At 45.3% G+C, this 72,089-nt stretch overlaps 2 long non-coding RNA genes across 2 annotated transcripts; one reads left to right on the top strand and one right to left on the bottom strand.

Moving 5' to 3' along the window:
• Positions 1 to 512: 512 nt before the first annotated feature.
• Positions 513 to 57,650, top strand: LOC135966761 (uncharacterized). Its single transcript, XR_010580329.1, has 2 exons — positions 513 to 676; positions 56,264 to 57,650. It is a non-coding gene; the product is annotated as an uncharacterized lncRNA (long non-coding RNA).
• LOC141408315 (uncharacterized) lies at positions 44,707 to 52,202 on the bottom strand. The gene is made up of 2 exons (XR_012422010.1): positions 51,925 to 52,202; positions 44,707 to 46,717 (listed from the first exon to the last, which is right to left on the bottom strand). It is a non-coding gene; the product is annotated as an uncharacterized lncRNA (long non-coding RNA).
• Positions 57,651 to 72,089: the final 14,439 nt, after the last annotated feature.

Here is a 72,089-nt window from a genome sequence, read left to right on the forward strand (position 1 = left end):
TAACACTTACGATTTATTCTTTAACAAGAAGGGGGAACTTTGAAGAAGAAACTTTTTACTTTCTACAATCCCTCCTCTTTTACTTTATAGTTTTCCTCTTGAAACTTGCTTAACATGTCTTGGCTTAGTTGCTTTGATTAACTGTGGGATGTATGGTACAACGTAATACTTGATTTGTTTTACGCGACCACCGGAGCAGGCGCCAGAGATGAGGCAAGTAGGCAAGGTAAAAAAAACTTTATTAGCTAGCCGATGTGAAGGACGAAAGGGCGAAGTTCACCGGTCTCCGGCGGTGGAGGCCGAGGAAGTCGCCCCGGCGTTCTCCAGCGAGGTTTCTAGGTCCGCATATGAGCCGAGGAAGTTCGCGCCGGACGGCTGCCCGGAGCGGTTTTTTATGTCTAGGGCCTGGGAGTGGGAGGGCAGTAGGCAGGACATAGGCGTGTCTGGGGGCGTTCCATAGGCGGGGCTAGGTAGGTTTCGGTCTCCTCGTTCGTACGTCACGTTGCGCCTGCGCAGTTGGTCTGCATTTTTCCCGGGCGCGGGCTGCATTTTCCCGCGCGCGGGTAAGTTGGTGATGAAAAACCCGGAAATGCGCCATCTTAGTCGTCTTTGTCCTCTCCCCCCGTCCAGACAATACTGAAGAAGAAGGAGTATACGTATTATAGTTGTTAAAGAGGTAAGAATTGAAGCTATGTTTTTTTGTTTGTTTTTCTCTTTTTGGTTGATGAATGCCACAGTAAAAGGGATAGCCAATTGAACTAGAGCGTAAGTACTGCTCTAATTATTTGGCAGTGTCCAGTAAAGGTCCTCCATAATCCCACAATACATCCGCTCAGAGATGAATAAGGGCAGACTGATGCGTCAGCTCTTGGAAGTACCTGACTTCACTGCATCCTGTTAAGTCTCCAAGGAATGCCACATTTTTCCCCTTGTCTTTGGAGACATGAGGTAAAATTGGTTTTCGAAGATGGAGACTGGGTGGCCCTCAGGGGCTGACCCACAGGGTGTTGAACTTCAGGAAATAGCAGAGAAAGAACTTGGCACAATTCATTATTCCAGGCAGTGGAATCTTGAAAAAGAGCTACCATGCACTCCACATCTGCTTGATTTGCCGACCATCCCAGTGGAAAGGAAACAACCTGGGCCTCTGGCCTACCGTGTGCACAAGTGTAACAGTCGCTTTTGTTTAAAGTGTGAGCAGAATACTTAATCCACTTTAACCAGGCGTTTATATCTTTATATCCTGTTTCAATGGCTATGGTTTGCCTTAGGTCTCCTATTTTTACTACTGAGACCTTGCTTCTGTCATTTGGCATGAGGCGAGGCATAGTTTGATTGCATAGGTTTGGGAAAGGGGCAGTTGTAGGAGGTGGAGGAGGGAGAACAAAGTACATCTTAAAGAAGCCTATAGGATCCTTTCCAGCGACCTCTGCTCCTAAACCATAGAAATGCTTTAAAGTGGGGTTAGAGTTGCTCCTGGTAGGAATAGTAATAGATATAGGCACTGGGTTAGGAAAGGAAAGGAAAAGATAGACTAAGCTTTTCTTAGCTTTAATTTGGTAGGGCTTGATCCAGGAACAATGGCCCATAATTCTGATGATAATGGTGCTTGCTTGACTCGGGTGTGATGTGTCCATCCCTTTCCACTGTAGGAACAGCAGTCTCCGTGGTTAGCAGCACAAGGTAGGGTCCTTCCCAGGCTGTCTTGAGTTTCCCTCCTTTCCACCCTTTGATGTGAATGTGATCCCCAGGCTGGTGCCTATGTACTGGAGACTCCACGGGTGGAGGCTGTGCTAAAAGACCTTTTGTTTTAAGGGAAGAGAAGGTGGAGGACAAACCAAGTATATAATTTCTAAGAAACTGATCTTTTGTTTTAAATGTGGGGACATCAGCAGTGGACTTTATAGTCCTTAGTGCCTTCTTGCTGAGACATTTCGTTTGGCACCTATTTTTATTAGTTTTTAGACCAAAGAAAGCCAGACACCATTTTATATTTGACAGTGCTTCCTGTATGATTTTATACCAGATAAGCTAAATTTTACCTTTATATTAGTGTGCTGTTAATGTTAAACTCAATTTTAATAAAACCTTGTAGACATATTTATCCATTTTTAATGTCTGACCATAAGGTAAGAATTTTATAGACTCTTTTTAACCTTTTATAATTTTTGTTAAAGAGCAGGTTAGTGCTTTAAGAAAAACCCGTTGTGCTTTTACTTTAATGTCCAGCTCACAGAAAAACTGGATGATACCCCTTTAACTTTAGCCAATGTTTACACACAGAATTTCCTTTACAACTAACATTTCAAAACTTGCTTAAACCTTCAAAACAAAAACTGTTTTTTCTCTCTCAAAGATAACCATTCTTTTCTAAAGTGAAATTCCTTCATGTTTGTGGACTAGACTGCCTAAGGCCACAGGATTGTAAATTAGGATTATATATGTTACACCGTTAACTTTTAACAAACCTTCCTTTTTGTTGAAAACCTTGTAAGTTTGGGGTTTCAATTGTTCCTTGCTATTAATAAGACTTCGTTTAGTCCATATTTAACTTAGAATTGGTAAAGATGGCTCCTTCCTGATTCTGTAAGTATTTTAAGGCTTGTCTGAGCGCAAACAACTCACCATTGGGCAATTTTCCTAACTCTACTTCTACAAGAGTTTCCCCATTACTTACTGAATATCCACTGTTGCTTTTCCCCCAATCTTCCAGAGGAACCATCTATTGTCCTGACCTAAAGGGAGTTCCTTCTAGGTCTGGTTGGACCTTTGTGTGGTAATTAATTAAGATGTAGATCCTCAGTTAGAAAACCTGCTGGGTTAAGGGAATTATTCGTGGTTTACGTTAAATCATCTTTTTCTAACAGAATAGCTTCATGTTTTAAAATTTTTGAGTTAGTAAGGTTTCTTTTTCTTTTTTTTTTTTTTTTTGACTTAGGATAGTTCCGACCTGGTGAGGTGTGCTCACTGAGGTTACCTCTAAAAGTTATTTTTCTACTTTATTCTGTTAGCAAAGCAGTTGCCACTACAGATTGAATGCATTTGGGCCATCCACCAGTTACTGGGTTAAGGATTTTTGATTAAGAAGGCTACGGGTTGTCAGTGGCCTCCAAGGTTTCGGGCTACGCCCTTGTTTACACTGACAACAAAGTGGCTGCTTAAGGAGGGTAAAGCTGGGACAGCAGCAGCTTTTTGTTTTTGGTCCTTTCGTTATCCTTCTAATATTTTAACATAACGCCCTAAAGTACTATCAGAAGGAATCTGATCACCTTCACCTCTCCCTGAGTCCCTGAGTTAGCTTTTCTCCCTGTCCTTGTTTTACTAGAAACATTTCCCATGTTGGGTAGTTGGTCAGGTTCAATCTCCTGAAATTAGTGGAAGGCTCAACCCCTCAAACCAGGGGGTGCTTTGCCTTGCCTGTCCTGAAAGGTCGGAAGGTTGACCTGTCTCTTTTTTTATGTGTGTGTGTATATGTGTATATGTGTGTGTGTGTGTGTGTGTATTTATCTTTAGGTATCTCTCTTTATATCTACCTGTTTATCCATTCATCCCTCCCTCCATCCATCCATATATAAACTCTTTTGTTGCATTGATCTGTATGTTTATCCACAGGCACATTTCACAGTCTTGATTACTGTTTTTGCTTTCCTGGGTCTTTCCCATTTCTATATAATTTTAGAGTTAGCTTGTCAATTTCTACCAAAACAACTCAAAAAACAAACAAACAAAAAATTTTAAAAAGCCCTGCTGGGATGTTGATTGGGATCATGTTGAATATATATAGATCGATTTCACAATTGGGGAAAATCAATCTGGGGAGACTTATATCTTAATAATATTGAGTCTTTCCATCTACAAATTACTATATTTTTCTTTTCATGTAGGTGTTCTTTAGTTTCCCACATCAGTATTTTATAGTTTTTTGTGTAAAGGTTTTGCATATTTTTAATTAAATTCATCTCTAAGTATTTAAGATTTTCTGATGCTCTTTTAAATGGTACTTCAAAATTTTTTCTTCTTCCAATTGTTGTTGGTCTATGGAGATAAAATTAATTTTATGCATTCATCATATAACCTCTCAGCAAACCATGAATACAAGGGACCTTTCTTAGCCCAATAAGAGGCATCTATGAAAAACCTACAGCGGTCATCATACTTAATGGTGAGAGACTAAATGTTCTCCTACAGAGATTAAGAACAACATAAGGATATTTTATCTCAGCATTCATATTCAACTTTTTACTGGAAGTTCTAGCCAGTGTAGTAAGGCAAGACAAAAAAGACACAGATTAGAAAGGAAGAAATTTTAAAAGTCTCTATTTGGATATGACATAATTATTTATCTAGAAAATTCCTAAGAATCTAGAAAAAATGCTTCCATAACTAGAAACTATACACTATATAAACCTTATAGCTATAACTAGTTGGGCAAGGTTGCAGGATGCAATGTTGATATATGAGAGTGAAGCATATTTTCTATATACCAACAATGAACAATTGGAACTTGAAATTTTAAAAATATTTACAAAAGCATCAAAAGAAATAAAAGACATAGGTATAAGGAAGAGAGCCCTCACTAGCAACCAAATTTTGCTAGCACCTTGATTTTGGACTTCCCAGAGTTCAGAACTATAAGAAATAAATTTCTGCTGTATTAAGCCAAAAGTAAAAAAAAGTGTAGGTATAAATCTAATAAATTATGTGCAGGATCAGTATGCTTAACTACAAAACACTAAAGAGAGAAATTAAAGGAGAAATATATCATGTTCATAGTTGGGAAGACTCAATACTGTTAAGATGTCAATTCCATCCAATTTGATGTGGAGATTCAACATAATCAAAATCCCAGTAAGCTTTTGAATCAATAATAATCAATAAGGTGATTCTAAAATGTATATGGAAAGGCACAGGAACTGTTTGGAAAGGTCAAACAATATAGTTAATTGATTTTTGACAAAGATGTTAAGATAATTCAATGGAGAATTATTAATAGTAATTTCAACAAAGGATTAAAGAAAGAGAACCTTAATGTACACCTCAGAACTTTTTCAATATTAGCTCATGGATTATGACCTAAATATTAAACATGAAACTAAAAAAAGTGCAAAAGAAAATGTAGGGGAAAATCTACATAACCTAGGGTTTAGCAAAGAGTTTTTAGCTATGACTTCAAAAGATAAATTTAATTTGATCAGTTTGGGCACAGTGGCTCATGCCTGTAATCCCAGCACTTTGGGAGGTCGAGATGGATGGATCGCTTGAAGTCAGGAGTTCGAGACCAGCCTGGCCAATGTGGCAAAACCCTATCTCAAGTAAAAACTAATACAAAAAAGTACCTGGTCGTGTTGGCGGGTGCATATTAATCCCAGCTACCCGGGAGGCTGAGGCAGGAGAATCGCTTGAACCTGGGGGCTGGGGCAGTGGTTGTAGTGAGCCGAGATCGCACCACTGCACTTCAAGCTGGGTGAAAGAACAAAACTCTATATCAAAATAAATAAATAAATAAATACAAAAAATAAAAATAATTTGATCAAATTTAAAAGCTTTGCTCTGTGAAAGATACACAGAAATACAAAGTGAATAAAAAGATACCCAGAGAATGAAGACAAACCAAAAACTAGCAGGATATGTTTGCAAGTCACAAATCTAATAGAGAACTTGTATATGGAATATACAAGGAACACTCAAAACTCAATAAGGAAACAAACCACCCATTTCTTAAAAAATGGGCAAAAGATCTGAATGCACACCTAACAAAAGAAGATACAAGGAGAGCAAGTCCCAAGCATATGAAAAGATAGCAAATCCTAAGCGTATCAGCAGATACCCAACAATACTAGTCATTAGGGAAATGCAAATTAGAACTACAAACTTTACATACAAAACGCAAACTTGGAAATAAAATTACTATGAATTTCAAGATGGCAACAGCAGAGCATCAAGCGAAGTGGGGAGCCCCTCTGAGCACAGGGCCCCATGTGACTGTGTAGGCCACCTGCCTGCAAAACCAGCCAACACAATTTGTGCCAAAAAAGAAAAATGGCAAAGTAGAAGCTTACTGTCTTTAGCAGGTAAGCCCAAAATTACTGACAATCTTGATATTCATAATGATCAGAACTAAAGCAAAATCAATTCTGGTTAGATGCGAAGGTGGCTGATAACTTGTTAAATTATTTACCAGTTTGTTTCATGATATAACATTTTCTCAAAACATTTTCTAAAAGGAGACGAAATCAACAACAAAAATGTAAATACATTCCATTCTACTATTCTCTTTTTGCCTAATTTTACTACACGATCAGTGCCTTAAGTAGCAAGATGATACAGGTAACCATAAAAACAGAGTGGGCTTAAATCCTTGCTTTTTCTCTGGTCTGAATTTTAAAATCTTACTTGGGCATAGATTTCTAGAAATTGTTGAAAATAATGTCTTCTTCTAAAGAAAAGCATAAACACACTTAGCATAGTACAAATGACTCTTTTCCCTCCCCTCCCCTCCCCTCCCCTCCCCTCCCCTCCCCTCCCCTCCCCTCCCCTCCCCTCCCCTCCCCTCCCCTCCCCTCCCCTCCCCTCCCCTCCCCTCCCCTCCCCTCCCTTTCCTTTCCTTTCCTTTCTTTTCCTTTCCTTTCTTTTCCTTTCCTTTCCGAGTCTGGCTCTGTCACCCAGGCTGGAGTGCGGTGGTGTGATCTCGGCTCACTGCAACCTCCACTTCCCAGGTTCAAGAAATTGTCCTGCCTCAGCCTCCTCAGTAACTGGGATTACAGGGGCCCACCACCACACCTGGCTACTTTTTGTATTTTTAGTAGAGACAGGGTTTCACCATCTTGCCCAGGCTGGTCTGGAATTCCTGACCTCATGATCTGCCCGCCTCAGCCTCCCAAAGTGCTGGGATTACAGGCGTGAGCCACCGCGACCAGCCACAAATGACTTTTTAAAAAGTTGCAGATCTTAGAGCGTCATCTTGGCTCCAGGAAGAATAAGAACTTTTTATAAGGCAAAATCATTTCTGTTAACAGGGGCAAATTTTTATCTAATGACATTTAGTGGGAAATGGGAAAATTCTCATTGTCCCCTGCCAAATGCTATTGATGGAACAATAACAGAAAGAGAAAAGCATGTCTGTGAAGATTATGTGAGAATTTCCAATAGCTGGTATTTGAGAATTGCTCTGGTCAATTGCAGAAACTGCTTTAAAAAGAAAGAAAAACACCTTTCAGGGATGAAGCTATCATACCAAAATTTAGAACGTCCTATTCCTCAGTTAGATGAACTAAGGGCTTCTTTTTCACCCCCACCAGGACAGGCAGTTCATTCCAGAGATCACTCAGTAAAATTCATGATGGGAGTTGAAGTTTCTGCACGTCTAAAATACAACTGTTTTGTTAGTTTCTTGCCGGAAGTTGTCTTGTAAAACATAGCTAATCGAGTGTTTGTGTACCTGTGATTCACAGCTGAAATATGACAGGAATGTAGTTTTTAATTTTATTTTATTATTACTATTATTTGAGATGGAGTCTCACTCTGTCACCCAGGCTGGATCTCAGTTTACTGCAACCTCTGCCTCTTGAGTTCAAGCAATTCTCATGTTTCAGTCTCACAAGTAGCTGGGACTATAGGCACTCGCCACCATGCCTGGCTAATTGTTTTTTATTTTTAGCAGAGGCAGGGTTTCCCCATATTGGCCAGGCTGGTCTCAAACTCCTGACCTCAGGTGATCCCCCTGCCTCGGCTTCCCAAAGTTCTGGAATTACAGGCATGAGCCACCGTGCCTGGCCAGAAGGTGGTTTTTAATGCTCTAGATCATTGCAGATCTTGCTAAAGGCCTGGAAGAAAGAGGAAGGCAGGAGAACTTTTAAAAAAAATTGTCAGTGAAGCTCTGCATTGTGGTTCAATAAGTTGGCTCAGGTAGACTTAAGGTGGACAACATCTTGAGCCAAAGTTGGCTCAAGCAGGTATAACTGCTGCTGTTGGTAAGTCCTTCCTCTAGCACTGATTAGAGTCCAGTAGAAGCTGCTGTTCTCATTCTGGGCTGGGTACAAAGGGAAGAGATCCATCTATGCTTGTCCCTGGGTGAATATATTTAGTCAAAATGAATACAGATCTCTCCTGTCATATTAGATTTTATTTTCCTGGGCACTGAAGATTTCCAGACAAATAGCTGGTATGTACTTTTTAGAACAATCACATTTGGATTTTAGAGGGATATTCACAGAAACACAAATGTTTTTACGTCTCAACTTCACTAACATTTATAGGGTTTTCCTATATATGAGCATATAGAGGAAATAGAATAGAAAGGGGAATAGTAAACTAAACTAGGTTTGTCTGCCTTTATCTATGACCGTACTACAGTACAGGAGATAACATATGTGGGTAAATAAATACGACAAAGAAAGTGGTAAGGGTTATAAAGCAGGCAACACAAGACACTGTCATTGTTCAGAATAGCACAAGATTGCTTCTGACCAGGGCGATCCAAAAGGAAAGCTCAGCATGGAGAAGCCAGTGTTGTAGCTGGGTGTCAAGGATGGAGCCATATGGCCACTTTGTGTGGGGACCATAAAAGCAAGGCAAATCTCTTGGAATTTCAAGACTCATAATGGAAATGGCAAGTTCATCTTGTGAAGCTACACAGTCAGGTCTTAGCAAAAGAACTTGCAGAGGTTGAATTTACATTGTAGAAAATTTAAATAACTGGCTAAGGCGGGAGTCACTGAAGCTTTTGAGCCTGGAAGTGACTTGATCTTGCAATCATCAGGAAAATAATTCTCCAGGAGAGTGCAAGGTAGATAAAACTTGAGAGAGAAGGGAACAGGGGAGACCATCTGGTGGTTACAAAAAATATCTAGGTAAGAGACAGCAAAACTCTGAACTAGTAGGGAGGGATGAAGACGGAGAAGAGTGGGCAGTTGTCGGGTTTGGGGAATAAGAGACCCAGTGATGTTGGCACTGAAGATAATGGTGCCTTACATCACTTTGTCATTTTGCAGGTGAGAGAAGGGTCCAGTCCGTTCAGAGAGAAGGGTTGAGTCCTGCACAAGGGGAAGTGGCTTCCTGATAGAAATTTCCAACCACGTGTGTTTGTTTCTCTAAACTCCACTGTTGTTTTTCAGCTGTGTGACATTTTTGGGACTTACTAGCAATCACTTTATTTTCTCATTTTCCTAAATTTGTGGACAGGGCAACTGACATGATCTAACTGAACTGAAAACTTTGGAGAGGTATGAAACGCTAGTTGCTAGAGTTCCTCATCTGGGAACATGTTCGGTATATATAACTTTCGACTTTGAAGTAGTAGAAGGGAGAAGTTCTGCAGACCAAAACTTCCTTGCAGCCTATAGTTTTCCATTTAAGAAGACTATACGGAGGTTTCCTGGTCCAACTATGCCAACTATGGGGTGGACAATGGTGACTCTACTGCAGGATCTCGGTTACTGGGATTGACCTAACATTACTGCTTCCCAAGGTATGTTATAAAGATGGGGAAAAACGTTTTCTAAATCAAATACATTTGAGAAATGCTAGATTGAATAACATAAACAGATGACTTTGCTATGGGACTGTTCCATCTTCAGCACATGAGTGTGCACTATACATATTGAAGGGAGCACTGTGTGCTGTTCTTCCCAAATGTAGTTGATTAAAATCCTTATTTCATGCATTATCTCAGTCCAGCATTCTTAGTAAGCACCTACTCACTACTCACAGTGACTTCACAATGCCTGGTGGGATGACCCCACAGATGTACTTGAATCTGGACCTACAAAGCCAGAACTGATAAATCAAGCCACTTCCCGAGTTCAAGGCTGAGGGACTGAGACAAAGACCCCCTTTGTACCATTGCAGTGTCTGTCCCTCAGTGCTTGACATTAAGTACTGTTCGGTCTCGACTTGGCATCCTCATTGCATATGGGGCCACAGGAAGGGGCACGAGGGCTGGATTTGGAGTCTGGAGGCCTGAATTAGCAGCCTTGAGATGGCTTTTACCAGCCTCCTCATCTTAGGCAAATTGCCTAATGTTTTTGAGTCTCCTCTGGAAAAATGAAGCTAAAACGTCACTTTATCCTGTAGTAATTATCAACCACTTTCTCAATGCTAGGCATTGCCCTAGATGAGGGGATAGAACGGTTGCTCAGCCCAGGGCCTTAAACCTTCCTTGGTGGAAAAAATCCCTCTGCCTGCAGCAGTGGGTCGCTTGGGCTCAGATTAAGTTCCATCTGTCCCCAAATAACTCACAACTGAGTGAGCAGGAGCCCCCTTGCTTCTGAGTCTATGAGTTATTTGGCCCCACACCAGGAGCCTCTGGTCCCCTCCCCTCCCTTCCCTCACTATTGGAGAAGGGGGTGCAGCATTTGAACCCCACATAAGTATTACCCATCAGGCTCACTGCAGGGTTCATGGATTCCCTGGTCCTAGGTTTGTTTATAATAACTCACGAGTTCTTCACAATTTGCTCACAAGGAAATGGTAACCGCCGAAGTTGGAAAACCAACCATTTGGGGCCAAACAAAAGCCTGAGGTGAGGGTGCAGTTTGGCTGCAGCGCCATGGGAATTTCTAAAGGCAGAACTTGGCTGTTTTATCTCGTCCCATCTCCCCACGGAATTAAAAACTGATGAATCAAAGCTCTTCTCCAGAAATGTGCTACAGGAATGACAACATTTCCCCTGACAAGTCTTTTATGTATTAAAGTGGCTCCACATTAAGGCTGAGGCGCAGTGGGAGGACTGAAATGTGGAATTGAAAACGTCTTTTTCACAGAGCTGGATCAAGGCATGGAAGGGAGGCAGGATTCTGGGGAGCAGCCAGCGCTGGTGGGAGCGTGGTTCCTGCAGAGACATGGGAGGACACCCTGGCACTCAGCCCTGCATGCGCAGTCCAGCCCACAGCTCCTTCTCAGGAAGTGACACTCTAGGCTTACAAAATTAACATGACCAGGTCCGATGTTTCCCTCACTGAATCCACACAACAGCACTTCAACCCCTCCGCACTCCCCGATGGGGAAACCAAGGCTCCCAGCGGCAATGCCAGTCACCCGAGAATGTGTGACTTCCTAACGGCACATTAGGAAGCTTGATCTATTAAATGATACTTATTTATACCGACTGTACCACCTGTATCAGGAAACAGATGGCACACTCAAAATAGATAAGTCAAGGAGATTTCTTTGTGCACTACTGACAAGGTGTGGGTGAGTATGGTGCTGGCTTGGTGGCAGCCAAGCTGTTAGCCCCTAGGAAGGAAAGGCAAGAAAGTGGGTCTCAAGCCCAGGAGGGGACTGTGCAAAGCAGCCTCTGTAGACCCAGGACACAGCCCTCTCCAGGCGGCCCTGTGGAATGGAGTCACTGAGACCGCTGCCCTGCCCTTGTCCTCTCCCCTCACTCCCTCTCACTCTTGCCAGATCTATCCCAAGCAGAAGCCCGGGGCATGGGAACCCTTGATGTGGTTCCTGCAGGTCAGCCTCGGGGCAGAGAGCAGGGAGGAGAAGGCATGTGGAGCCGATGAACTTGGACTAAGAAAGTAACACTGTGCCTGGCCACTCACGAGTCTGGGATAACAGAAATAGACAAAACCAGCTGGAACATTGCTAATGTTCGTCCCAAGGACACGCTGAAGCTGTGACATGTCAGAACGACCACTGCTTTCTCATTCACAGAAAGACCTTGTTCTCTCAAGCCACAGGCTGTTGAAAACTCTGCTGTCTGCAGTTGCAGTAGTAAGAGGCAGTATCCCACCTCTGGATGGAAGTCACTCTGATACAGAGAAGCTGCTTCAATTTCCACTCCAGCTGTAAAGTTTCAGATGAAGGAATCCTAGGCACAAAATTCCACATCCGTTTTAATGTCATGATTTCCAAAGAAACAGGACCCTCCATCCACTCTGCCATCCAGTCCTGAGGCTGACCCATTGTATTAGTCCATTCTCATGCTGCTGACAAAGACACACCCGGGACTGGGTAATTTATAAAGAAAAAGAGGTTTGCTGAACTCACAGTTCCACATGGCCGAGGAGCCCTCACAATCATGGTGGAAGGTGAAAGGCACGTCTTACATGGCAGCAGACAAAAGAGAATGAGAGCCAAGTGAAATGGGTTTCCCTTTATCAAACCGTCAGATCTCATGAGGCTTATTCACTACCATGAGAACAATATGGGGGAAACCATCCCCATGATTCAGTTATCTCCCACCAGGTCCCTCTTACAACATGTGGGAATTATGGGAGCTACAGTTCAAGATGAGATTTGGATGAGGACACAGCCAAACCGTGTCACCCATCGACATGCAGCACTGCTTTGTTTCAGCTTATAAAATCAAGACTGCATTTAAATTTCACCCAAGCTCCACTCTTCTGCAAGTCCTATAATAATTTTGTCTCTTTGTTTTTTAATTATTTATTTATTTATTTATTTATTTATTTATTTTGGTGAGACAGGATGTCACTCTGTTGCCCAGGTTGGAGTGCAGTAAGTGATCATGGCTCACTGCAGTCTCAAACTCCTGGGCTCAAGTGATCCTCCAGCTTCAGCCTCCGGAGTAGCTGGGACTACAGGTGTGTGCCACCATGCCTGGCTAATTTTCCTTCTTTTTTGTAGAGACAGGGATCTCCCTATGTTATCCAGGCTGGTCTTGAGCTCTCAGCTTCAAGCAATCATCCTGCCTCAGCCTCTCAAAGTGCTGGGATTGCAGGCATAATAATTCTGTATTTTCCCTTTCAGGTGAATGCCCCAAAACTGGTGTGCACTGTTCCTCACTGCTCCAATCCAATAACCCTGACCTAATCAGACTTCATGTGTGCCCCTGGTGTTTGGGCTTGGGCAAGAATCAAAGGAGAAATTGGCTTACTCTCCCTTCCCCCTTACGCTTGAGTGTAATGTGATGGCCACTTTCTATCAGACTGTGTTGGTGTTTACGAGCCTCCCTCAAGCTTTCAGGAAAGAGCATGGGTTTTAATCCTAGTAGGGAAACTGCTTTTCCACACAGGACATGTTTAGCAATTTTCTCTCTTCCTTTCGAATTTTCTCTTTGTCCAGTTCACTGTCATTTTTTTCCCCTTCTATTCTGCTGGGCATTCTGTGAGCCCTTTTGAATGGAGGTTGGACCTCTCCTGCCTCTCTGCCTCCAGGGGAGGACTTTGAGCTCTTACATAGCAAGTACTTTACAGGGAGAGATGGGACAGGCTGCACCACACACACCTGGGGTGTGGAGGGCCCCCCGCCCTGGCGAGTGTGAGGGCAGTTGAGAGATGGGTTGGGTTTTTTGGTTCCCTTGGAGGGAGTTCTCAGTTGCTTTTCTGATTCAGAAATGGAGCAGCAGCCCTCTCCACACACATCTTCCTTGGCAGAGCCCCTCTGCCCGGAGCAGCGGGTCGCTTAGATTCAGATTAAGGGTCTTCCTGCTCCTGAGGTCTAAGAGTCACCTGGCCCTAAGCCAGGGCCCTCTGTTCCCCTCTCCTCTCTCTCTTCCATCACTGTCAAGGATAAGGGGTGCAGCACTTGAACCCCACGTGGATATTGCCTATCAGGCTCACTGTGGGGCTCATGTTGGTGTGCTGAGGTTTGTGCACCCCCCCACCTCCATTCCCACCTTCCACCTCTCACTGGGGAGGATGCTGTCTGCATTCATCACCATCTTGACTCAGGACTAGACTTTAGGTTTCTTCAGAAATTGGTGGAATCTTCACTCTTAAGCTTCCAGTTTGGGTGCTTCTTTCCAGTGGCCACTATCACAGGACCCCTGAGACCCTTACGTTCAGACCCATGCCAGGCTGAAAGGAGAAGCACCACATCAGACATCCAAGTGTTGATTCCGCCATGGGGTCAGCCCATGCTGTCAGCCCAGCCAGGCAACAGGTTCGGGGAGCTCGACTTTGGGCTTGGGTATAGCAGAGGGGAACGTTGCTTCCTCTCTGCCCCTTGCTGGTTCTGCCAGTGGGGATTGCTGGGCAGCCCAAACCCCACGAATGAGGAGCAGAGCCAGTGCTGCTTCGGCGTGGCCTGCGAGAGTGGGTTAGGAAGCCCAGGCATCGGCCCCTGACTGCTACTGTTTGGATGGAGACTTCCCAGTGTGCCTAATGAGGTTCTGTCAAAACCCTCGGGCTGCGGGCTCTTGGGAGGTAGTCGAGTAGCATTTGACTTCTTATATTTCTTCATTTATTTACTTCTAACTGTGGTAAATGCATATGATGTAAAATTGGCCAGCGTAACCATTTTTAGGTGTACAGTTTAGTGGCATTAAGCACATTCACACTGTTGTGCAGCCATCACCACCATCCAGCTGCCACGCTCTTCAACCTCCCAAACAGAAACTCTACACATTCAACAACTCCCCACTTCTCTCTCCTGCCAGCCCGACAACCCCCATTCTACTGCCCGTCTGTATGAACTTGACCACTCCAATACCTCATGTGGGTAAAATCATGCAATGTTTGTCCTTTCATGACTGGCTTATTTCACTGGATAGAGTGACCTCAGGGTCTATCCACGTCACAACATGTGTAGACTCTCCTTCCTCTGTAAGGCTGAGTAGTATTCCACTGTATAACATAAGCCACGTTTTGCCCGTGCATCCATCCATCCATGCACACTTCACTTGCTTCCACTCTTGGATTCTTGTGAACACAGGTGTTTGGGTGTCCTCTCGGCGGCATACATTTTGACTCCTGCCAATCAAAGATATTCAACAGACATCTTCTGATGTCTGTTGAACAGAATGGATCTGAGCGAGGAGCTCATGAATCATATGATCTCCCCATAGCCCTGGGACCACAAAACTGTGAGAGGAGGAGGCCTGAGGACCTCTGTAAATCAGGGATGATAGTTCAAGCTTGTGGGGAAAATTCCAACTGTGTGGCTCTTTAGACTAAACAAGTCAGCATCCCCCATCCTTCCCAGTCCCCATAGAAAACAGAAAGAGCATGCCTGTTCTAGAGATTTTGACTTCTTGGAAGTTCTGCCTCAGCCAGCAGCGCCATCCCTGAAACCGTCAGGGAAAAGTGCTCTTCATTTGTCCACGTGCCCTTGGCTGTTCTTAGTGGGAAGAAGCAAGCCTGGCTCTAATTTAGTATGCATTTCCTCCCGCGAATGTTGCAGGGGTCCTGCGTCATCTTCAGGACCCTGTAATGGAGTTTCCAAGGGGCTTGCCTCTCTGGTCCTCAACTCACTCGTGAGCCCTCTTGGCAGTCTGCACAACACCATGTTGATTCGTGACAGTTCTCCCAGTCCCTAAGCGGGATGTTTGTGCATTAGGAGGTTTGCGCCCTCCTTGCCAAGGGCCCATCTCTCTCCCTCAGCCACTGTTGGCAGCTCTCAAGCTTCCCCTACCTTTACCAGATGAGGAGAGCAGGACGGGACTGGGACTCTGAGCACAGCCTCCGCCGCAGACCCATGTGTGTCGGGCCCCACACCACCCCAGTGGAGGGTGGTGACTGATTTGGTCCTAGTTCCCCGGGTGGAAACTCTGCCTCTCCACCGCAGGTCCCTGATGCTGGAGAGTAGAAGGTCACAGTCTGGGGGAGTTGACATCCGGCACCAAAGGCTACTCAGGAACAAGGTTTTGCTGGGGGGAAAGCTATCCTCCTCTCTTACACTGTGGAGGCTCAGCTCTCCAGAGGAGCTGAGTTGTTGGCGGTATTGCAAACTCACTCTGGCATTGGGCCTGGAGCCCACAGGCCCAACACAAGAAGCTGGGCTAATTATAGCCATCTCCAGCCTCTCTCAGACGTTCTGGGACCATCTCCAGCAAGAAGCTCGGGGGCACTGGTCTGTGGCATCCATACCCCGTGTCACAGCAGGCAACACATCATCAGCGGAGCTGCGAGCAACCAGCTCCTGCTGGGAAGGCCCAGACACTGGAATTCAGACAGCATTGACCTCAGAGATGGCCCTGCCCCTGAGGAACAGAAAAGGGAAACCAGCTGGAAGTCGAGTGTGTCCTTCCATGAGCCTGGCATCAGCTACAGAGGGTAGCAAGAAAGGCCAGAGCCACAAGGCAGTGCCAATGAGACAAGTAACCAAGGGACTCGTTGTAAAAAGCCTTCATGAATGGCACCATGGCCAAAGCTGGGAGTGGGCTCACATGCTCAGCACAAGTGCGAATCTTACACTGTGTGGATCAAGGCTCCCAGGCCTGTCAGCACCACAAGGCAGAGCCCCAGACTCCTGAGGCCTCAGCTTTCCACCCTCAGCACTACTACAATTTGGACCACATAATTCCTTTTTGCTGGCTGTCTTGTCCATTGTAAGATGTTTATTTAGCAGCATCCCTGACTTCTACCTACCCTATGCCGGTAGCAATCCCCACTCCCAGTATGACAATCAAAAATGTCTCCAGGTGGGGCACGGCAGCTTATGCCTGTAATCCTAGAATTTTGGGAGGCTGAGGCAGATGAATTGCCTGAGCTCAGGAGTTCGAGACCAGCCTGGGCAACATGGTGAAACCCCATCTCAACTAAAAATACAAAAATTAGCCAGGGGTGGTGGCATGTACCTGTAGTCCCAGCTATGTCGGAGGCTAAGGTGGGAGGATTACTTAGGTCCAGGATGTCGAGGCTGCAGTGAGTCATGTTTGTGCCACTGCACTCCAGCCTGGGTGACAAAGGGAGATCCTGTCTCAAAAAAAAAAAAAAAAAAAAGTCTCCAGACCTTGCCAAATGACTCGTGGGGAGCAAAATAGGTATTTATGAAGAATTGCGTATGTGCCCATAAGAGTTTCATATGTAGTAACCTATATAACTCTTACAATATCATGAGGTAAGTATTATGATTGCCCCAGTTTTGCAAGTGGGGAAACTGAGGCTATGAGGGATAGGTAACTTGCCCAAGATCACACAGATAGTGAGTGGCAGAGCTGGGGTGAAAATCACAAGGGACACTCTAGACCCAAGCCCCTATCAGGTGTGCAGAGCTGCCTCACTTATTCTGATGATCTCATTTAATTTGCTTGATAACCCATTTTACAGATGTGGACACAGAAGTCAATACCTCATCCAAGGTCACACAGCTAGTGAAAGGCAAAGTTCAAGCTGAAACTCTGGCACATGAGCTGCTCAAGTCCATACTCTGAAAAATAGATTTCAAAGCAGGGGAGGAGGAGTAAAAACAAATGAACAGATGAAGCAGATCTTCTCTGTCATTGGGTGGGATGTGGGATTCAGTGGGCTGAAGGTGGATTCTGCATAGAGTAGTGGCTTTTGCCCTCACTAGAGGTCAGCTCAGCTGACGTGCTGGCTTCTGGTCTCCCTTGAAGCCTTGCACCAGGCGACCCCTGGGGTTTGCTTCCTGCTACAGCGATAGACTCTGAGCCTGGTGGCTCCCTTCCATTCCAAAACCACTCACCTGGGTGTTCCTGAGCCGTCTGAGCTCATTCCCGCCTTCCAACGAGGGCAGTTACAAAGGTGTGAAGCAGGCCTGTCTTGGTATCTTATGCCGTTAACCTGCGATGTGACCTTTTAGCAAGTTTCTCAGCCTACGTGAGCCTCAGTGTATAAATACACAAAATGGGAGCCCGGCACCCCCTCATTAGGCTGGGAGAGTATAAAGCACACAGTAGACTCTCAGACAATAGTACTATACCAACTCTGTATTGTCCCACACTCTCCTCTCCACATTCTGTATCTCTCTTTATGTGCTCTGAGCCATAAAAATGGTTTCGTGTCTTAGACTCCAACTGACTGAGTGGTGGGATTGCAGATTTTTTTTTTTTTTTGAGCACAGTAATAAGCCCTCAGGCACTTGGCTGAAAGTCAGTGTTGGCGCTTGTGTCTACTTACTCTGATAAACAATAGTCGCTCTCCAGGTTGCCTTCATGTCCATTGCCACATAGTAGCTTTCTGTAGCATCGAAATAGGAATCTGCAGTGGAGGATTCATTTTATTTCCTCTGTAAAATAGCTTTGCCCTTATTTTGAGCAATTTAAGACAAAGCCAATTGTGAGGAACTGATTCAGTGGGAGGGACTGGGGCTTGGGCAGTGCACACAGCTGCGTGCGGCTCGCCTGGCAGTTCCGAAGCCCAGCACAGGGCAGCTTACCTTAGCTCCAGGCAGCTCCCAATTTAGCAAGGGTGGAGCCATTCTGGGACGGTCATCTCAGCAACATACAGTAGAACAGAAAGCCTGTGAGCAGTTTATTCAGCGAGATCTGGGAAAAGCCTGGCGCCGTTGCTCATCCAGCCTGTGACTTCAGGCTTCAGCACTGACTTTTCTGAATGCGGACTGTCTCACGTGTGAAGTGAGGAGAACGGTCCTGCCTCAGAGGTAGTTTGTGAGCATTCAGCAGGATAAAGACTCCGAGGTCCCCGGGACGCAGAGCGGCCGCTCAGTGCCTTTCAGCTCCTCTGCTGCAATCCCTGGTTTGATCCATCCAGCCCTTTCTGATGAGCAGATGCTACTTCCCCATCGGTTGTGTCCACTCCTTTATTCTGGCTGCCTGACAGTTAACACCCCCTCTGGTGACAGACGTAGCATCTGAGAGTGCTTTGGGATGATATAAATGGAACTGGAATTCATTCAAGCAATTTCTAGTGCATCTGGGCTGGGAATTGCCTTGAATTGTATTTTTGAGCCAATCCCCGCCACCACCCTCACTGAGAGCAGCCTTTAGTCGCTATACTGAGAACAGGCCATATAAGAAAGTTTCCCCCACCCTTAAGTTGGGACCTATACTCAATCATTACCTAGCAGATTTCAGGGAAGCAACCTTTGTCAGTAGCAAACAAACGCTTCCTTCACATGGTGTGTCCTGGCCATCTCCTGACAAGTCACTAGTTCCTGGATGGGTGTGAATTTATTGGGGGCTTATGGCTGAGAATAAGAACTTGTCCTCTGACACAACAGCTCACCAATGCAGCAACTCCTTCCATGGTTATTGCAATGGGTTAATTTTATGTGTCAACTTGACTGGGCCATGGGATGCCCAGATAGCTGGTTGATCATTACGTCTGGGTGTGTCTGTGAGGGTGTTTCTAGAAGAGATGAGCATCTGAATTGGTGGGCTGAGCAAAGCGGACAGTCCTCCTCAATGTGAGTGGGCATCATCCAGTCCATCAAGGGCCTGAGCAGAATAAAAAAGCAGAGGAAGATTGAATTATTTCTCTGCCTAACAAATTGAGCTGGGACTCGGATCTTTCCTGCCCTGGTTCTTCCGGTTCCCTGACTTCAGACTGAAATCTTTACCGTTGGCCCTCTGGCTTCCAGGCCTTGAAATGACCCTGTCTGGGTTTCCTGGGCTGCAGGGTTGCTGATGATGGCAGATCACGGGTCTTATAAGCCTCTATAATTGTGTGGGCCAATTCCTTATATAAATCTTTTTCTAGAGATAAGCATATTTCCTATGGGTCTGTTTTTCTTCAGAACCCCAACAAATACGGTGGTTGTCTTTACTGACCCGGGCTTCAGTGAAGGGCATCTGTATGCTACACTGCCCGCTGCATGTTCTATCTGAGCAGTTAGCAGTACACATCAGGACATGTTAGCATTTCGAGGAAATGACAGTCCTCAGTTGGAACCTAGGCCCGGAAAACTAATTTGCAGAAGGCTTCTCATTGTCTTAAGTGGCTCCAAAGGATATTCATGGCATTGCAGAGAAACATATAGGATAGGGTGCATGCACAGTGAAATCACCCAGTGCCTGGTGCACCCACTCCCAGAGTTTTTTTTGTTTTTGTTTTTGTTTTTGTTTTTGTTTTTTTTGAGACGGAGTCTCACTCTGTCGCCCAAGCTAGAGTGCAGTGGTGTGATCTCAGCTTACTACCACCTCTGCCTCCTGGGTTAAAGCAATTCTCCTGCCTCAGCCTCCTGAGTAGCTGGGATTTCAAGCGTGCAGCACCATGCCCAGCTAACTTTTTTGTATTTTTAGTACAGACGAGGTTTCACCATGTTGGCCAGGCTAAATTCCTGGCTCAAGTGATCTGCCTGCCTCAGCCTCCAAAAATGCTGGGATTACAGCACCCCAGAGATTCTGATTTAACTGGTCTGGGATCAGCATCAGCTCTGGGAGCTTTATGTGATCCCCAGGGTTTCTAACATGAAGGCCAAGTTGTGCATACATTAGACAGGTCTCAGTCATTGATGAGTTGTGAAATCTTGGTAAAGTCACTGAACTTCTCTGAACCTCAGTTTTATCACCTGTAAAAGGATAGATATATGATTGATCCCAGAGCCTTGTCTTAAGGATGACATAGACAGGATGTGTGAAGTGACAGAGGTGTCTAATAGAACAAGAGTGCCTGCAAAGTGAGGACCTCCCCACTAGGCACTTGCATGGGAGGTCAGGGAATGTGCCTTCAGGGAGGCCTCAGCGCATTCACATCAGAGCCCTTAGCTGGGACCAAATGCTAATGTTCCCTGCGCTTACACCCACTCTCACTGTTCCTCCCTTCCCCTGTCTGGATTGTGCTCTCTACACCACCCCACCACGGCCTGGAATAAGACCAAAAATATTGGAAGAATTGAGCTTGCTGTTTTCAAACACCTCAGATGCCTAGATCTCTGGTTCTTAAATCACTTAAATGTGAACATGCACTTAGGCACACTGAAAGCAGTTTGGATATGGCTCGAGGGTATTTCTCGAGCCACCGAGTCTATCGCTAACCCCATGTTGAGAGTGCCGGATCTGAGTGAACCAGTGAGGTCTGACACTGAGAAAAGAACTGACAAAGTTGTGGTTTATTCTTGGTTAGTTGCCTGGTAAAGTAGTTGGTAAAGTCAGTGGTGAACTTAGGAAGAAGATTCCTATTCCTTATCCTGTTTTGCTCGTGCTAAGGACTCATTTTTACTCTGCCCTTTACAAAGCAAGGAGTTGGAAAAGAGCTTAAAGTTCATTACACTTGATCTTGTTCATCAAGAAGTAAAGATACAAAATAAATGCTTATTAGGAAGGCTCTGGTAGAGTGTCCCTCCCAGATGTCCCCAGAGGGTGCTAAGCTTCCCCCACAATAGCAGTGATCACCCCATGGGGTATTTACCTGGTGGTCTGCCTATCTCTAACACTATGAGGCGCCCTGAGGACCAGGGACACACCTGTCCTGTTCACCCCGGTGTCCCCACTACCAGGCACAGGTTAGGCAAATGACACGTATTTATGGGATGAATGAATGAATAACTACTCTAAAAACAAACAAAGGAGGGCAGTCAAAATACATAAGCATAGGCTGGGGGCAGTGGCTCAGGCCTATAATCCCAGCACTTGGGAGACAGAGGCAGGCAGATCATGAGGTCAAGAGATTGAGACCATCCTGGCCAACATGGTGAAAACTCGTCTCTACTAAAAATCCAAAAATTAGCCAGGCATGGTGGTGGGCACCTGTAGTGCCAGCTACTTGGGAGGCTGGGGCAGGAGAATTGCTTGAACCCAGGAGGCGGAGGTTGCAGTGAGCCAAGATCACGCCATTGCCCCCAGCCTGGGTGACAGAGCGAGACTCCGTCTCAAAAACAAACAACAACAACAAAAAAACATAAGCTTAATTAACTTAACTAAACATTCCACACAGTATCCATCCAAACTCAGAATGTGTATTGTGTTTAAATATTTTAAGTGTTTAAATATTTAATTATAAGTCAGCTATGTTTGGGGCTTCTTCCTTTCTCATTGTCCCCTGTGTCTGTAGTTTCTCAGTAAGAAGTGAGACCCTGTGCATTCAATACTGATAGACAAGGACCTGCCAATTCTGATGCCAGAGACTCAGGCAAAACTATTAGGGAGTGTCTGGAATATTTTTAAAACACTGTATCCCCTCCCAGGGAGCGTTAAATGCTATCATTGGGTCAGCACTGGACACCAGAGAGCACACAGCTATGCTCTCTCGTTGAGGCACTGTCATCGATATGCATTCTCTCACCTTAGAATAAATGACACCCCTGCAGAACAGGTCTCCACACTGTTGACGGAGCAGCGGACACGGGAAGCCCATGAATATGGAGGCGGCATGGCAGTGAAAGGCAGTGGGGCGCAGCGTGCAAGGAGAACCTTTGAGGCAGTCAGGAAAACACCAGGGTGTGAGGGGTGTCGTTAACGGTTTGGAGATGACAAAGGTGGCAAGGGAATCTAAAATCCTCCAAGCAAGGGCAAAACAACCATTTGCAGAGAAGCCTTTGAGCTCTAAATGCCTCGCTGCCACCTCAGACTCTCACGGAATTGATTTCCGCCCCTTGGAGAAACTATTTGCTGTGACCTACTTTTTCACATGAAAGACCTCACTAAAGTGTTCTTTTTCCTTCACTGAAGGTTTGAAAAAAAAATTCTTTTTCTAACTCTTACACTTCCATGCTATGGGTGAGGACGCCTCGGCTAAGAATGACCTACGCAGTGCTGTCCTGTAGGACTTTCTGTGACGATGGAATGGTTCGCTATCTGCACTGTCCAGCGTGACAGCCATGGCCACATGCGGCCACCAGGCACTTGAGACATGGCTGCTAGCATGATGGAGGAACTGAATTTGAAATTTTATTTAATTTTAATTAAACTTAAATGTAGGCCGGGCGCGGTGGCTCAAGCCTGTAATCCCAGCACTTTGGGAGGCCGAGACGGGTGGATCACGAGGTCAGGAGATCGAGACCATCCTGACTAACACGGTGAAACCCCGTCTCTACTAAAAAATACAAAAAAAAACTAGCCGGGCGAGGTGGTGGGCACCTGTAGTCCCAGCTACTCGGGAGGCTGAGGCAGGAGAATGGCGTAAACCTGGGAGGCGGAGCTTGCAGTGAGCTGAGATCCGGCCACTGCACTCCAGCCTGGGCGACAGAGCGAGACTCCGTCTCAAAAAAAAAAAAAACCTTAAATGTAGCCATATGTACTAGGGTCTACAGACCAGGCCTATGCATACCCCTATCAAAAGAGTTCCTGTTCACATTGTTGAAGTGAAAAAAGAAAGGCAAATTGTAGTGTTATGTGTTTAGTATAAATATGTACACCCACCCCAAACAAAACAATATTATTACATTTGTGCCTAAAGATGCTTTTTAAATGCACTGAAATTATACCCAACAGACCAATATAAAAAAGGAGAACAATTTAAAAATGCTTTCTTGTCTGATATATCTTGAGTTTTATGTTTTTTTCTTGTGGTCTTGTTATCGTGACAAATCCACCTGGATCTAATATCTAAGACCACAGAAGCTTGAGAACAGGCACACCAGCTGTAAGATGTTTTATTCTTTTCTTTTCTTTTTTTTTTTTTTTGAGATGGAGTCTCACTCTGTTGCCCAGGCTGGATTGCAGTGGTGCGATCTCGGCTCACTGCAACCTCCGCCTCCCTGCAACCTCCACCTCCCAAGTTCAAGCGATCCTCCTGATTCAGTCTCCTGAGTAGCTGCAATTACAAGCACACATCACCACCTCTGGTCAATTTTTGTATTTTTGGTAGAGACAGAGTTTCACCATGTTGGCCAGGCTGATCTTGAACTCCTGACCTCAGGTGATCCACCTGCTTAGGGCTCTCAAAGTGCTGGGATTACAGGCATGAACCACCATGCTCTGTCATAAGACATTCTTTCTAAAAAACCCAGAGATCATCCACAGCCGGTAGTGGGACAAGTCAAAATGCACATATGCATCCACGTGCACCAAGTCGCGTGGAATATGCTGTTCTCAACCTCAACTGTGCATCAGAACTGCCTTTTCAAAATATCCAGAGGCTTTGCGTCCCACCCCAAAGATTCCATTTCAATTGTACAGAATGGTCCCAGGGCAATGGTATTTTTGAAAGGCTGCTGGAGTGATTCTATTGTATAGCCAGGACTGAGAATGCCTGAGCTGGAAGCAGCACATAGAGGAATACCTAGCACCAGGGAGCCAGCCGCAGAGCTGGGAACGGCCGAGTAGGAAGATGCCTCAGCCCGTCAGCCACTGTGAGTGAGGGGCAGGACACAGAAGGACCACTCGTCTTGGCCTCACGGAGAGAAACATGGCATCTGAACCCTGGAGAACCCCAGGGTTTCATCCTAGTCTCTGGGTACCCTCGCTTCTTAGATAATCTCTCCGCTCCTGTGGCTTTAAATTATGAATACCATCTCCATGCAGTAATTGAAAATCCTCAGCCAGACTGCGATTTCCAACTTCCTACATGCCATCCCTTCCTGGATGTCTAGCCAGCCTCAGCCATCGCACAGCCACATGTATGTGTCTCATCCACCCCCAGCTCCCATCTCTCAGACAATAGCCTCGCCGTTCTGTACCTGCCCCCTCCGGAAGTTGTAAGGAGCACACTGAGTCCTCTCTTTACCTCATGCTCACATCAATTTCATCCCCAAGCCCTGCTGGCTCTAAAGTTAAAATATATTGTGACCAACCGCTTCTTACCAACTCTATCCCGGTATGCTAGCCCACGCTGCCAACATCCTCTGAACACTGTACCAACCCCCAAATGGGTCTCCAGTGCTCTTTCTCTCTTCCTCCTTGCAGCAGAGGCCACAAACAGCAGCAGGAAGAAACTCGTTAACTGAGCACTGCAGCTCCATAGGTGAGCACACTCACCCTCCAGTGGCTTCCCATCCCCTCAGAGCAACACCTGGTGACACGCTGTGGTGCACAGGCTTCAACGCCACCTGGCTTCGCTCCCTTCCAGACCCACCGCCTTCTACTCCATGCCTTTCCCATTGAGTCCCGTCACAGGGTCTCCTAGTTGTTCTTGAACAGTCTCTCCCCCAGAGCCTCTGCACCGGATTGCACGTGCCTCCATCACCAAATTCATCGAGATCTCTGCTCAAATCCCACCTCTTGGAGTGGGGTTTGGGGGGCTTTCCTGGGCCCTCAGTCTTCATCAAGAATCCTCTCCCTCCCCTACCAGCTTCCCTCTGTGGTCCCCTGTCTGGCCTTATTTTTCCACCCATCACTTATGGCTACCTAAAATTACTGCTTGTTTTTTTTTCTCTGCCTCCTCCCCTGTCCTCCCCTGGAATCTAAGTCCCTGCAGGACGGAAGGTGCCTTGCAGCTGCACTGCCAGCTCCTGGAACAGGGCTGGCATGACCGCGGCCAGGCAGGTGCTCCTCGTGTGCTGACCGAGTCTTCGTTAAAAGCTGCACAACAAACACAATGAAGGGTTTGTTCATTCAACTTTTTAAAATTGTGGTAAAATAGATGTAATATGCAATTTCTACTTTTGACATTTTCAAGAATACAGTTCGGTGGCATTAAGTACATTCACTTTGCTGTGAATCTATCACCACCATCCACCTGCAGAACTTTTTCATCATCCCAAGCTCTGCACCCATTAAATTTTATCTCCCCTTCTTCCTCCTCCCAGCCCCTGACACCCCCCGCCATTCTACTTTCTGTCTCTGCGAATCTGACTACTCTAGGGACCACATACAAGTAGAACCATGCAGTATTTGTCCTTTTGTGATGGCTTATTTCACTCAGCGTAATGTCCTCAAGATTAATCCGTAATGTAGCATGTGTCAGGGTTTCCCTCCTCCTCAAGGTTGAATAATATTCCACTGCGTGTCTAGACCACATTCCGTTCACCCATTCAACTGTCAATGGACATTCGAGTTGTTCTCATTCGACTTGCAGCCAGAGTGCTTGCAAAATGTGAAGTGTGAACAAAAGGATACTGTGCGATCCAGTGTCACCAAGAGCCCCAGTTTTCCAGGAAGCCAGCAAAGCAGGACGTTCCTAGGGTCCCTGTGGAGGCCTCGGGGCAGCAGGGTCAGAGCTGAGCGGCCTGAATGTGTGGTAGGCATGGAATGACCGATGTCATCAACAGCATTACCCTGAGTAATCACTAATCACCAACTCCTTCAGTTACTGCCACAGCACAGCTGAGAAGAGGAAGATCTGAAGAGGAAGGGAAACGTGTGGTTTTCTTCTGCCCTGGTTTGAGGCTGAGATGTCCCTGGTAACCCTGAGGGGACTCCTGGCTGTCCTTGGCAGGTGTGGCTGTCCTCACTGGCCACTGGCTTTCTCCTCACACCTACCCAATGTCCCCATGAGGCTGACTCCCCCTTCTCACCTTTCCCTCTCCCTACTCCCCTGCCAGCCCTTCTCATCAGGACCCCAGAGCCTGTTTGAAGGAGCGAATGGGTTCGCTGTTTTATTTCTTAGAACTTAAGACCCCATGAAACAAAGCAAGGTCTGGTCATATCGGGTTGTGTCACAGGTAGAAAAAGGCAAGGACATGTCTGCAAGAATGACTGCTGCTAGGAGGGCAGGAAGGCTGGGATGGCCAGGCTAGACATGCATGGTGGGGATTTGGGGAAGAGAGGTTGGTTAAGGAAGGGAGAACTGATGGTGAAAGGACTGGAAAGAAGACATACAGGGAAAGGTGCTGTTCTCTACCAAGGGGAGGCCTGTCTTGGGTAGGGCTTAGGAGTGAGGAAAGGTGGACGTCTCATTCAGCCTCCATTCTGAATATCCTCTTAAGTTATCTCAGCAGGACACATGGCTCCTCAAAGCGAGGTCTATGGGTGGTGCTGGTCTCCGACTGTCTGTTACCAGTCCACAATGAAAAAAGCACAGAAATGACAGTCAAGTGAGTAGAAACTTGTGCCTTTGGCATGGCTGCAGCAGCCACTGGTTGTGATCAGTGGCCTTGGCTTGTCGGTGGGTCTGAGACCAGGGCAGGTGCTGTTCAGTGTGTGCTGAGATGCAAGCAGTATGAGACGCATGCTGTCAGGGACTGTTGGGCCTTTAGGGGTCTGGGAACGGTGGAGGACACTGGTTTTCACTACAGCCGGTTTGATGAGGTGTGCCCCGAGCCACGCTCCATGACCCCACACACTGGCATCTCCTCCAGAGCCCGTTCCCAAGCTGGGCACCAGGTGAAGTCACTGGCCTGCATTTTGGGGCATATGTGCACAAAAGAGAACTCTCTCCTCCCCAGACTCACATTCTACCCAGTGAGGGAACCTGGGGGCCTAGGTGGTCTGAGGAAACAGCAAAGTCCCTCCTCCAATTTCCTCTCACTCGAAGGTGTTCTCACTTTGAGTAGAATGGGGGGTGGAAATGTCCCTATTTCTTAATTCCTTTAATTTATTTAAATTGGACTCTCTCTGCACATGCAATTGAACATGCACAGGTTTTGTATGTATGATTTGACTCCCCTGTAGAAGTTGCCACACAAGCAAAAACCAGACTGCTCATGTGTTCAGCAGGAATCAGGCACTAGGATGACGGCTTTGGGTGAACTTTGACTCCTCACATTGAATCCGTGAGGACGGTGCTGTCACTATCATGCCCACTTCACACACGGGTTTTAGCTCTTCCCACCCGCTGTTGCTGGTTGAACTGCGCCCTTCCCGTATGTACACCTAGTGATATATGTTCAAGTCCTAATGCTTAGTAACTGTTAATGTGATCGTATTTGGAAATTGAGCCTTTGCAGATGTAATCAAGTCAAGAGGAGGTCATTAGAAAGGGCCTTGATCCCGTATGACTCATATCCTCATAAGGAGGAATCTGGACACAAACACACACAGAAGGGAGACAATGTGAAGAGACGCAGGGATAACATGGCCATGTGCAAACTGAGGATTAGAATGATGCATCTATAAGCCCTGGAATGCCAAAGCCTGCAGCAACCACCAGGAGCTAGAGAGGGGCAAAAAAGGATTCCCCTACCGCTTTCAGAAGGAGCATGGCCCTGCCAATACCTTGGCTTCAGACTTCAGCCTCCAGGACTGTGAGACAATCCATTTCCTTTGCTTGAAACCACCCGGTTTGGGGGGTTGGTTTGTTTGCTTTCGTTTTTGTTTCTTTGTAACGTTAGCAAATGAATGTACCTTGTCCCCGGATATACCCAAGTAACCTAGGCCTGGCCAAACAGAGTCCCTTAAGCACCCTTTATCCTCTATGATTATAGTCCAGGAAGGAGCAAGGAAGCTGAGTTGAAGAGAAGCATCACAGCTTTTCCCATAGCTACAAGGAAAGAGAATTTATTTTGATGGGTTCCTCAACTGCAAATGTTGGCTCCAAGCCTCTGACAATCACCTGGATCCAGCCACACTTAAAGTCATGACACTTTTAGCCACATAAATCCCCAATTCCTCTTGTCTTTTTTTTTTTTTTAAGCTGGATTTCTCCCACTTGCAACCAGAGAGTGATGGCTTTAGGCGATCTGCATAGTCAGCAAGGCTTTTTTGGGTGGCATCTGACCTACCAGCCACCTTCCCTCTGCTCTGCAGGCAAGATCCAGCTTGTCACAGGAGAACTACAGGGACCTCACACTGCTGAGCCACCAAGCTCAATTAACATGGACCGTGGAGCAATGTTGCCAAAATAGTAGCCTCTTGGAACAGCTTGATATCTTTTTCGTCATATGGTTTCCCAAACAGGATATGAAGTTGCCATCATTATGTGACGGGGGATTTACTCAGCAGGACCAGGGAGGGGTAGGGTGGGGTGGGAAAGAGCTGTGGTTCTGCAAGGGAACTTCCAGGTTTAACTGCAGCTCCCAGACAGTGATCCATGTGCGCTGCCCTGGGTCGGAACTTCCAGGCACGTGCAGAAGCCTGGGCAGCGGTGAGTGGGGAGTGGAATGCCTGTTGGCAAATCAGCCTCTCTAGACCTTGCTAGAGTGGCAATTAGGCCTTCTGTGAGAGCAAAACAAATTATCTTAATAGGTACATAACCCTCAGATCCTATTGGAAAAACGTTACATCATTGGGGGACTATGTATTTTTACTCAAAAGTTGGCATTTTTTTAAAGCGCATATGATTTGAACATTTTTAGTCTATGCCCTCAATGCAATTGAAATATGACATGCTGAGCATACACTCAGTTTTGTTCTTAAAAGAACAAACCTTGAGCCTGGCTAGAATTCAGTAATTTTTTTTCTTTGAACCAACAATGTTAAGAACTGAATCTTTGAAATACATGTCTAAACCAGATCTTACCAAAGTGAGAAGCTTATTTAATTTCAACCAACTCTTACTGCATGACTTCTAATACAGGGAATGGAAAACTAAATAATCTACGGCCCTTGTTCTTGTTCTTGAAAAGCTGCCAGTCCTTGGCAAAGCATAAGAGACCTGAATTTTGGAAAAGCATTTTGGAATGCTTTTGGCTGCAAGAAACAAATGAGCAAAACTAAACTGAAGGAACATAAACAATACAGGAAATTTAAAACTCACAAAGACTTAAAGCCTGAAAATAGATTTGCCTTCAGGTGAGGCTTGATCCAGGAACTCCATGACCCTGTTTGTTTCCATCTTTCCTCTCTTTTCAGATTTCTATTCTTGGCAATGTCCTCTCCTCTCCCATCCTCAGCTTGTCCTCTCAACCCCTCTACTAGCCTGCTCCCTGGAAACTAAGAAGGGGTTCCCAGAGAAGGTAATGCTTTGAATTTTGAGGCAGAATGTGCGTGGGATTGACAATAAAGAAAGTACATTCCAGCAGGGAATATCATTCTAAAAAGCATGGAGGAGTGAATCCACAGGAGAGTCAGGGGAGCTGCAGGTAGTTTTGTGCTGCTGGAGGAGAGAGTCTGCTTGAGGGACTAGAAGTGATGGATGCTCAGGGGTAGGGAGGAGGTAGTGGGAGGAGGGATGGGGCCCATGAGCTCTGTTCTGAGCTGAGCTGAGGTGGAAGCACTTTATCCTGAAGACGATGGAGAATAATTCTAAGCTAGGTATGCCAGGATAGGATCTGCATTTCAAAGTGAAAGCAAAAAAGACCAACTCAAACAAGAAGAAAGTGTATTATCTCATAGAATTGCAAGTTCAGAGGGAGGGTGGGTCCAGGTTTGGCAAGATTCGTGGCTCAAAGATACCCTCAAGGACCTAGTTTCTTTCTGTTTCTCAGTTCTACCACTTTCTATGTGAGCTTCAGCCAAGGTCTGTCTCCCTGCATGGTTGCAGGATCGCAGCCAGAGCCAAGCAGGGCCATATGTCGTTCCCAAACCCATCCAATAATGGAGACAGAGAGGGGGCGGAGAGAAGGGAAGGGAGAGGAAAAGGGAGAGAGAGAAATTCCAAAGGGATCCATCGGGAACAAGGAATACTGAGTGGGAAACCAGCAGCGCCCTTCTCAAAGGCCTTCAGTTCTTTCTTGAACACCCAGAGGCCTGTTGTATTTTGGAATTCAGTACCTTTTGGATTTCAGGAGGGTAACACAGTGCCTGTACCTCATATTTTAGGAGGGTAACGGAGTGCATTAGAACCCCCAGGGGCTCCGAGGTGGTGCCCCCACCCCATCACACCAATGGCTCTGCATAAAGGGCATGGACGCCAGGTGCCCTGCTCAGTCGGGGCAGGTTTTGCAGCCCGGGGACCACAGCGTGCGGCGCCTTCCTTCGTTCTTGTGTGGACCCCTGTGCCCAGTATATTCCTCGGCTGCTCTGTGAGCAAGGGGAGGAAGGCTGGAGGGAGTAGGTGAGGGGGCGGTCAGAGAGGTGACTTCTGAGGCTATGGGGATGTGCCAGTGGGTTGCGAGATGGTCTGAAGGGGAACAGATGCAATGGGAGTGGGAAACCATGGGGACACGAAAGCGATTCAGGAGAAATGAGGAGGCAAACGTGGAAGCGGATTACCTGAAAAAATCAAATAGCAGAATCCTTCTTCTGCCACTAGAGGTCATGAAGAATTAAGACTAAGTCGCTTCACAAACTGGTGAGGTGTTTGCAGTTCCTTTCTGTGGAAAGATCTCCAGGACAAAGAGACAGAACGTCTATTTGTTGATGTGTTTCAGATCCAGAACCATGAGCTACACACTTTCTGAAATCCACGAGTGTGTGTCTCATAAGCTCCTATGAGTGTGGTCTTTCCTAAGAGCTCAGGTTCCCTCCAGTCTTGAACTGCCTTGATGTCACACACTCAGGTGGGCCCTGCCTCCAAGCCCACCTTGTGAAAACAGGGATGGGGGACCGCCACTAGGGAGAGAACATGAGAGTTGGAAGGGGCCCAGGCCCCTGGGGAGTCCAAAGTGGCCTTTCCAGGTAGGGAAACTGAGACCAGTGAGGAAAGAAGGACTTTTTGAGGCCACAGAGCTGTGTGGGGCAGAGGTGGCACTAGAGTGAGTTTCCTTGGTGAGGCCCAGGCTCCAGCCTCTGCATGATCTGGGGGTGGGGGATGCTGGAAGCCTGGGTGACTAGAAGGAAAGAAGCCAGAAGCCAGTGCTACTCTCCACTTCTGCCCTTTGCTGAACTGGCCCTGACCCCTTCCAGGCCTCAGGGCCTCCTGCTGTCCTGATTTAAAGCTCCCTTTCCAACGATCTGCACAAATCCTGACTCACACCCTCCTCTTCGTGGCCTTGGGCTACTTTCCCTTTGACTAACAGTTTTTGATTTTTATTTATTTTTATTTTTGATACATAGTATTGTACACATTTATTAGGTATGTGGAATATTTTTTACATGCATAGGATGTGTAATGATTAAGTCAGTACAAACATACAGTTAGACAGAAGAAACACGTTTGTTTCTTTTTTTGTTTTTTGTTTTTTGAGACGGTCTCGCTCTGTCGCCCAGGCTGGAGTGCGGTGGCACGATCTCGGCTCACTGCAAGCTCCCTCTCCCAGGTTCACGCCATTCTCCTGCCTCGGCCTCCCGAGTAGCTGGGACTACAGGTGCCCACCACCACGCCTGGCTAGTTTTTTGTATTTTTAGTAGAGACAGAGTTTCACCATGTTATCCAGGATGCTCTCGATCTCCTGACCTCGTGATAATAAGGTTTTCTTTAACAAAATAATTCAAACTTTTCGATTTGGGGTGCACGTGGAGGTGTGTGACATGGGTGTGACATGGGTGTATTGTATGATGCTGAGGTTCGTAGTATGATTCATCCCATCACCCAGGTAGTGAACATAGTATCCAATAGGTACTTTTTCAGCCCCTGTTCCTTCCCCTTCCTCCCCCACCCAGCAGTCCTCAGTGTCTATTGCTGCCATCTAAATGTTCATGAGTATCCAATGTTCAGCTCCCACTTATAAGTGAGAATATGTGGTATTTGCTTATCTGTTCCTGCATTAAGTCACTTAGGATAATGACCTCCAGCTGCATCCCTGTTGCTGCAAAGGATATGATTTTGTTCTTTTTTATGGCTGCATAGTATTCCATGATGTGTAAGGACCAGGTTTTCTTTATCCAGTCCACCATTGTTGGGCACCTAGGTTGATTCCATGTCTTCCCTGTTGTGAATAGCACTATGATCATCGCATGAGTGTACGTGTCTTTTTGGTAGAATGATTTATTTTAGATGAAATAAGTTCTTAAGCTCAATAGCAGAGTAGGATTACCATACTTAATCACAATGTATTTTATATTTCAAAATACCTAGAAGGGAGGGTTTGAAATGACCCAATACGCAGAAATGACACATACTTGAGGTCATGGACAAGTGATGATTGACGGGCAGTTTTGAAGCCTGGTTTTGCACAAGCACCTCACCCCAACTGCAAACACTGATAAGGGCGGCTTCCCATCCTCAAAGGCTCACACCTGCCCATGTCTTTCCTGGTATGAACCCGTTCTCCTGCTCCATCACAGAGCCGGCCTTATGGGCCATTTTTCTGGATTTTTGTATCGTGTGATGCCGTCATGGGCCAAGCTCCTCTCTGCCCCAGCCCAGGTGTAGTGCCAAGGAGATCACCTGAGATGACAACCCTGCATCCTGCCACGCACATGGTCCTGTCTGATGGCTCATTTGGGGGCTAAAAATACGGGCTTCTTTAAGGTGGTAGCTAACATCTTCACCCTGACAAGGTGCAGGTTCTTCCTTTTGGAGCCTGAGAAAATAGACAGAGTTTTAAGAGTAAACATGTGGGCAGGGATGCCTAAAATTGAGTCAAGAAAATGAAACCGGAAGAAAGCTGATTCATATGCAAGGAGTATCATTAGGTCCATTGGTAATAAACTAATAAAATGTTCTATAAATACTCCATGAGAAATATCCACTGGGCATCGTCAGGTGGTCGGTCTGTGGTAGCTCCTGGGAAACTAAAGGACTAATGGATTTCATACATGTTCCCATAAAACCCGGAGCTCATTCCCAGGATGGGGAAGTGCCAACGGGAAGACTGAATGAGGCCAGGCACAGGGACAGGCGCTCTTCTCTCAGGCGTGGCAGGCCCATTCAGAGCAAGATCTGATCACCCTTTATCATAAAGGAACAAAAGGATATGGATAAATTCGTTTTGGTATCAAAGTTTGTTGTTGTTGTTGTTTTTTGCTGCATTCAGCATTTTATTAACTCACATATTTGAAAGCTCTTCGTGGGGTAGTGAATGGAATATTTTCCATGCTGTGATTTGTCTGGCAATGGGAGTGAAAATTGCGTTATTAGAAAAAAATCTCCTAAGAACCCTGTCACAGTTTTTTTCCCTTCTGTACTATTTTCTGGTTTTTTGTTTGTTTGTTTGTTTGTTTCAGTAAAAAAAAAAAAAAAAAATCATCTTTCACTCTGGTGCAGAGAACTAAGGAGAATTTTCAAGGTAATTTTAATCTGAGGAAAGAAACATTGAAAAAAAACAACACCGTGTAAGTCACTTGGAGGTCATTTGTTCCCGTGTGTTGTTGAATCTGTTGAGCCTCTCCGAGTCCTCCAGCAGCCTTGAAGAAGTTCCTGAAGACTCAGTTCTTACATTTCTGCAAGTGGTAACTTGATTCAAACTTGGAACCTTCCACTCTTTCGTAAGAGTCGTTCGCACAGTTTCCTTTTGTCCTCGTGGAGTGTTGCTGCTCCCCGCAGAAGGAACTGCCAAGCACCAGCCCCTCAACTTGCGAAGATGTGGTGGAGCCTGTCTGCAGTGCTTCCCTCAGCTTCTCTTTCACTTTGGGACAAAGTCTGCCCCCACAGGCCTCTCCTCCTTCCTCAGTCTCCTTCCCTTCTTCTTCTGACCCCTCCTTCCCTGGGGCTCCGCTGAACTGGCCTGTCCACCTTGCCTCCTTGAAGATGGGGCACTCATAAGGCCAGCATGCTGAGGATGACCCACGGGCACCACGTGACTTCAGCATGGTCATTTAGTAAAAGGCTGGCTCTCCTTAGGGTGATGGTGGAGAGGGAGATGGTATGGAAAACACAGAAAATCCCACCCTGCCCCTGGGGATAAAGGAGCCATGGAGAGGGGATGGGCAAGGACTCTCTTCTGGCCTCTCATGTCATGGGCTTCAGGGCCCCCGTGACAACTGTCGATGGGCACCCACACACCCAGGACCCTCCAGGTGCTGGGATTGGACCCCCAGGCAGGCCAGTGGTTCTCGGGCTGCATGCTCAGCACCCTGGAGGGCCTGTTAGAACACAGAGGCCTGCACCCCACCCCGAGTTTCCAATTCAATAAACCTGAGGCGTGGCCCCTAGATGTGCGCTTCTGACAGCTTCCCACGCGCTGCTGAGGCTCCAGGTCCGGGGACTCCCTCACTTGGAGAACCACTGGGGTTAGCAAATGAGGTAGAAAGTAGGTAAGCGGAAGTCCTGATTTGTTCGACCTGCATGATGAATTGTTCAGTGACGACTTGCTGCAGTTTCTCACTCACTTTCTAAATTTTGTATCTGAATTTCTCTTTGTCAAGAACTGTGAAGGGCCTGAGATTGACACAGATTCGAGAATGCTGGCAGAAGACACAAGACCCCTGGGTCAGAGACAGAGGACTGTTTACAACTCACAGCCACCACAGCAGCTGAGGTGCCAGCACTTGTGCTGTTTTCCTAAGCACCAAGTCCCTGAGGGCAATGGTGGCACCTGCATTGTCTTGGGTCATGCTGTACAAGAGGAGCCCTATGCTTAGGGAACCTGAGTGTTTTCTAATGGACAGAGAAACATTTGAAGAATGTTTCAAAGAAATGGAGAGAGACATTTCTTTATTATACTGGCAGTAAAAATAACAACCACCACCACCAGACCAAATCAAAACAAAACCAAAAATAAAAAAAATCCTTTTTGTTCCAGGGATAGACATTATCCGCATATATCAAGGCTATTGATGTACAAACATTCTTAAAATATAGTCTGGAACAAAGGCATCAAACACCTCCACTCTCAAGATGTTCAAAACCTGAGACCCATGGAGAATTATCTCCAAACATCCTTCCACTTCTTCTCATTGGAAATTACTAAAATGCAAAATCCCCTAAAGGCTATCATGGTAGGCAGAATAAATACCTCTTCCTCCCCAAAAGATGTCCACCTTGAAACCTGTGAATATGCTACCTTACAGGTGTATTAGTTTCCCTTGGCTGCTGTAACAAAGTACCACCAGCTTACTGGCTTAAAACAAGAGAAATTTATTTTCTCACAGTTCTGGAAGCTGAAAGTCTAAAATCAAAGTAGAGTAGGGTCAATCTCCCTCTGAAGTTTCTAATGGGGGGATCCTTTCTTGCCTCTTCTCATGCTGATCATTCCAGGAGTTTCTTGGCTCATCAATGCATCATGCCAGTCTTTGCTAGTGTCTCCGTATGGCATTCTCCCTGTGTGTCTGGGTCTTCACATGACTGTGTACTTATAAGGACAGTCAGCCAGGCATGTTGGCTCACACTTGTAATTCCAGCAACTTGAGAGACTGAGGCAGGAGGATCTTGAGACCAGGAGTTTTGAAACCAGCCTAGGAGACATGGTGAGACCATGTCTCTGCAAAAAATGAAAAAATTAGCTGGGTGTGATGGCATGCTCTTGCAGTCCTAGCTACTTGGGAGGCTGAGGTGGGAGGATCCCTTGAGCCCAGGAGTCTGCAGCTGTAGTGAGCTATGATCATGCCATTACACTCCAGGCAACACTCTGAGCAACAGAGTGAGAACCTATCTCTAAAAAAAGATAGAGAAAAGACACCAGTCATACTGGATAAGGGGCTCACCCTACTCTAGCATGATCTTATCCTAACTAATTACATTTCAGTGGCCCTATTTCCAAATAAGATCCCATTCTGTGGCACTGGGTGGGGGGTTAAGACTTCAATGTATCTTTTTTTTGGAGGGGTGAGATGCAACTCAACCTACAGCATCTGACAAAGAGGAATTAAGGTTGCTCATCACCTGACCTTAATAAGGAGATAATCCTGAATTGTTGGGGTTGAGGGACATAAGGGTCCTTAAAAGTGGAAGAGGGAGACAGAAAAGGTCAGAGCAATGCAACGTGAGAAGGACTTGGCCTTACATTACTAGCTTTGAGGATGGAGAAAGGGACCATGAGCCCAGGTATGTGGTGGCGCCTAGAAGCTGGGAAAGACCAGCAAACAGATTCTCCCCAGATCCTCTAGGAAGGAAGGCCATCCTACAAACACCTTGATTCTAGCCTGGTGAGACCTCTGTTGGACTTCTAACCCGCTGGAATAGAACATGATAAATTCATGTTGTTTCAAGCCACGACATTTGTGATAATTTGTTCCAACTGCCATAGAAATCTAATAAACCCATCAAGCTCAGCACAGTTGAGGTAGCATGACTTTATTGCTACAGGCTGTTTCCTCTATTTTCTTGGATACCACAACTTAATATATTTCACATGCATTGTTTGCCACTTCTAATCCCATGACTGTAGTATGTTTATAATTGTTTCTGCATTTCAGAAAGAAGGGATTTTGCTCAGAGAGCCAATTTCTCTTTGCTTACTTCTTTTTCCCTTATTTAGAGTTTTGCATTTCTCTGTACCATTTCCAGGTGTTTGAACTCACAATGACTACTCTATCTTGGGCTTTACTTTGCTTTTCAATTAAAATTTTGTGTTGATAAAAGATAGGAGTGCTTACTTGTTTAATATCTGTTTATCTAGCTTGATGATGCCATGTTTATATAATAGGAGCTCTGGAAATTAATCAATATTTCTAGTGAAGCAACACCCCACTCCTCCGTATGTGTAATAGCTGGAAAAGTTTGAGATGCTTGCATATTGCAGCCACTCTGGCCATAGATTGCATGTATGTTAAGTGCTTCCAGGGAAGGAACTAGATCTTACTCATCTTTGAATTCTCTTAAGTGTGGGACGTTGAACATTTTAGACTCTGACTGAATAACTGGTAAGTGATCAAAGTTGGGGAGAGTTGCTTTCTTGAGATTTTTTTTTGTTCTGGAAGCTTTTATTTGCTGTATCTCTGTATTGTTTCCCATTGCCCTGCCATCCCTCCAGTTACCTCATCTTTCTGTAACTAAGCTTCCTGAAACAGAACAAAGTCCTCCGGGTGTGGTCTCATTAGAGGCTCTGAGCTGTGAGGTAATGCTTCTCTTCATAATGATGCCTTGTTCTTACCTGGCACCTTACTAATAAAATTCATGGCTGGTGAGGAGCATGTACATACACACACACACAAACACACACACTCATACACACACTCACTCCCTTTGAAGAGCTGAGCAAAAGTAGGTTACCAGCTACCTCAGAAAACATAGAATGCCAGGCAGGCACCCCCATATTTTTTTCAAGGGATCCCCCCTTAATTGCCCAACGTTTCTAAAGAAAACATAATATTGCTTTGAAATGTTAGAGTCTTTCCTCTTGGGTCTCAAAGGACAGATGGAAACCTGACCTTATCTCTATAACATCCCCATGAGATCAGCACTTCTGCATTTGAATGAATGCGACCTATTTAGTTGGAGTGTAAGGCAGGGAAAATCCCTCAGACAGTGGAGATTTCCGTGAAAGAATGCCCAGGAATATGGTCACTGTGTAGGGAAGACTGAAGCACAATTTATTTGAAGGACAATGTAATTTTTCTAGAAGAATCAAGTAATTACTGAGAGATGTCAGATGAGGAGATTTCTGGAACTCTTAGGATGTTTTGAAGTCAACTGTAGCTTGCCACTTACTTTGCTTGATCCAGAAATGTGCAGTTAAATGCTTCAAGGTTAAGTGAAGGAGAAGGAGGATTTGGATTTGCACAGCAGTTTCCAAACCAACGCTGAGGTGTCTGAGTTCAGCCTAGAGTGGATTACACTAAACTGCTAAAGTTGGGACATTGTGAGAAAATTCCTGATATAAATCTTGGTAGAAAACCTGAATTATGTCGCCTTTCATCTGTGTGTGGAAGCTGCCTTGCCGTTGACTAACCCTCAGTATACTCCAAATGTCCCTATAGATTTAAAAACACCCATGTCAGGGCTTCCTTCTTTGTCTTGCCAACATATACATATGTTGTCTAACTCTCTAAAGTCTTTCAAAAAGGTGTTGATTGTGATGAAAGAAATATTACTTGTGGGACACATAGATGTGTCCATCCATCTTGGACACATTGATCTACCACATGCAAATTAGTTTAACTTTCTGTCCAAAAATGCTTTAGACCAGACTGGATTTAGCCCTCATTTCTGGAATGTTTAAGTACTTTACATGATGGACAATTGAAAATACAGTTCTCAGCCTCTTACAATCTTTACTGACTGATGTGATCATGAAAATACCAAGATGATCAGGACTTCTGGAGCAAGGTCATGGACTGGACCAGCGCCATGCTGAGCCATATGGAGCACAGGGCAAATGAAACATCATTCACATGGATCCTTTATTTAAAATTGTGACTTTTTGTTCATCATGGATTTCCCACCACAATGACTGTAAATCTTAGGAAGACAGAGAACATTAAAGAAGAGACTGGAAGTTGGAAATCAAATAGAAAAATGATACTTGACTTAGCAGATGAAGAAAATGACATCCTTAGCTGGCAGTGACAACAGCTGAGAAATGACCTTATTTACATTTTGGTACCCCTCTCCTCCCACACGCAAACACTTACCAACTGGGGGAGTGTATTTCTATCAGTGGGGGTGAGGGAGGACTGGGCGAAAGCCTTCCTTAAGGAGTGGGTAAGTTCAGCAGCAGCAGACAGGAAGTTTATTTTCCGGAGAAAGTAACCTGAGGCTGTCTGAACTTGGGCACCAAGCATGCTAAAGGAAGGGTATGGAAGTCAGACAGTGAGTAAACGTTCAAAACTCCAATCTCCTTCCCATTGTAGGATGGGGACCCTGGAAAATAGCCATTTACCCTCCAGGCAGGGGATTAGAGGTGTCTTTTCTAGAGACACTCACCAGCAGATGAAACTGACCCTGGGACTCCTAAGAAAATGGCCTGCCTGACCAGCTTCCAGTGCAGGCTGTGGGTGGAAGCCCAACAGAACCTCCAGTCAGCCCTTAGTGGCCCACTCAAGATCATCAGACAAGATGCTCAGGGAGAATATGTCAATGCAATGACCAGAAGTCAAGCAACAGAAAAAGAGCAGCCTGCCGAAGCAGAGGCTACTGGGACAGAAGAAGAGAACAATAATAACCTCAGAGAGACAAGAAAGGACACTGCACCTGTAAAACAAGAAGAGGGTCTTATATCAAAGAAATACTCACGGGACCAAAAAAAAAAAAAAAAAAAAAAAAAATTAGAAAATAAAGATGTAGTAGGTGAAATTGAAAACCAGGTGAGAAAGTTGGAAGATAATGTCGAAGAAATGCCCCGAAAGAAAGCAGAGTAAAAGGACCAAAAGATTGGAGAGAGGAAAAAAAAAAAAAGAAAAAGAAAATTGGAGAATGGCCTGACACGGTGGTTCACGCCTATAATCCCAGCACTTTGGGAGGCTGAGGTGGGCAGATCACCTGAGGTCAGGAGTTCAAGACCAGCCTGACCAACATGGTGAAACCCCATCTTTACTAAAAAAATACAAAAAGTAGCCAGGCGTGGTCGCTCCTGTAATCCCAGCTAATCAGGAAGCTGAAGCAGGAAAATCGCTTGAACCCCGGAGGTGGAGGTTGCGATGAGCCGAGATCACACCATTACACTCCAGCCTGGGCGACAAGAGCCAAATTCCATCAAAAGAGAGAGAGAGAGAGAGAGAGAAAAGGAAGGAAGGAAGGAAAGAGAAAGAAAAAAAAAGAAAGAGAAAGAAAGAGAAAAGAAAATTGCAGAATCAATGCAGGTAACAGAAATCCAACAAACAAACCACAGGAGTAAGTATGGGCAGGAGATAGTGGGGAGGAAACCATTTAGGAATTAGCAGAGGAACATTGCTCAGAACTAAAGGACACTATTTTTTTGTCCACCATGTACCCTGCTCAGAGTATAAAAATGATCTGGGCCAGGTGTGATGGCTCACGCCTGTAATCCCAGCACTTTGGGGGGCCGAGGCGGGTGGATCACTTGAGCTCAGAAGTTCAAGACCACCCTAGCCAACATGGTGAAACCCTGGCTTTACAGAAAGTAGAAAAATTAGCTGGGTGTGGTGGCACACGCCTGCAGTCCCAGCTACTCGAGGCTGAGGCAGGAGGATCACTTGAGCCTGCGAAGTGGGGGGTGTAGTGAGCCGAAATTGCACTACTGTACTCCAGCCTGAATGACAGAGTGAGAACCTGTCTCAAAAAAAAAAAAAAAAAAAATCCACAACAAGGTATATCATTGCAAAATTTTGGAAGACTGGGGGCAAATACAGGAAAGCACTTCCGGAAACAAGTAAGAGTGTGCAGACGAAGAACCAAAAATCTGAATGACAGTGGATTTTTTTTTGTATCAGCTCCAGAGCTAGAAGACAATGAAGCAATGCTTTCAAATTTTCTGAAGAGAAGTCACTTCTATCCTAGGATTCTGTTCCCAGTTTGAGAATCACATAAGTGTGAAGGTAGAATATAGACTTGGTAGGATATGCAAGATTTCAAGAACTTTGCCTCACAAGAAATCACTAAAAAAGTTACTACAGGAACACTGGATGAGGAAGAAATGAAATGTCAAAAACAAATGATGTGACATAGACATTTCTTCAGGAAGAATGAATGGATCCTGACACGTCTGAATAGGTCAAGAGGAGATTGACACAACTAGGTAGAGTTTGGGTATGAAGTTGTAACAAGTTCACAGAAAGTTAAGTGTGTGCATGTACACACACATACACACCCCCTCACAAACCCAGGACAGCTATGAGCTCCAGGGAATGCAAAATATTGTGCAGGAAAGAGAAAGTAATCATAGTAGACTGTGTGACTTGACTGCAAATAGCATTTGCAAGCATAATTATGTGAACACCGACTACTGCTATAACCAAATTACACTGTATGTGTATTGATATTGAGAGGATGGGAAAACGAGTGATGGGTCTGAATGAAATAGCGGTAGAATGGCTGGGATTGGGAGAAGGTATGAAAACAGAGTTGTCATCCTCTACAAAGGGGAGTCAATAGATAATGCCTAAGATGGAAGACTCAAAGGAAGAGGATTGCCAGCATGTTATTTGGAGCTGTGAAAGGAATTACCAAGAATTGCCTTTGGGGAGTGGAAAATGCTAAGGATGCACTGCAGTTTTTTATAAAAAGCCTTGTAGAACAATTTGACTTTAAAATATGTGCCTATATAATTTTGTCAGAAAAGAAAACTAAATTAGAAAACGAAGAGGACGTGGATCCCTAAGAGCAGTTTACAGAGCCATGATGGGGCTGAGAGAGAGGGTAGGTCGTTCAGACATGAGTGATTCTCTGCATGCAGTGATTCTCTGCTACAGGTGGATGGGAATTTTCAGTGACACTTTCGTCCTCCGAGTGATATGCAGAGACCTCGCTTTTGAGAACTTGTCACTTCTGTCGGAAAACAACCACTCTCCAATTATGCTACTGCTTTATGGCTTTGAAAAAATAGGAAGTATATGAGTATGTTTCTAGGGCAGGAAATACGGATAATAATTAGAGTTAATGAATAAAGCTTCCAGTGTTAGCCAGGGTAGCATAAGAATTAATTATAAATTTGATTAAAGAGATTAGAGTTCATTAAAAGTTAAGTGTTCTGCTTCCTCATGTTTTGATCTCAGGTTAGTGAATGAGGTTCGCTGTTGTGGAGTGTGCTGTACTCAAGATCCCCGAGCTAAAGCTAAATCAGGTTAAGTACATCCTTTCCTTCCCTCCCAAACTCCCAACCTAGGAGTCATGCATAATTTCCATGCACATGCAGGGGATGAAATCTCTTTAATCCTTACCACTTTTCCCTCGGGCCTGCCGCTCTCACTGAATTCTGTGAATTTTTAATTAACCTAGAGTTGATGATGTATATGCGGTTACATATTCTCAAAGATTCAAATGGTTTTTCAGCTCCCGTTTGAATGGCTCTTCTAACAAGGCCTGAAATAAAACTGTGTGAGAAATGAAAGTCCAAAAGAGTGCTCACTTTAGAAAAATTGAAATAGGCAATTATCATAGTTAATATTGACAGAAACAAGAGCTAGGGAACAAAACCATTTTCAGTATTGTGCTGGTGATTTCCGTGTGCCCCACCCTGCAGTCATTCTCAGTGTTTCCCTGCCCTTTGTGCCTCAGGGGTTGAACCTTCCTTGGCTGCTTCTCTTGGGCTCCTTGGCCCTTTGCCTTCTGGTTTTGGGCCTAGGTTCAGTGGGTGGTGGCAGAGGTGGGGAAGCTGGGTAGCCAGTGGCTGCCTCTTTGGTTACAAGTTACAGCTCCACTTATTCTGGCCCCTAGCTCTCTCTGGGCTCCAGTAACATTGCTCCTTTCTTCTGCCTCTTCAGGCCCAAGGCGGTAACAGCTTCCAACATATACAAGTCACCATCCTTTGTTGGTTCCATTAAACCCATCTGAACAGTTATTTAATGAAACTTTCTTCAATGAAACTTTCAGAATGTGCCAACTGCTTTCTGCCAAGACCCTGAACTGATCCGAATCAGGTTCTTGGCCATGTCATCTATGTGTCTCCCTGTCTCTCCCACCAACTTACAAGTATCTGAGGGCAATATCTCTGACTTACCATAGTTGTGTCACCAGTGTTTAGAACATGGCCTGATCTGCTATAAGCATTCAATATTTGCTGGATGGATGAAACAGTGTACCCATTAGTGAATTCCTAGAAGTAGTGCTTTATTTTTGAGAAAAAGTTGAGGTTATCTAACATCCAGACCAGAAGACATGAGTGGAAATGGTAGTTTGGGACAGAGGCATGTGCCACTGTCTATGATTGGCAGTCATTAATGTGTTTGGGTTAAGCTCCCTCCTTCACCCCACACAAGTCTCCATTAGAGGCCTATAAAACCAACTGCTTCAGAAACCATTTCATCTGCAGAACTGGATACAGAAGCTCATATGCCCAAAACATGGCATGGGTTTGGACACCAAGTCTATCATTTAGATGCTTTTGGTCATTAACAGCATATTTAATTTCCAGAGGCTTAAAAAACAAAGATTATTATTATCTCGTGTAATAAAAATCCTGGAGCTTGGCAACTCTTCCTTTTTGTCCTTTCCATCACTCCCCAATCTCCCCAGCATGGCCACAAGATGGTGGCCACTGCCCCAGGCATGATTTTCACACAGGTCCACCAAAAAGCAGGAAAGGAGGCTCTTTTTGCTTATTTTGCTTTATTAGGGAGTCTTTCAGCAGACACACCATCATGTCCATTGGCCTTGGTTGGCTCTCATGCCCATGACCTAGCTAACTGTAAGAGAGACTAGGGAAGAGAGTCACTGGATTTTTTTTTTTTTTTTTTTTTTTTGACAGTGTTTCACTGTGTTGCCCAGGCTGGAGTGCAATGGCGCAATCTTGGCTCACTGCATCCTTCACCTCCCAGGTTCAAGCGATTCTCCTGCCTCAGCATCCCAAGTAGCTGGGACTACAGACATATGCCACCATACTTGGCTAATTTGTGTATCTTTAGTAGAGACGGGGTTTCACCACATTGGCCAAGCTGGTCTTGAATTCCAGACCTCAAGTGATCCTCCTGTCTCAGCCTCCCACAGTGCTGGGATTACAGATGTGAGCCATTGCACCTGGCCAAGTATCTGGTGCTTTCAGCCTCTGCAGTGAGAGGTTATCTCCATCAGTACGTTAGACTGAGTGTTTTTGTCCCCATGTATATAATGAAGTTCTTACCCACAAGGTGATGGGATTAGGAAATGGGGCCTTTGGGAGGTGATTCAGTCATGAAACAGAGCCCTATCAATGGGATTAATGCCTTATATGAGGAGACACAGAGCTTACTCTCTCTCTCTCTGGCCTCTGCCATGTGAGGATATAATGAGAAGAAGGCCATCTGTAAGCCAGGAAATGGGTTCTCACCAGACATTTAATCTGCTGACACCTTGATCTTGGACTTCACTGCCTCCAGAACTGTGATGAATAAATGTCTATGGTATAAGCCACTCAGTTCATGGTAATTTGTTATAGCAGCCTGAACAGGCTAAGACAACCAGCAAGGAAGAAGGAATAGAAGAAAAGCTGTTGGATGAACAACCAACAGTGTCAGCAACATAAACCAAAGAAGCAGATGAGAAGAATGCCACAATCGCTGAGGCTTCCACACATGCTTGGTGGATAAAGTTACTTTTTAGCTAAACTTGCGTGCATTCTTCATGTTGGTTGATTTATCTGAATAGAGAAACTCCAGGAGAAACCATGGTGACATCAGTCTGTCCCTCTGTAAGATGAAAATAATGATGCTGGCAACTGTTTCACAGTGAAATGTAGGTTACAAGTAAATATTTATAAGGGCATTATGAGATCTACAGATAAAAGCTGTCATGGCACTAAAAATACATACACACCCTCACACCTGACACTGTTCTTTCTTCTCAGTTGTATTTTCATCACCATCAGGTGTATTCACAAAGCCCCTCACATTTCACACAATGCTCTTGCACACAGTACCCTAGTTAATTATTCTCGAACACACCCAGAATGGTTCTTAAGATGATGTGTCTGTCGTGCTGATGAAAAGAGCAGCTAAGTAAGGAAGCAGGGACTTAAACCCAGGTCCTCTCACTATTAAACCTGTGGGTTTTTTTCTCAATGCCTTTGTAAGCAGGCAAGTAACGCAAAGGTAGGACATAACCATCAGACAATGGGGAGTGTGAGGACATGAAGACCCGGAGACGAAGATATTCAACACAGATTCAGATCCAGTTTTTAAAAACTGCTCTGTTGATGCCTTCCAAAATTATAAATACATGTGTCCTTTGATTCAGCAATTCAACTTCCAGGAATTTATCATACAGATATACTCATATAACCCAAAAGTCATCAACTGGTTAATTAAATGTTGGTATGTCTGTACAAAGGATTAGTATGCAGCTATTTAAAAGGGCGTAGCTATTATCATGCTAATATGAATCTATCTTCAAGATATACAATAAAGTGAAAAGAACATTTGTGCATACCAGTACATATTTTCTTGCACATTCGTGAAATACCTTTAAGAATATACAGGAAACTGGTAACACTAACTGAATCCGGGAAGGGAAACCAGGAAGCTTTTTGCAAATATCCTTTCGTAAGTGTTGATTTTTGAGACATATTAATGCATTTCTTATTTTTAATAATTAACAAATACTGTGTAGTTAAAAAAAACCTCAGTAGGGGCAATTCGGTCAGCTGTTCTGTGACCTCTTCCCTGGGGCCCAAGCTGCGTCACCACCACCGTTCAATCTTTCCACCCCTCATGCTGGCCTGGCTTGCCACTGGGCTCATTCAGTGTGTAATTTGTTGACTCAGATCATTTCATTCTTCTAGCTTTGTGGGTCAGTACTTGAGGCTGTTCAGACCCAACACTGGACTCATTATCTGCTCAGAGCTGCTGTTCCTCCTGGGCTCTCTCTGAATGGTGTTTCCACCCTCCCCGCCATCCAAGGTCAAACCCGTTTCCTCCGGGCTTTCTCTGTCTCACTGGACTCCCTCTATCTACCCAGTCCCTGGGCCCCAGCACACCCACACGAATTCCTTGTCTGTCACCCATGGAGTCCTGCCCGGTCTGCTTCGTGAGCACCACTGGAACTATCCTTCTCCCCACTCCTGCTCCAGAGGAGTGTCTCATTATCTTTCACTTATGGCACTGCTGTGGCCTCCTTGCTCACCTACCTGTCACCCCCTTTTCCCACCTTAGACCACTCTACCTCCTTTCTCCAGGACCACCTGAAGACACAAGTCTCATCCTGTCCATTTCTTCATTTAGAAGTCCATAGACTCCCGCAACAAGAGTTGGACTCCTTTAGAATGACAGGCGGGGACTTTCACAGCCTTCCCCTCGCCCACCACCCCCATGCCCACCTCCATGTCTCCCTCCCTCCTGGCACAGCTTCTCCACTGTTGGTGCACAGTAGGTGGGCAGAGCCCTCCTATGGGGCTGGAAACTTACACAAAATGTATGCAAAACTCCTTATACAAAAATCACACATGAAATTGAATGTGTGTTTACAACAAAAACCCGTAACAAGTTATGCATTTTTTAAAGCCTTGGGATACCCAGAAAACAGGAGAACATTTCATTAATTAACTATATGACGCCTCTATGCTACATCCTCTGGTAACCTTGTTATTGCCTTTTCTACAGAGAACAGAAGAGAATGCCATCTTTCCTCTAGCATGGTTGATTGAAAATCCCTTTCATTATTTGTAGTGAAGTGAAGTTTCCTTTTCACAACTCACTGTTAGTCATGCATGCCGGGAAGCAATCCCCATGTTGGTGGAGATGCGTCAAACATGCGGCCTCACACGCAGATGAATTCACCATCTATATAGCACGCCACATGCTTGGGCTCCACAGACACGAGCATTTCAGTCAATCTGATTTCATGCAATTCCCGTTAAAAAGGAAAAGGGCTGTATGGTGTGTTTTTAATGGTACCAGCTGCATTTATTCCAGGTGGTCAATTCGATTTTGTGCAGTTCTCATCAGAAGGGAAAAAGACTGCATGATGCGTTTGTAGCAGTATCGGCTGTGTTTGTTTCAGGTGGTCAGTGACGCCATCTGGTGCTGGGAGGAAGTCCGGCCCAGCAGCAGAGGTGGTGTTCCCAAAGGGAGACAGCAGATGACTGGCAAGCGGCTAGCAGGGGTCTCCTGGCCCTGGAAAAGCTGCCTTGCCTGAGAATGCACATGGCCCCAGGCAAACTCCCTGCTGGGCCTCTGCTTTCTTACCTGTAAAAAGCAGATGAGGACGCTTAGCCGCCAGTGTTCTGTGATGTTCAGTGACAGAGCATATGCACAGCATCTGTCCCAGGGCAACCCCTCGCTCCTGACAGCCTCTCCTCAGCCTTCCCCACAGCTGGGGGAATCACAGTGACAACGGGTCCAGGTGGGCTGTCCTCACCACAGCCTTGGCTATGCTCATTCTAGGTCTATCTCCCAGCCCACCTGCCCAGCCCTGCTCATCCAGGCTATGTCCCGAGGTACAGCAAAGACAGGACTGTGACAGGGTGCTCCAACCTTCCCGGTGCTCAGCAATATCCCTGCAAGAGAGAAGCCACTTAACCTAATTTCCAGGGAGCCTTCAGCCTTCCATGAAGTGTTGATAGGCCTCCCAGGGCTTCTGCCTTATGAAATGAAGACAGTAATTCACAAGTCTGATCCAAGTCTGGTGCCACAAATGGGCAAATCAGAAAGCAAAAAAAAAAAAAAAAAAAGAAAGAAAAAGAAAGAAAGAAAGAAATCCCTCAATCACCTACCTTGCTAGATTCCAAAAGCCATATATTTGATGCTAAAAATAATCTTGAAAGATTAGTCTAACTCATTTGTTGTTCGGGTGAATAAGGTAATCTATACCTACAACCAAAATTAAACCCCAGTAAGTGTTATTTGTATGGGACCCTGGGCTTCTTTGGGGACAATTATTATTTGCTACAAAACTCAATTAGTTTCAAATCGCATATAATAACTATGCATGTAATAGGAACCTTCTAGAGAAATGTCTGAGCCCAACAGGTGGCTTGAGCATACCAGGCCCTCAAGCAGGTCAGCAGGGGACTTATTTTGGCTTTGTGGGTGTGGCTGCCACTTGCCACAAGACCTTGAGAACCCGTCAAGTTCCCCAGCAGTCGCCCTGTCTACCTGTTTCTGACACACCCAAGAACAGGAGCCTAGAATATGGACAAAAGTAATTCACTATTGGAAAAGACACCGGGAAAAAGAGAAATGCCTGTGGTGAGGACCCAGCATAAGATTCCACCAAGTGATGAGGAGCTCAGGCCAGATGTCCCCAGCACCAGGTGGCAATCTGGCTTGGCCTCAGTGGCAGATACAGTCATGTGAGGCAGAAACGGCAGCATCCTTGCCAGGGGCTCTATCTGGTGTCTTAGCAAGAAAAATGGGCGAAGGAGACCTCTGAATCATCTTGGAGTCTCCTCCTGTCTAATTAGCCCCAGAGCTGGGAAGAAGTCCCACAAGCAGGCTGTACAAAGGTTGGGAGAACGTGACCTGTTAAGCCTTGGAGTAAACCCAATTCCTGGATTGGTCAGGGTCTGGAGGGTTTGGGCCCCTTTCCTATAAGTGGAGTGAAGGGAGGGAGATGGGTGATGGCTGGTGAGTGTCGAGTCGTCCAGGACAGACTCTTCCAAACCTGCCTGCTGTGGCTGGCCCTCGCAGGTGTGAGCCACCACTTCCCACTGGCCTGCCCTGTTCCCTCTCCCAGGCAGAGAAGGCTTAGTTCTCACTGATTTCTGCCTTTTCTTCCTCCTGCCTTATTTAAACAAGGATGGCTCTCCATTCCATCAATCCAGAGAAAGTCCTGCACTAATTACTGGAGCAGTGAAATGGGGCAGTAAGGACCTCAGGGGGTATAAAATATTGGCCCTATTCTTTAGGAGCTTTATTGGGGTCAAAGATTTTAAATAACAACGCCGGGGGTAAGGCTGAGTCACGTGTGGTGAAATAGCTTTGTTGCACTAGCCCCCAGAGCTGTTCCACAAGGGCAATCCACGATTTGCAGGAGGGCAGCTCCATCTGGTTGAAAGCATTGTACCGGGAGGCAGAAGACACAGACACTAATGAGGCTGCTCGGCTGGTCGTGTGAGCAGGGTTGAGTCACCCTGCCCAGTTATCTCACCTGCAGCTTGCAGGAGTCTCCTCTGTGGGGAATACTGGTCTGAGTGGTCAAGAGGCCTGAGATCTCTTCCTTGCTCACCACCAACAGTGGCATCCTGTATGCTTCCTTAGCCTGCATCTCCATAAAATCATAGTGTGACGGTTTGTAAGTCTTTTCAACTCTGGAACTCTAGGACCTTTGAATGAGGTAATGGATAGGAAAGCTCTAAACCATTGCATGCTTGCAGGGCATCATTGTGTTTTTAGTACCTCTGGCAATAAAGATTCCATAAAGCAATTGGAATTTGAACTTGGCCTCGAAGGAAGAGAGAGTAGAGCTTGGATGATGGTACAGTGTGCAAAGAGCATGATGCATAAGCTGGGAAAAGCGAGGGGGAAAAGGAGAGGGGGAAAGCAGAGGCTCTGGCTAGGGACAGACTGGTGGAACTTAGACGGCCATGATGGGAGACTCAGCTCATTCATCCATGCATCCTCTGGGGACAGGGGCTCAGGTAGGCGGCAACATCCTGGAAATACCTTGGGGGCCTGAGTTAAGGCCGCACAGGCCCCATCTCCTGTGGCTATGTCTTTCTCAAAGCCCCGTGAGCGCCACAGCCTGCCCTCACTGTGAAAGGAACCAGAAAGCAGGCTGAAATCCAGCACCACTCCCCCTTCAAAAAGCAAGTCTGTCAAGGGATTGCGATTTTTTAGTTGGCTGTACTGGAGAGTCTTATCCTCCCGTTGAGCTCTGATCTGAGTATGCCTAAGGCTCCTTCTTTCTGGGGCTTTGGAAACCCCTTCTTTGAACAGGGAGCCGGCCATGGCATAAATGATGACTTTTATGAAAGTCAATTTTTGAGTCTTTGGCACACAGCACTGAACATTTCATAGGCCTCACTGGCACTAAAGAAGTCACAGACTGCATAGCTAACATTGCATTTGAAGTTGTCTCTGCGAGGGGAAGCTGTCTTTGGCGTGGGAGGTAGCCACGTTTAATTATCATTCACAGACACTCCTCAACACTGTTCCTGGATGCCTCAGCTATTATTCTGGTGGCTTCTAAAATAAAGTCTGGTGATTATTTTGTGTGAGCGTGTGGATGGCCTGTAAGGACACCTGTCTTGTTTTTGCCACACTGGTTTTTCTAAAGAAAAGTGCAGAGCTCAGTAGCTCTTCTCCCCTGGAGCCGAGAGGATCCTTGGTGGAGAGAAGCAACAGGGACTGTGTTTGGGTGAGTCTGGTGCATCTTTGGGCAGGCACCACTCATCTTGTATCGTCCCCGCACAGAGCCCAGTCTTTAGGGTGTCATCCCTGGAGAGGAAACACCATCACTGTCACTTTTCCCAAGAGTTTTCAGGCCTCGTGTGCTCATCCTCCTGGGGCTGAGCTGTGCAAGCTGCAGATGGCCTTGTCCGGAATCGGTCGGGAAACACAGGCACAGGTTCTGCCAGCTGGGGAAGGGAGAGGCAGGATCTGAATGGACTCAGCCTCTTTAGGCCACCTCTCCCTGTTATCTGCCTACTGTTGAAGCTGGCCTTGCACAAAGGGGCCACCAGTCTCAGCTGGTGACACAGTAGAGTAGGTGGGTGAGAGTCAGCACACACACAGGAGTAAAAATAGGAAGAAATGCATTGCTAGCCAGGGCGACTTGCTATACCAGGATGCAAATGACCATATAGTGATGCTGCCGGTGTTATCAAGGCAGAGACAGAGGCAGGCTTTAGACACCAGCACCAAGCTCCCTCCTCCCCAAGGACAGTAGTTTAAAAAACCTTTCTCGTGATGTCATCCTCATTTAAAATGAGCGTAGAAACACAGTGAAAATGGTTTCAAAGAAAAACACAACATGATGGAGGACACCTAGAGTTCTGAGTCTCAGCAACACAACTCCTGTCCCCTCCAAATTGAGGACTCACAAGGAAATGCAAGAGGAGGGAAAAAGGCCCAAGAGAATCACAGAACTCTGTCTGTCACTTGGCATCATGCAGCTGGGTAAGAGACTCTGAGACCTTGTCATTAGAGACACGCCGAATTCCTAAGCTAGGTAAAACCTAAATCCTGTAAGAATGGCCTCAGAAGGGGTCGTGGTGTGTGCAAGCCTCATGAAATAACTAACCTCGGCCAGTTTTATGAGCATTTATTTGCTAACTTGGGGGATGTAAGAAAAGCAGATCTCTGTGAGTGTTTCATAGGATCTCAGTGCCAGGAAAAGCCTTCAACATGCCATGTCATCTGTCCCTCTCCCAGGGCCATCAGCCACAGCCAGAGCAAGGGACCGACTGCCACTCAGAGGCCAAACCCTTCCCTGCCTCCCTCTGCCTGCTTCCCTTCTGTGTGCTGTTCCCACACTGGAAATTTCTACCCTCTGAATAATCCGATTAAGTTGTATCCAGCCAGCCGTTGCTAAAGTGAAAGCACATTGCCTGGGAGGAAGTGAATGAATGAATCCATTGGAAGCCACCAATGCACAGACGCAAGTCAGTTTGTCGGAATGGCTGGGCTTGGAATCGGGAGTACGGGGCTGCCCTGGGGACCTGGACCGGGAATGGGAAGCTGCTGACTAGAGGAGGAAGGGAAAGGCCTGGCACTGCCACCAACAGTGCCAGAGTGGGTGCACAGGACGCTGGTGACAGCTGGGACCGGGCGCTGCTAATAAGGAAGAGAAGAATGTGCAGAAAACAGACTCACTTACTTTACAATTTTGCCTAGAGCCAGCCCTGCATTTAACTTTCCCAGAAATGAACCTGTCAGCAAACCGGGGAAGGGCAGTTTGTGATTTGCTGGGATTTGCAAAAGCTCAGGTGGCTGCGGCTAGACCTTTTGCCCTGCACGTCACCTCCCCCATCAGGTGCTTGGGTGGGACCCTCAGTCGGAGCGGCTGAGAGCCCCGGGTTTCTGACTCAAGGTTAGGAAGGACCATTTCAGCCAGAATTCCACCGTCTCAGCTGTCTGAGCAATTCAGCACATTCCTGAAGATCTAAAGGCCTCTGTAGTTACTACCTTTTAGGACTTGCTGAGACCTCAGTGGGCCTTCTGCTGTTTGGAATTCTGCTGATTTATTTCTTTATGTTCTTTTTAATTTTTTTTTTTTTTTGAAGGGGGAGGGAAGAAGCCATCTGTCAGTAGCTCCTGCTACAGGCAAGGGAGGCTGGGCTCCTTCTTGCTCTCTTAGAACTCCTTCTCATGCATCCTCAGCACCCCAGCCAGAGCCCTGATTTCATTCTCTTTTTACATAAAGACTTGCCCCCAGGAGAGTGTCAAGAAGCTAAAGCAAAACACAGCAAATCAAAAGAAAGCAAAACTCCCCTAAATGTGCCGTGGCCTACCTGAACTGTGGCCTGACTGTCCCGCTTTTGAGCTGTGTGGCACCCTTCAGGCTGGCTAGCCTCTCTAGTTTCATTTCCCTCGTATATAACATCACCGACTTCACCAGATACACTCTGAAGTTTCTCTAGGCGTTGACGTTTTTTGATCTCAAGGTCTGGGGAGTGCCATCATTTCTGATCACTGACCACTTCCAAATAACAATGAGGTCTGTCCCCAAAGGAACTGAAAAGAACTTCCAGAATTGCGTTGTTCTTTCTGTTCAAAGCACCCAAAGTCTGGAGAGCAACCCGACATGTCTCCTTTAACAGTATACAATTTACATAATCTTTACAAATCTTCTCATCACTGCAATATGAAATCTATAAATATAGTAGCTACTAAGCCGCAGTCAGGGAGGAAAGCAGCTGCAGTCCGTCCATGAACACAAAGGAAGGAGAACAAAACTAAAAAAAGGAGGTTTAGAAATCCCTCCAGAAGGTTGCCTACAAAAGGGAAAAAGTACATAAGAAAGTTTTCCTCTAACTTACCTCTGAAACAGACCGGGATGAATGGATGCTTCCCCGACAAGGAAGAGAGGTAGACAGTTTTGGCAAAACTTTATCCCTTCGTCATGGGAACAGGAGGCATAACCAGTGCCAACAAACAGGATATCAAGGAGGACACTCTATGCATTTATTTCTCCCATTCCTGATCTATGAATAGCTTCCGAGTGTGCTTTAGGATACACCGTGCTTATAGGTTAGTTATGTGTGAAGTATGAAGATAGACTGCCTGAACTCAATGTGATGCATCTCTGAATATGAGAGGAAAAAAATTGTGTACAAAACAGCAAACATAAGTTGTGGGGAGTCTTGTCTAATGGGACCAGCAAATGTTTCAGCCAAGACATTGATCATAGGAAGGCTTGATGACAAATGCCGAATCTTAATGCATCTTCCCTCCAGGAAGAAGTAATTCAATCAGAGGGAATACAAATGGATAACACTCGTCGAGGAAATAAAATGGATCACACTTGTTTCTTCTCTCGATTTTACAGTGTTAAATTGGCAGCTCCAGGGATGAGCCTAAAATAATTCCACACATAACTGTAACAAAGTAGACAGCACCGTGTAACAAATAGGGCTCCATTTCTTATCACTATGGACATGGACATCTTAGACCACAGCTGTAGGCATTTGCTCCCTAAACTCACTCCTGATGCTCCGAACAGTTTTTGTTGAGGCGACTGCAAACGTGGCCAGAACAGCACAGCGGACGGGTCCGTGATTAATGGTGTGAGGCACAGTCCAATTCCTTCATTAACACTTTGAGTTCCAAGGCAGAGGTTTGAAAGTGTTTACAGTCAAAGAAATCCTTCTTCAAACAAAGTCTAATGCAGAAACCCAGTACATCAAACAGAAGAGTGAAGGTGCTCTGTTTGAGGGGATCATGGTGAAAAAGTTGGGGGTGGGATGGAGGGGTGGGGAGCGCTACTTAAAATGGGTGAGTTCCCTAGGGGCACCTCGGCAGCCCCTGAGATTCTAAGGAACAGTTTAAGGACCTCTGATGGGAGGGGTTTATCACATTCTGTGCACGATGCTTGGGAATGTTAACTAAAAATATCACAAATTTATAAATTGTGAGAAGGAAGGAGAGGAGATTTTGTTTCTCGTAAAGGGTTACAGCCTGCAAGGTGGCCATCCTGCAGGCTCAGAAGTGTGCCTCTGGCCAAGACCAGAGACAGGCACTTCAAAGGAGGAGGGGCTGGGATAGAAGCTTTATGCTGGACAGGATGGCTAAATATACATATTCAACAGCTTACAGGAAGAACTATGAATATTCATGAAGGTAGTCCCGACACACGCATATTGAACAGACATGTACGTAACATACAAGCCAGGTTCATTTTGGGGTAGAGATTTAACATTTAAATGTATTAAAATTAGGCCCCATACCCCAAAAGGTCTTTTCAGGACATGAAGGCAGATGAATGTACTTTCTGCAAACCAGCCAGAACCAGTCCATGGTCTCTTATCAGGAGAAAGTTACTGGAGTCAGTCTCTCTCATCCAATCAAAGCTATAGTTATGGCTGGCAGAACAGGGGTCAGTTACTCAGCGCCTGTGAGCTGGGTGAGTTGCAATTGTTTTAATCTTGCTTATCTTGAGGGCAGTGCTTGTTTAGCTGCTGGAGAAAAGGAAAAACCTTGTGGTAGTTAGAACCTAGTTTGTTCTTTAAGTGTTGTGTGTGTGGTATGTGTGACTTAACCCTTGGCTTGGCATGGCCATAGGTCTTGTTTATAATTTGGTGTCTTATGGCCACAAAGAGTCCATTCTGTCGGCCTTACGATCTCTATTTTAACATTAATGCTAGTCAGTTTTTGCGTCTAAAGAGAAAAAAGGTAGGGGTATATCTGACCTCCTGTCCCTCCATGGCTGGGAACTCAGTTTTAAGGTTTTCCTGGGGTCCCTTCGGTCACAAGAGGGTCCATTTTGTTGGTGGAGGAGCTTAGCATCTTATTTTTAGTTTACAGGACAGAGCAAAAATTCCTGATACTGGTTTGACTTGCTTTTGTTGGAAAGCTGAAAACCAACGAGGCTATTTTTTTTTAATGTAATAAACGCATTGGAACATACATACATATACACATACAAAAGCAACATTTTAAAGATGTGTCACATACGGACTTCGGTTGGAGTCCCCCTAAAACTCATTTGAATTTGTATTAAGCCCAACTTGGAGGAAGGTAGGGATGCAATTACAACGCAGTGATAGGCCAACACTGGCTCACACCAGCGGATGAGAGCCTCTTGTTACATTTCCAGGAATTTTCCAAGGTGATTTTTAAACACAACCACTATTAAAAATTAAACTATGCATCCAGCAATTTCACTCTTTGCTATTTACCCAAATGAGTTGAAAACTTATGTCCACATAAAAACTTATAATATACACAAATATTTATGGTAGCTTCATTGATAAATGCCAAAATCTGGAAGCAACCAAAACGTAGGTGAATGGATACATAAATTGTGGTACATCCAGGCTGTGGAATAGTATTCAGCATTAAGGAGAAATGAGCTACCAAGCCATGAAAAGACATGGAGGAATATTAAGTGTATATTACTAAGTGAAAGAAAAAGCTGGCCGGGCGTGTTGACTCATGCCTGTAATCCCAGCACTTTGGGAGGCCGAGGCAGGAAGATCACGAGGTCAGGAGATCAAGACCATCCTGGCCAACCTGGTGAAACCCCATCTCTACTAAAAATACACAGATTAGCCGGGCGTGGTGGCACATGCTGGTAGTCCCAGCTACAGCTACTCGGGAGGCTGAGGCAGGAGAATTGCTTGAACCCAGAAGGTAGAAGTTGCAGTGAGCAGAGATCCCACAACTGCACTCCAGCCTGGTAACAGAGCGAGACTCTGTTAAAAAGAAAGAAACTCCAAGAAGGAAGGAAGGGAGGGAGGGAGGGAAAGAAGGAAGGAAGGAAAGAAGGAAGGAAGGAAGGAAGGAAAGGAAGGAAGGAAAGGAAGGAAGGAAGGAAGGAAGGAAGGAAGGAAGGAAGGAAGGAAGGGAAGGGAGAGCCAATCTAAAAAGACTACAAACCGTATGATTGTAACTATATGACATTCTGAAAGAAGAAAAATTATAGAGATAATTAAAAGATCAGTGGTTCCCAGGGTTCGGGGGAGGAAGGGATAAAAAGGCAGAGCACAGACTTTTAGGGTGGTGAAACTATCCTTTATGCTACTATAATGGTGGATATATATCATTATATATTTATCAAAACCCATAGAATGTACAAGACCAAGAGTGAACACTAATGTGAACTATGGACTTTGGATGATAATCATGAGTCCGTGTAGATTTATCAGTTGTAAGAAAGTACTGCATGGTGTAGGATATTGATAGTAAGGTAGAAGGAGCTGTGGGAGAAGATGCAGGGGATATATGAGAACTCCGCACTTTCTGCTCAGTTTTGCTCTGAACCTAAAACTGTCCTAAAAAAATAAAGTCTATTGAAAAATAAACTGTATAATATTTAATTAAATAGATTATATTAAAAGCAGAGGTAGTTGGTATTCAAAATGGATGACCTCCTAATTGTTTTATGATATATTACTATTATCTATACTCTTATTTCTATCTATTGTATCTGTATAAAGGAGTTATTATACAATGGTGTGCATCCATATAACTCTTCCCAAATCCGTGTTAAGTGACCTCAATTTGGTAGCTTGAAATCAACTTGGCCATAGCTGGTGGTGTTTGCAGTAAAGAATAGGCAACCACGACCTAAGAGCACTCTTCCCCCCAAGAGAGCTGGTTATTTTTAAAATTATTATTAATATTTTTCAGAATCAAGATCTTGCTCTGTTGCCCAGGCTGGAGCGCAGTGATGTGATCATAGCTCATTATAACCTCGAACTCTTGGGCTCAAGCAATCCTCCTGCTCCAGCCCCTCAAGTATCTAAGATTACAGGTACACATAACAACATCCGTTTCTTTTGTTTGATTTTGTACAGATGTGGTCCCACTATGTTGCCCAGACTGGTCTTGGCCTCCCAAAGCATTAGAGGTGTTGTGAGCTGACAAGCCCAGCCCAGAGCTGGTTATTGAACATCTGCGGTACACCACCGATAGTGGGAATAGTTATTGGACTCATGTTTAGGATCAGTAACATGTATATACCTGAGAATGTCAATCAAAATATGGCTTTTGGAAACATTGTGGACGCATAGATCTTCACATATGATTAATTTAAGGTTTACTCTGAAGTCATCCAAAGACCTCTTTAGGATGGTTCCAAGAATCCCCTCTTTTGAAAGCCAGGAAATCCAACCTATCTAAAGAATTAAATCACTCCAATTTGAAGAAGACAGATATGGCTCAGGAGCAGCTCTCTTGCTATCGAAATCACTCAGATCGTGTTCTGAGTGATAGATTCTAATTGCTGAACTGTTTACTGTAATTAAGTCTATCAGCATGATTTTCTCCTGATGAAAATAAAGTTTGGTATATTATGTCTTTTGCAAAAGGAGTCTCTTAACCTCCTTTAACTTGTAAATCTATGAGTCAGTAAGACATCTCTTCAAAACCTGATTTTTTCCCTCCTCATGGATATAAAGAACTTAAAAAAATCAAATTCACATTGCCCACAAGAGAGAAGCTGGTTGCAAGCACCATTATTTTATGCAAGCGCTATTATATCCTGCTATATCTCATCAAGAATATTTGTGTGTCTGAGGAACGTGTAGATCTTTTACCAGCCTTTGTTTCCATCGATGAAGTATGCAAGTTTGAAATAGATTCCAATCTGTCAATGCTTCTTTTGAGTCTGTATGATGGTGCTACTGTACAAACCAAACATGGAGGAACAGTTTTGATATGGAGGCAATCTCACTTGTAATTGGTGTTAGCACAACTGTTTGCTTTTAGCCCAGCGACTCTCAGCACTGTCTGCCTGTTAGCATCAGTGGATAGGGGAAGGAGAGCTTTAAAAAAAAAATACTGAAGCTCAGGTGCCAACACCAGGGATTCTGACTTAATTGATCTTAAGAGGGTTGAGGGGATCAATAAGTTTTGGAAGCTTTCCAGGTGATTCTAATATATACGCACGACCAAGACCCACTATTTGAACCTATATAAAAATCATTTGATGCAGTTGATGTGAATTTGTTATTTGTCGACCTGAGACATAGGGGAACAAGTCAAGTCAAATAAAAAACAAATCAATCATCCTTGATTATGGCATGATTTTTTTTTGGTTAAAAAAAAAAAGTGGTGGTTCAGCGTCAGTAATATCACATAAAATCATCCTCTCCGTTGGGCAACTTCCAAAGTTAAAAGGTAAGTCCTATAAAGTCAGTTCAGTTCTATCCCACTGAGGGTCCACTCTTCAGCCAGTGAGCGAGCGGTGGAAGGCGCCGGCACCACCATGTTCCAGGCTGCTTTGTGGTTAGGCTTCATTTTGCTTCCTCTCTTGGCACTGCCTTGCATCTGACCCATTTTCTAAGCCAGATCTCTCAGTCTCCTGCCAATTCTGAGCCTCATATCCTTGTGAAAAAATTCTTCCCGTCACCCCCCTTTCTTTTTGCTTAAAATAGTCAGAAGCACTTTTTGTTCCTTGCAAGAGAAAGATTCCTAACTGATACTTTGTCATACCCCTAAAGGAAACAGAAACCAGTGACCAGTTTTCAGAAACATTTCTGAACCTAAGAACAAAAAAAATCAAGAAGAAAATAGTTGGGAGACTTGCCCTGCAAAAAAATAAACGTTGCAAAGTATACAGAAAAAGCAAATGGGACAGAACAGAGCATCTGAAAGCAGGCTCAGGCATATGGAGAGTCGGGCTATATCAGAGACAGCGTGATACATTACAGAAAGGACAGGCTACTCAGCAAGCGGTGCTTGGAAAAATTAATGCTCAATGTGAGAGAAAATAGATTCTGAGGTATGAAAAATCTAAATGCAAAATCAAAACTTTAAAACATTTGGAAGAAAATATAGGCCAGGCGCAGTCGCTCACACCTGTAATCCCAGCACTTTGGAAGGCCAAGGTGGACAGATCACTTAAGGTCAGGAGTTCGAGACCAGCCTGGCCAACATAATAAAGCCCCGTCTCTACTAAAAATATAAAAATTAGCCAGTGTGGTGGTGAGCAGCTGTAGTCCTAACTACTCGGGAGGCTGAGGCAGGAGAATTGCTTGAACCCGGGAGGCAGAGGTTGCAGTGAGCCAAGATCGTGCCACTGAGCTCCAGCCTGGCTACAGAGCAATAGTCTGTCTCAAAAAAGAAAAAAAAAAAAATCAAAAAAGAAAATCTCTTTATGCCATATAAATGTACCCAAAACTGAAAGGGAAAGGCTGATGTATTTGACCACAATTAGGTAAACTTTATTTATTTATTCGTTTTTATTTTTAGAGATAGAGTCTTGCTCTGACGCCCAGGCTGGAGTGCAGTGGTGTGATGGCAGCTCACTGCAGCCTCAAACCCTTGGGCTCAAGGGATTCTCCTGCCTCAGCCTCCTGAGTAGCTACAACTACAGGAGTGCCCCACCATACCATGCTAATGTTCTACTTTTATTTATTTTTGTAGAGACAGGGTCTCTCTTTGTTGCCCAGGCTGGTCTCAAATTCCTGGGCTTAAGTAATCCTCCTGCCTTGGCTTCCCAAAGTGCTGGGATTACAAGCATGAGCCCCACTGCACCCGGCCCCAAAATTTTTTCTATGAAAAGCCACCATAAACAAACTGAATAGGCAAGTCACCAGTTAGAAGAAGATTTGCAATTCAGATAACCAGAAAAGGATTAGAACCTAGTATGTGTAAAAAATTCATGCAAATCAGTAAGCTATAAACAGGCCAATAGAAAAAATGAGCAAGGGATATAAATGGATAAAGCACAGAAAAGAAAAACTGAATAGCCTATACATATGAAAACATGATTATTCACTAGTAATAAGAAAAATGAGTTATTTTATACTCAAAAGTATTGATGAAGATGCAGAGAAATGAGAACTCACACACTGCTGGCAGAAGCGTGAATTGGCTCAAGACTTTGAAAGACAATTTGGCAATAGTTGGTTAAGGCGAAGATTAGTATATATCGTCTACCCAAGCGGTGTTGCTTTCATGGTTCCATGCTAGAGGAACTCACACTTGGCCATGTGACATGTATACAAGTGCTCATTGTAGCATTGCTTATATCAGAAGAAAACGCAAAAATCAAAATGTCTATTAACAGTAAATGGGTAAATTATAGTATATTTATACAGTAGAATACTAGACTTATTACACAGGAGTAAAAGTTAATTAACTAAAGCAGCATAATTCATCATGAATGAATGTCAAAAACATAATGTCAAGTGGGAGAAAAGCAAGTTGCAAAATTATATCAGTTAAACCAATTATTTAAAATTGGTATATTATGTCTTTTGCAAAAGGAGTTTCTTACCTCCTTTAACTTGTAAATCTATGGTAAGACTTCTCTTCAAAATGTGATTTTTTTCCCCTCCTCATGGATATAAAGAACTTTAAAAAAATCAAATTAATATTGCCCACAAGAAAGAAGCTGGTTGCAAACACCATTATTTTATGCAAACACTATTATATCCTGCTATATCTCATCAAGAATATTTGTGTGTCTGAGGAATGTGTTGATATTATCTATAGGAAAAGTACAAAAACATGATCAAGAAGAACATTCACTAACTTCTGCGTAGTTACTTCTTAGTGAGGGAAGGGAGGGGATGACGTCGGAAAGCCGAAGGCACTTCTATTGCATCCGTAGTTTCCATTCCTTAAAAAAAAATCTGAACCTAATTTACTAAATCTGGGTAATGGTATGATGAGAGTATATTATTTTCTGTACTCATTTGTCCTATTTTAAATATTTTTATTAAGTGTCCCAACCTGGCTCTTTCTCCTTTCAACTAAAGATACTGAAAGGCTTTTTGCCCCAGAACTACTTTTGAAAGGCTTTTTTCAAAAAAAGATACCAAAAGGCTTTTTGACCCAGAGACCCTTTTGAAAGGCTTCTTTAGGCCAGGCTTGGTGGCTCACGCCTGTAATCCCAACACTTTGGGAAGCTGAGGTGGGTGGATCACTTGAGGTCAGGGGTTCGAGACCAGCCTGGCCAACATGGTAAAACTCCATCTCTACTAAAAATACAAAAAGTAGCCGGGCATGGTGGTGGGCACCTACAATCCCAGCTAACTGGGGAGGCTGAGGCAGGAGAATCACTTGAACTGGGGAGGCAAAGGTTGCAGTGAACAGAGATTGCACCACTCACTGCACTCCAGCCTATGCAACAGAGTAAGACTCTATCTTAAAAAAAAAAAAAAAAAAGTAGAAATTCTGAGATGGAAAAGCTTTTTGCCCCAGAGCTTACGTTTTCATATGTCATTAATGTAGCTCCCAGCCCTGTGGGTTTTCACTCTAGGTGTTATCACTTGCTTTGATTATAAGACTGTAGACCACAGCCCTGGGTGAACCCTGGCCCATCTGGCGTGAAGACAGAAGAGCATTATACAATTGCCAGCCTCTTCTTTTTACTCATCCTCATAGTCAAGAAATATGTGTATGTGTCCACTGCAGCCTGTGTTTGCTCTGCCTCCTCTCTTCCCACCACACTCCCAGCTTGATGTTTGCCAGCTCATGCTTGTGTCAGTTGTTGGCACTTACTCCTTGGCGAGTCTACAGCTGACCTTACTGCCTCTGGCTCCTTTTTCCTGTGCTCTTGCTCTTCCATCCACCAACTTTATTAATACTCTGTTTGATGACCCAGGTTACCGAGGAGATGTCAAATCAGGGCGGAGAAGGCATGTCTGCGTACCATGCTCTCCCTCCCCAACCTCTCCTCTGCAGGTCCATAGTCACCTATTCGTGATGCTCCTCAGACGTGGCCATCCAGGCATTGCCCGCCTCTCGTTGTTGTCAACAACGAGATTGATCACTATCTATCGATACCTATTTTGATATTTTACTACAGTAGCAATAAAAAAAATTATTTGGGGGAGAATAGGTAGTAGGATAGCTTTATTAAAAGAAAAATAAAGATCACAGATTTTGCTGTATACATTTCCAAATTTTTCACTACAGTTTTTTTTTTCTTCATGAAGATTGGATTGTACTGCATCTGGCACTTTGAAACCTGCCTTTTCCCTTTATTATTTATTCTGGGCATCTTTTTTCAGATCAATGATTTTTTTCTTTTTCTTTTTGTTTTGTTTTGTTTTGAGACAGGGTCTTGCTCTGTCACCCAGGCTGAGTGCAGTGTCCTCATCTCGGCTCACTGCAACCTCGACCTCCTGGGCTCAAGCAATCCTCCTGCCTCAGCTTCCCAAGTAGCTAGGACCACAGGTGCGTACCACGACACCCGGCTTTTTTTTTTTTTTTTTTTTTTTTTGATAGATAGGGTTTTGCCACATTGCCCAGGCTGATCTCAAATCCCTGGGCTTCAGCAATCCGCCTGCTTTGACCTCCCAAAGTGTTGGGATTCTAGGAGGTCAAGGACCTCAAACTCCTCTATTCCCAGCAGCACGTCTGAGCTCCTGGCAGGAACATATATTTATGTATAAGCATGAAAAGGGGGGTCCCCAACTCTGCCAAGGGTGGAAGTAGGGAGCCATGGTAGACTCCCTCACAAACACATCCAGAGATGACCAGAAGGCTAAACATGGTGCCTTTGGCCTTCAAGATCCCTTTTAGAAGAAAATTATTATTATCTTCTTGAGTGTGAGTGGAGACAGGGTGGGAGGAGAAGCTTCCAGGACTCTGCCCCACGGCAGACCAGCCTCTGCCCTGTGCATCCCAGGACCCTGCCCCACAGCGGGCTGCCCTCTGCCCTGTGCATCCCAAGCACTTTCTCTGCACTGCCCGCTATTGCAGAAACCCTGCCTCGCCATGGACACTGTGGAAACGAACGGGCTTGCTGAGTGACTGTCATTTGCACAGCTTTCTCAAATAACACTAAACACCGTGATTTCCTCAAGATTTTCTGGAGCTCTCATAGACTGGGCCCTCTCCGTTGTCGGGGGCACAATCTCCCCAGGCTCAAGCTGCCCCAGGGGTGAGGCCATGCAGCCCCTATCGTCACCCTCACTACCCAGGCCTCTAGCCCGTGCTCTTCCCTTCCCTACACTCCCCACAGCCAGATCTCATCAAGCAACTGCTTCTCCAAGTGCTGGTGACTAAACCCCAAAGAGACCTGGAAAGAGGATGTTGGAAACAAGCAGGGGGTGCACTTTGGGGGAAGCAAGGCCTGGGAAGCCGGCACTCTTCTATGTGAGCAGAGGCTGTTGGCTGATGGGCCACTTGACCTTTGACCTGAGCCCCAGGGAAAGTGCACCCTCCCTCTTTCATTTTGTTTATGGCTTCATACAAGCTTCCCATTTATGTGAACATTCTGACAGAAGAGGGCTCTCATTTGGCCAGATCCTGAAAGCGGAGAATTCTGTCCCCGCTGTGGGACCAGCAGCCTCTCTTGCGGGCCTTTGGCTCTGCCTGTGAGGCAGGTGGGCTGCCAAGGCTTCCCAGCTGGGCTTTTCTGCTTTAGATAAGCTGAGACATTTGTGCATGAAACCTTCTGGGATGTGACTCTGCGAAATGCACGCTGCGCCACACCCCTTTTATCGCTGTTAATTGGGAGCAGAGTCTTGCTAAACCCATGTGACGGATATTTCTCCGTTTTGATATTGCACAGAATGAAGAAAATAGACAGATGAAGTAGGCCTGGTGGTGCTCTGAGAAGAACAAATCCTAAAGCCAGGTTAGACTAGCTGTGCACTGTTTCCCTCGTGTCTAGGTTTCTGAAGGATGAGTCTTTTGATTTGATTCTAACCTGCTTAAAAGAGACGGGGAGGCGGAGGAAGCAAGGAGCGAGGTGCGGGCGGGTGCCTCCCAGGATGAATAATGGCAGCAAGAAACAGAGTTCCTAAAGCCCAGATGATAAGGGCCTCAGTCTGGGTGTGAATGAACTTGGCCTGACTTCTGTGCTGCCATCATATGAACCGGAAGGAGACAGCCTAGATAGAGCAAGCCTGCTCCTTCCAGAAGCACAAGGGCCCTGTGGCGATTTTTGCTTCAAACACCGCAGAACACAGAGCAAACCCCATGACGCCGTCCTTCAACTAAACAGCCCAGAGCAGCAAACTAGAGGTTTCCGTTTTTAGATTGCAAGGGGGAACAACTGAGCTTTCATGAGTTGGAATTTGCCAACGTAAATTGAGCCTTTGTAAAGGCTGAAATTGACCCTGGAGACGGAAAGCACAGGAAATATTTGCTGTGGTCGGTGGGCGAGGACGCTCCGCAGACAAAGCCGCTGCTTCTGCAGTCAGGCCTGCCTCCTCTCTAGGCAAATATTGGAGGGATGACTTTTTTATTTGCAGAGAGGATTTGGCTAATTTTGTTTTATTTGTGTACCTTACATTCACGGAGCACTCTGCACAGTCTGCTGGATAATCTCGGTTATTCCTTTCCTCTTCACACCTGTGAGGCTGATGCTCCGCATATTTCAGAGGAAACTGGCACCAGGGATGAGGGAATCTGCTCAAGCATGAGTCACCCGGAATATTAAACCAGAACCAACACACAAACGATCTGTGCAAAGAGGCCAGCAAAATGAAGGATTCGCTGCAAACTGTCCTCTTGTGGGCATTGCCGGGCTTTGGGCTCCCATCCTTTCCCGGCTCCCCCATTCTGTATCCCTTGTCTGTATTTGCAGGCAGCACCATGGAAATGTGTTTGACAGACAACTGCTGTTTTGAATGAACCCTCTGAGATGTCTAAATCAGCCTGTCAGACTTTGCTCACTCTATCATATTTCCCAAGAAGAGGATCAGAGATAAAGACAAATATGGAAATTCGGAGTAAAAGGTGAGTCTGGAGAACAACAACAAAAAGTGCCTCCAGAGACTACAACAAAGGAATGCAATAAAATATAGGACAATCTGGTTACTGTGGTGAAGTCACAAATGTAAAGAAAATAATGTATCGAAACGTTACTGTAGCCAAGTGAATGACGCATTAGCACCATAATGAACAATTAGAATTAAAACTTTTTAAAGTGTCGTACAAATATTTCTTTATTGTTTAAAAATGAGCCTTCAGAATGTTTCCAAACCTCATCAGTGAAGGACATACCTACATTTTTAACCCAGGTGAGGTTTTTGAAACGTGGAGCATAGCAGTCCCTTTACAAGGAAAAAGAATGCCTTTCATGTTGGATTTGTACAATTTCCGTATGTTTTAGTAATCATGAAGTACCAAATCCCTTGAAACGTGCAGAGATTCGAGGCTAGAACGAACACAGCATTCAGAGTTTTAAATAAACAGAAAGTGTTTGGGAAAGCAATGTTCTGGAGGTTAATTTTCAATCTCTAGGTATACCTGTCAGGCTTAAAGATGGAAACTTCTGCTTGTCAGCGTCTGAGGCCTCTGTGAACTTGCTGGGGATGAGTCCTGGCGCGGCCCACTCACTGATCCCTCAACGCTGGCGAGGAAGAAACTGAAACAGCTGTAAGCACTCATTTAAAGAGACCACGGCATTCACACAAATGATTGTCGACTTTGAACCCAAGAGCTGGGGTCCCTTAGGGAGACAACTCCAAATCAGGCCTTAAAAACCCGGTTTCAGAAGACGCACTGCTGCCTTGCCTTTGTGGGTTTGTTTATTTGGCAATTGCATGTTAAAGAAGTGGGAGTAGAAATCACTTATTTGGACACTTACTAAGCTGGTCAGATTCTCGTAATTCTAGAAGCCAAAGTAGAGCATTTAAGGAAAAATACAGGGGATGAGCTTATAGAGAGGGACACCATCCTGTATAATGCTAAGAATTTCTGTCTGGGGGTGCTAGACACGTGAGCCCACCACCCTCACCAGCTAGGTTCATTGTTTTTTTTCTTCTGAAAATTGCTCAGTTTCCAGCTTGGAAAACATTGGACATAACATGGAACCTTAGATCTTTAGCTAATAACCATGTTTATAGATGCTGAGGACCTGAGATCCTGCCTAGTTAGCAGCAGATCTCAGGCACTCAGGATGGCCTTCAGGGGTGAGGTGGCCCAGTTTGATTCTCTTCTGGAAACCGCAGATGTAAATAGTATAATCTAAACACTAACATACCATGAATCATGGTTTATAGTTTTAAGTATTATTTGCAAAAACATAAAATTGAAGTAAATTAGTTGCCCCGTTGGTGAGCAAGGCTGTCTTAAGCAGGCACGCAAGATTTCTAAGTGGACCATTTCAGGCCATGACGACCCTGCCCTTGAACATGGTCAGAAAGCCCAGACTCTGCTTTTTATAAATAGGATTCATGTCTTATTGTTCTTTATTCTGGAACCTAGCACAGTGCCTGGCCCAAAGCTGGTATTCAACAGCTATTCATACAGCTAAATTGGGGAGCTTCTTAGCTGGTCTAACTTGTTCACCATTCATTCTGTACTTTGCTACAATGTTAGTCAGCCTGATACACTACATACAAGAAGAATGTGAACCCAATCCAGCCCCCAAGGCCCTTGTTTCAGGCCTTAGAACCTACTGTTCTTTCTTATGTATCCGTTCATGAATTCTGCAACGGCCTTCTGAGAATCTTCTATGCACCTATAGTGGCACCTACTATATTACTTTTTATACCTTAGTTGTGTCTTTTTTCTTTTCTTTCTTTTTTTTTTTTTTTTGACAGAGTTTTGCTGTTTTTGCCGAGGCTGGAGTGCAATGGTGCGATCTCGGCTCACTGCAACCTCCACCTCCTGGATTCAGGCGATTCTCCTGCCTCAGCCGCCTGAGTAGCTGGGACTACAGGCATGCGCCATCACTCCCGGCTAATTTTGTATTTTTAGTATAGAAGGGGTTTCACCATGTTGGCCAGGCTGGTCTCGAACTCCTTACCTCAGGTGATCCGCCCGCCTCGACCTCCCAAAGTGCTGGGATTACAGGCATGAGCCACCCCACCCGGCCCATAATTGTGTCTTAAATATCCCCCCAAGATATGTTTTTAAAAGATCTTATTTTGCCTTCCAGACTTTCTAGGCTGTGTGTCTCGCACTTGCGGCTGCATCTGTTTGCACCAGGAGAGCATGGCTTTCTTCACCTGAATCCAGGCTGGCTCAGCGGCTGCTGGGGCCACCTGCATTTCCTGCTTCTGCCTTGTCTACTTTAGATCCACAAAATGCGCCTTCACCACATGCAGCAGCACCTAAGAAAGGCAGTGCCTGATAGACTAGGAAGCTGATGACTCTTAACAGTGCAGGGAGTGTGCATGAGGTGAGGGACAGACCTGGGGGGCGCCGGGAACCATTTCACCCAACTCCACGGCTCCTCTCACCCACAGGCTGACCCAGATTCCTGTCTCAATTCCTGGCCTTTCAAAGGATCGTTTTGGGGTAAAAGTAGCATTTCTGTATACATAGATAGTAAAAGTAAAAAGAAATGCCAGGAATGACCACCAGCAAACTCAAGATGCGTGCTTTCCTCCCAACGTCAGTCACAACATGGATGAACCTTGAGGACATTGTACTGACAAAGCAAACCAGGCACACACAGACAGGTACCACATGATCTCACTTACATGGGAGAGCTGAAAGGGTTAAACTCATAACAGCAGAGAGAGAATGGTGCTCCCAGGTCCCGGGGCTTGGGAGATGTAGGTCAAAGGATACAAAGTTTCAGTCAGACAGGAGACACAAGTTCAAGACCTGGGTTGTACAACATAGAGACTACAGTTAATAACAATGTATTGCACACTTGAAAATTGCCAAGCCAGTAAATCTCAAGTGTTCTCATCACAAAAAAGTGAGCTAATTCATATGTTAATTAGCTGGATGGAGCCATTCCCCAATGTGTACATATTTCAAAACTCTTGTTGTACACCATAAGTATCTACAATACTTATTCGTCAGTTTATATATTAATTAATTAATTAACTAAAGGAAACAACTCGGGAAAATAAGCGGAACCAAGACCTTCATCTTGTTTTGGAATAGCACATGCAATGTGTAAGTTGAAGAATATGCAAAAATAGGCTGGCAGCGGTGGCTCACGCCTGTAATCCCAGCACTTTGGGAGGCCGAGGCAGGTGGATCATTTGAGGTCAGGAGTTCCAGACCAGCCTCGCCAACATGGCGAAAGCCTGTCTCTACTAAAAATACAAAACTAGCCAGGCAGTAGTGGCACGTGCCTATAATCCCAGATACTTGAGAGGCCGAGGCAAGAGAATCACTTGATCCCGTGAGGCAGAGGTTATGGTGAGCCAAGATCCTACCACTGCACTCCAGTCTGGGTGACAGAGTGAGACTCTGTCTCAAAAGGAAAAAAAAAAAAAAAAAAAGAATATGCAAAAACATATTAATTTGATATTTATATAAATTAATATTTTTAAAAGAAAAAGATGGGTGCTTTCCTGGAGAGAGAGAGGGAGAAAGACATGATCTAACGGGTTGGCAATGATTCGATTTTTAAATTATTGGTAGGTACACACGCATGTGCTGTATTACTCTTTGTAATTACAAATATGTAATGTATCTCATGTTTGTGTCTTAAGTATCCTCCCGAGCTGTATTTTTTAAAAGGCTTTATTTTGCCTTCCGGACTTTCTAGGCTACGCGTCTTGCACTTGCGGCTGTGTCTGTTTGCACCAGGAGAGCGCTGCTTTCTTTACCCGAGTCCAGGCTGGCTCAGCGGCTGCTGGAGTCACCTGCATTTTCTGCTTAAACCCCGTCTACTTTGGATCCACAAAATACTCCTTCACCACATGCAGAGAAACAACAGCTCCAGTATCTTCTACTTCTTTCTGACCTTGTCTAGAAATATTTTCTTACAGCCCCGTACCTTGTTTCTTAAAGGGCCCATGCACCTACCCATTTATGTTCCCAAACCGCACGCAACGCTGTTTGGAAAACTGGTGCCTGGGTCAGGCTTCCTACTGATCAGCCTTCTCCTGTTCAGACAGAAGTCTGCTCTGTGCTGTGTCTTAGTTTTGTTTCACATCTGTTTTTAGTGATGGGGAGGGTGATGGTTAATCTACCTTGATGCGGCAGTCCTCCAATTCTTGATTACCATCCAGACTGTTTTCATCTCTGTACCTTTCTTGAGGTGTCACACAACTCCTACTTGGCATCCACAATGATCAAAGAGAAATGTTCAGGGAGGTTAGGCCTTGCTCCTCTGTCCCCAGCAATTCCTCGTCCTTTTCAGCTTCAGTGTCATATCAGGCTGATAACTTTAGGGGCCAGTCTCCAAGGTTTTTTATTTTTACTCTTAACCCATCAGGAGGAGCAGCTACAACTCGAGAAGACATCGAGATCTCATTTGGATTGCTTTTCTTTGCACAGAATGCTTTTGCCACCTTGGACATTGTCTCCTGCCTTTCTGGACATCCGCACAGCCCTGCGATATGCCTTGGAGCTGAGTTTTACCTCTGGGTGTCATATTTCTTTCCTGGGAAAGGCTCACACCACTTTGGAGCTTTGCAATTTCAGCTCGTAGGCCCTCACTTATAAATCCATTCACTCCCAGATTCCACATTGAAATGATTTCTTTTGCTGTCTCTCCACCACTGGCTGTAGCCCCTTGAAGGAGGGAGCCGGCTTTACCGCTCCTGGCCCTGCAACCTGATGCTTAACACATACTGACCAGGTAGGCACAACCACTTCCAGAGCTAATTCCAGCCTTTCCTCCTGTTCCCTGATAACTCTACCTTCATACCAGAACAGCGTTCTCAGAAATCATTTTAGCCACGAAGACTTTTGTTCAAATGAAACAGAGTAAGACTAAACTAGAAAAAGTGCAAATCTATAGACAACTGTTATTTTTTCTAAGCAATCACCCAAACCCTCGCCTCATCTATTAACCAAAAACTCCAGTATGTTTCATATGAAGCCTCCCTTCCAAAACATAATAATCACACACAACAACAACAACAACGTATCTTCTAGGACCCCAGGGGTGACTGCCCACAGTCTCAGCCTGGCTGCCTGCTGGGCCCCTGCGTGGCTGCTGCAGCTGGACTTCGGAGAGCACAGTGGACATTCCCCACTGTTGCCAGGAGCCTTTCCAAGGATGAATTCCTCCCCTGACGAACAAGGATTTTCAGACAATAGAGGTCCGCTTGGCCAAGGATGCCCCACCCAGGACTCACAAGGCCACTGTTCTGAGTGCTCCACTTGGTTCCCAACCCCAGCTGGTCCCAACAGGCACCATGGAGGCTCCCAACCACCATCCTTCCCTCCCTGGGCTCCACCCCAACCTCAGGCAGCTTTTCCTCCATCCCAAGGGTCTTTGGAGACTCCATCTCATCCTCAGGTACCAGTCTTTGCAGTTGTTTCTTGCCACAGGCAAGGGAATTTGGGGTCCTTTGATTTGCTCAGATGGTGCCATGGTAAAGAGGACAACTCCAGGCAGCTTCGTGTCTGCTCTGCTGACGGGCAGGTTGTCTTAGGATTCCTGCCACCCCAGTGGTCAGCCCTTTTGTGCCTGTTTTTACTCCTCTAGGGTGATCTCTTCATGTAGCCTCGAGTTAACAGCACTTGTTTGCTTACCTGTCTCCATCCCAAGGCGGTGGACCTTTTTGATGACTGGAGCATTTTCCTCACTAGTTCATTCAATAAGCACTGGTTTCTGTATGCCAGTCTGAAACCCCAGACCCCCCGTTCTGGGTCCTGAATCTCGTCTTCCGACACCTAGAGCATTACACATTGAGACCTCAGTCCTGCCGAAAGCCGAAACAGTCTAATAAGGCCTACTGCGTGGGGTGGTTGTCAGAACTGACTTAATGCAAAAGAGGCATTTAGAATAGCACCTGTATTGACACTGCGCACGGGTCAGCAGTCACAGCGATCATGGAAAGACGGACGGCTCGGCTCGTGTAGAGGGTGCTGTGCTGCTGCACTCAGGCCCCTCGGATGGGGCATTGCGTTTTCCTGGAGCTGGGGTTGGGGTAGGGCAGGGATTGGCTGCTGGCTGCTCACAGCTACATTCTGTTCTGGGAGTTGACCTTGGCCCAAGGGATCTGCCTCGCCCAAGGTCATGCTTCCTTCCTGGGAACAGTTGGTACCCTAAGAACGGTCCGTGCCAGTGTGCAAACTCCAGGCCCCCTCATTCAGGATGTCTCTCAAGGGAATCCTGGCCCAGAGCTCCTTGTGGGATGGGTTGAGGCCTCTGCTGTAGCAGCATTGCAGCTCAACCTCTCCCTCCGCCGAACGCCACCTTAACTTCCCACAGCACTGTTCCCTAGTGCACTCCCCCAAGACCTCCTCAGGAGACTCAGGGCCTATTTCCAGGGACCGTGACCTGTGACAGTGACTCAGTGTACACACCCTATACCCAAGCCCCATCATGGTCACTGCCACCTCCTCCACAACCCAAGAAATTAGGCAAAACAAGGTAAAAGGTGACCTCTCTGTCCTACAAGACCACGTTAAAATAAAACACACTTGAACTGAATTTGAAGACATTTGAAATTCGAGCTAGATAGAGGTATCCAGACTGAGATGGTTAGAGAGGGCAGGGTGAAGACAGATGTTTCCTCTCCTTCTAGAAACCCCAATAAAATAACAGGGAAGGAACACACAGTATGTAAACAGGCAATCGATGAGAAGAATCACTAGCAGAAAAGATCTTTCAACAAGACCCTGGGAGAAGGAAAGCAGAGATGGTGAGGCATGAAAGCTGCAGGACGGCCTGTTTGCCAAAGGTCTGGGGGAAATGGGGCCCTGTGAACCCTGAAGACATTAGAGGGAGGCTGGGGCAGGAACTGCGACAGACAGAGTGACAGGTGTGATGGGCCTGTTGGAAACTTTTTCTTTACAGGTTTTCTAGAGCTATTTAACTTTTAAAGCCATTTGCCTGGACTCCATAGTTTAATAACAATTGAAAAGCATTTTGAATAAAAAAAGATAATTTTGAAGAGAATCAAATAAAGTCTCAAACAAAGGCCATAGGAAAGAAATGCGGTGAAGGCAGATGAGGTAAGAGTTTTCTGGACCTTTGATCTTTCTCTCACCTCCTGTGGGGATTCCTAGGTAGCTCCGTGGAGACCCCAGGGATAAAAGTTGGAAAACCACAGTGCAAAGCAAAGGACTAGAGAATTCATCTGCTCGGAAGCAGCTGTGTCCCCTTTGGAAAGCGTGGGTTACATTCCCCAGCACTCAGTTGGGTGTTGTACATGGAATTAGCTGGACTGTAATTTCAGTAGCTCTCAAATCTCTTTCTTATCAGAAACCAGAGGCATGAGGGCTTCAATGAAAAAAGAAAGGGACATCCTAAAACAGCTTACGGACATGGAGAGCCCTGAGAGGCTTGTGGGGTTTGTCACATTCACGAGCATTCTTCAGCACCGGGGAAAGGGGTCTAGATGACTTAGGCAGGCAAAGGCCCTGGGAATGCTTCAGAAGGGGGCTCTTGGCAGGGTTCTCATTCTAGGCCTCCCACCACCTGTGTGAGGGTGCCACAGAGAAGGTGCAGGTAAAAAAAATAATGTGGAAGGAAGACAATTTAAAGAAGAGGTCTCAATGGTGACAAGGGGCAGAAGTGAGTTAGTGTGCACCAAAGTCTGAATGATCTGGAGTGATTTGGAACATACTCTCTCCAGGCGATTGAGGAGCTGCGAGAATGTCTGTGTTTCACCCAGGAGAGCGTGTGGGAAAGCAGGTGGCGTTCCCATCTAGGATGCCGTTGCCTGCATCC

The sequence above is a fragment of the Macaca fascicularis genome, chromosome 13, assembly GCF_037993035.2.
Source record: "Macaca fascicularis isolate 582-1 chromosome 13, T2T-MFA8v1.1".
In the NCBI taxonomy this organism is placed as follows: Eukaryota; Metazoa; Chordata; class Mammalia; order Primates; family Cercopithecidae; genus Macaca; species Macaca fascicularis.